Source organism: Mizuhopecten yessoensis, unplaced genomic scaffold (assembly GCF_002113885.1).
Source record: "Mizuhopecten yessoensis strain PY_sf001 unplaced genomic scaffold, ASM211388v2 scaffold9395, whole genome shotgun sequence".
In the NCBI taxonomy this organism is placed as follows: Eukaryota; Metazoa; Mollusca; class Bivalvia; order Pectinida; family Pectinidae; genus Mizuhopecten; species Mizuhopecten yessoensis.
Window position 1 is genome coordinate 47622 of NW_018408026.1, and position 72089 is coordinate 119710.

The window sequence follows — 72089 nt, forward strand, 5'->3', positions numbered from 1 at the left end:
AGCCGTTTAGTTGAGTACAGTGACAAGCTACCTGACAGTTTACCGAAATCCCCCTCCATAGGAAGACCTCGTCATCGAGTCTTCCGAAATACAACATTGCCTGTGAGAGCAACGTCAAGAAAACAATTGTACACAGTACCCAGGTTCCTACGCATCTCATCAAGGTCACCTTTTTACAAGGTGCTCTGCGATCAGGATAAAGGAGAATTATCTGTAGTTGGGTGAATCAGTGAAACGCTAATTGATAAGTACATCGCTGGACAGTTTAAACACCGACAAAAAATATATCAGAGGAGGAACCCAGCTTACCTCTTACGTAAATTCTTTCAGATTGATTAGCCCATACAAATTAAACAATGTTACATTAAATAGGTAGAATTCCAGCAAACATTTTAGTGGCGTGTGGAAGTAAGATTATTAATGTACACCAAGATTGTTTAAAAAACTGTTTTACAGACTCGGTAATCATTCAATCGCACGTGTCGATGGAAAAAGACTTGATGTGGGATGTTCCATCTAATTATCACAGATGAAAAAGTAACAAAAATGGAGAATCACATCGCCTTTGTCATACAGAATTTAATTCTAAAGACGTCATTGACCTCTCTTAATCAGCTTAATTGTATCATGATTTTTAGCTGCAGTATAACAGTTAATAGTGATTACTTAGTTTCCAAACTCTATGAAAAAAGGCGATGAGTTTAACTATCGTTTTACTAGGCCAAACCTGGAACTCAACAAAGCTTACTCTTTGTATAACAATTTTATGGAGGATAGATGCAGTTTACTATAGCTAGAACGTAGAGGTGCTTTAATCTACTCTGGACAGAAGTACTTCAAGGGTCAAGACGGATTATTTCGATAAAAAATCAACTAAAATATAGCGCCGGTATATTGTCGTTCATAATTTAGCTATCGTTGTTGTTGTTGGTCAAAACAATGTAAAGGGAAATACTGTAGATTTAAATGACACATATTAGGCACCATATAAGACAATATTGTTTTCACCTTCCCTTCATATGGAATGTAATAAAACGGCTTAATTCATAATAAGATTGAGTATTCACAAAAAACTGCAGCATTATTGTAAACATGTAACCCTGTACAACCTACCGACCAACCAACCGACCGAAACTTGTTTAAGTATTTAACTTTGATTTGGATAAACGCGTTCTGTTGCTATACTATACACTATAACAAATTTAGTCGGGGTTTTCTACCAGAGAAACTCTTATATACGCTATATAAATGCTACGTTAATAACCATGGCATGACTATCAACTACTGTGAAATAACATATTTTTGTGGGGCCTTAATTTCGTGGCTTCCCTACACAATTAATTAATTCATGGAATACGAGTTTAAATTCAAAATGAGAATTGTTATCAATCACACTTGTAATTGCTTTGTAATTTTATGAATACGTGAATGTAGATTACCCACGAAATCAACGAAATTAATATCCCAACGAAAATGAAATGTCATTATCTGCCATGATACAGGACCTGTTCACAGTGTCTTGGATTTGGCGTGGTATATCTTGACGGGTGCCTGACGTGGTGAAGGGAATGTTTCGTACATATCTTTTGCCTCAATTTAAGGAGGGGTTCCTGATTTGTTTGATTTAGATTTGGTGTCAACTCAATTTATATGGCCCTTAATTGCATGGTGTGTATGTTGTCCTTGAGTGTTGAGATGAGGTATCTTTTTTGACGTTGATTGTTTAAATTTTGGTATATGTTTATCCTCTTGAATGATATGTGTAGTTATTGTGTATCTACACTGTGGTGTAGTTGTATGCCTGTGTCATTATAGTCGATGTTATCGAATCCAAGATAACATAGATTGTAAATTAATATTTATCTTTCTATAAACACATAAAAGCATTGTCACTTAAATAATGATTCGCTAGGACAATGATATTACAGAGAATCTATCTACGGATACATACACATACATATAAATGTGTATTGATTTAGGCAATATAAATATATAAAATATCTATATAAATTTAGATAATTTACTTCATTTAATGAACAATAGATGATTTACAAAGGGAAAAAAGTCCAATATTTCGGCCTCCTGGCCTTCTTCATCACAACCTAGTTCGTAGGTCGTCTCAAAGCGGTTCATAAATTATTATCCGTGTTTATAGGCCCTTTGCAACCAGCCAATATCGTTCTCAACTCCCTGGGGAGCATACAGCCGGGGCTGCCATTTCGGCGCTGACAGCTAGAATTCTACAATTCTAGCACTGCCAAACCACGTGCTCATTTACAGCTGTGTAGACTGGAACAAGTCAATGGTTGTTTTAAGTAACGTCAATCTTGCTTATTCGGAGGTACACATGACGTAATAAAAGCAGGCCGTCATAAATGACTTCGTGCTATTTTTGACATCATGTAGTCAACGAGTCATTGTGCGTGACGTCATACATTTGTACATCATTTCCTGTAACTCCAAATAAGCAAGATGGACGTTACTTGAAAGAACCGTTGACTTTCGCCATTGAAGAAGGCAAGGAGACCGAAATATTGGGACTTAGAGTGACATTTTTTTGTTCGGTATTTTTATTTCATTTAGATTCAAGATGATATCCATCGATCTTGTCTTCCTTGTTCGTGTGACATAGGTCGAACGTCACTGTACCCAAATCGGGACACTTTTTAGATAAATATCAATGTTCTTTATACCATACAATCAGTTTAAAAATAGATACTATCCACCTTTCATTTCTATTACAAGTTGATATTTCGGGTGCGTGGTTCCATAAATAAAACGCAAAATACCATCAGGGTTACGTAGGCTCTTGAACCGGCGTAACTGTACCCTGAAAGGGACATTTCGGTATTTTGGCTAATATTTGGGGATAAACGATCAATATAAGCAGAAAAGAAGTCATATTTCAAATATTTTAGAGTCAAACAAGGTTATGATTAAATTTCATATTCCATGTAAGGATAGACAGCAGACAATAAATCTGACATACAGTAAACTTGTCATACAAGTATTATCAAATGAAAACTGTATACATAAAAGTACTTCTTTGCATTGAATGACAGTTTCTTGGGCCGTTTTCCAATAAGTGTCCCGTTTTGGTACTGTCCCGATTTGGGTACAGTGACGGTAATGTCTGTCTTTATACACGAACAGAGAAGATATATAGACACAGCGTTTATATATTTAAAGTGATAGTAATCATTACCTTATTTTTAATAAAAAAAAAAAGACTTGATTGAAGTCAATATTACTACCCATGCTAAACCGTTAGTCTTGTCCTATTGTTAAGCATATTCTATGTAATTGCCAGCTAAATCAATTAAATGCTTTACCTCTGATGAACTTTCCAGACTATTTAGAGCTACATATTGTATGGTATATTTACACAAATGACCCAGTGACCCGACTTATCCAACATAGATATTTGTCGGACCATCATTTCTATCTGATGGGGTAACTGGTCGAGTATTAGATAATTAAGTATTTATACCATCGCGTGTTTACTTCATCAAATTATTAAACGTTTTATATGTATATTAAAATACATATCAACCTTCAAAAACTCTCAAACTAATATATTTTGTTATAAAATTTCATAACTAAGGAAGTGTTGTGTCAACATAACCTAGATCATTTGAATATAAACATGCATTGATTAAATGCAGGTTACCATAATGATATCAAATGTACAATATTTACAACGCTAAATCTAGTACTAACGTAAGGTACATAAATACCATCTGTATACATTTATATGACCAATAGGGACGGTTTACTGCAAAGCTTAAAGACAAACGGGGCGAATTCTCTTTCTATAGCATGACTTTTCCCTTTCTTGATAGCAACAATCCTGCTTCCGTGTTTACATGTCGCACTTGATTCGGTACTCAAGAGCTTGCTTCACATATCACGACATGCGTATAAGATGTCGACTGCTGACGGACAAACTTACAAAACAGGATTTTAAAAGATGTAGGTTAATGAAAACAATAGACCAGTTTTATTGTTAGCCATCAGAATTTTGCAGAGAAATATGCTATTTCTTTGTGTGATATGAAGTTCAATTTTTTTTTTATTAGGTTCATTAGAGTGTCTTGTGGTTTTGTAGTTACAAATGTACTACCCGATATTCGACTTTCGACTTAAAGTTACATGGCGGGCGCCATAGATGAAGCAGAAGACGTTTACCCTTCCGGAACACCTGGCCTTATTTTCCTTGTTCTTTTTCATCGGTCTCAATGTAAATCCATCCAATGTTAATATTTTGCCAAAGATTTATGAGTTCGAATAATATTTTTTGTTGAAAATTCGAAATTCTTTTGCTGTGTTTTAAATGGAAAACTACAGATAAAAATCAATTACTCAAAATGCTAATTAGGAACCCGTTTGTCGATTCAGCCAAATGAAGTAAGCATTTTGCTGCATCATTTCCTAGCCATTTCGTTCATTTAGGACATATCAGCGAACACAAGTTGTTTAACCAACTGTCTAAATGTCTACGTTTGTCTTATAGACGAGTCGGGTACAGAAAGTTAGAAGCTTATACAATTGATTAATTATTAGCCGCAGTAGCTTTGAAATCATCAAGAAAATGCTGAATTTGTAACAAATAAAGCAATGCGTCTCAATTGAAGTGTTCCTCGTGTTTACATTGGCGGTCAGGTCCTAGGGACGTCACTTTTCTAAAAATATTTTGTTAGAGGTGTCAATTAAATAAGTCTGCTGAACTAATTATCAAAGATATTTAGGAATATGATAAAAGAAATAAGTCAACATTTTCAATATCTCTCATGCGAGCCGTCACCATGCGATGTTTTACAATAGGCGAGTATGCAGCCGAAAACTGCTGTATTATACAAAATATACACATGTATTGTAATTTATGTTTTGCACTTGAGTGAATGGCATAATTAACATAAATGAGCTAAATTTATGAATAGCTATCGATATAACATTTTAACTATAACTAAGCCAAAGGGGATGGGTAGAAGGACACTAATATCAAATGTAAACATTCTTATTCAAAACAATGATATTTCACAATATATTTAAAATATTTAAAGTATCTGCATGCTTTCAATAACAACAGAATTGTATACATACTTCTATAGATAAATTGTCTTAGTAAATATGAAATCGCACTAGCGCTTCGTCCTCGATAACAGCATCCTTACATCTTACTTGAAATATGCATCTCATTGTACAAGGTAATAGGTCACCTATATATTGACACTTTGAGCCCGTTCTAGCCCGCGCTATCACCGTTATCGCTAGTGCTACACCAGTACCAAACACCGGCCAGATTTTGACCGTGCGTTGATATAGATGTACTGTACCAATCAGCCCATTCATTACCTCTGTCACACGCGGACCCTAAGACGTGTGCAGGGACTCCGAGAGGCTCAGCCGTTGTAGACCACACTTTTTTACAACACAAGATATTTAAGTATTGTATTAAGAGATATTATTCCATTGAGGTGGTGCATACGATATCGGAACTACGCCATTGTAATTAAGTTTAAAACAAGCTAAAATAATAGAAATAAACATTCCTGTGTAAAATGAACGGACTACAAAAATCGGGTTATCTACAGGTGAAGCAACCATCAAATATAAAGGGACGCAAGCTCAAGGTAAGCTTACCGAATACAGTTTTACTTTCATGTTTTTTCACATGATAGTATTGGTTCTGATGTGTCTGTATATGGGAGTCCTTGTACATTTTGTTATATTTCAAATTAATTTTGTTAAGTTGGTTAGAGGATATTGCATTAAAGAACAAAGAAGCTTACAGAAGAAAGTATCCATTATGTTGTTATGAATAAGGTATTCAAATGTTTTTCTCGGCAATAGTTGTGTTATGATGATTAATTTACATAGTAAATGTCCTAATGTTTCATTTACTAATGTACTGTTATAGATATAATTAAGGTATGTATATGTCCACCTATATTGATAATGCCACTTTATATAAAAATATGAATATATCATCATATACTACCAGTTATATTAATAATACATGTGTGCTATTGGTTGGTGAAAATAAACGAAATCTAAATAAAGTATGTTAAACACTTATTTAATAGTTCATCAAGATGTAAAGGTGTCATGCATGTTCTATTTCATTTTATTTCTTATTCTTACATTTTGATATCAACATAAAAATCACAAAATAATGTGAACTAGCATACATGATTTTTATTTTAGCAATAGTTATGTTAAAGATTATGTCATTAATTTGTCGTTAACATAAATTAAAAGTGTGGATTTCACATGCTAGCTGCGATACAGAATTCAAAATATCACTTTAAACGTCACAAAATAGAAGTGTATTCTGAAAGAATAGACTCATATTTCATTAAGACAGTTATCATTAAAAGTCCTATAATTGTTAACTGTATAGCACACTCACCTTATAATGGTTGTTTGTCTGCAATAGTGTAAAAAATTAAGGGGATGCAGTTGATTTTAAGGATTTTATTTTAAAAAGTGTATAATTGTTTACGTATATAGGTGTTTTTCGAAGATGAAGTTGTTTTTTAAACAATAGAACTGTGTAAAAAATTAAGGGAATGCAGTTGATTTTAAGGATTTTATTTTAAAAAGTGTTTAATTGTTTATGTATATAGGTGTTTTTCGAAGATGAAGTTGTTTTTTAAACAATAGAACTACAAATAAGCCAACATTTAGCAAGTGTTCTTCTTTGTTATTGTTTGACGTCACAATTGTCATGACGTAATCACCATACGTCAAAGTTATGATCTCATGAGTTTAAACAAGATGTGTCTTGTTTATACAATGAACATATGTGATTAAATCTAACATCAGACACCATGTACCAATGTTTCAATTCCTCATACTAGGTACGTCAATACCTATGTTTATTGAATACTATAATTGTGTTTCTACAATCATTTAGGTATGTTGACACAAACATTGGTAAATAAAACCCTTAAAACATAGTAAGTTCAAACATTTATCTTTGAACGTAAATACTCAAAACAAGAATGACGCGTTAGTAAGCATGTAGAATTACAATGATATAACAGATATCTACGATAATGAAATAAAGTACATAATTACAGACGTTTGATGACGATATGTTGAGACGCAGCCCTTTAGAAGTTTATACATATGGTGATAAAGAGAGGTCAATAAATCAAGATGTAGGCTGTGGGTATTACTGATGTACTTACCAGATAGCCGGCTTGGTGTAAATGACTCCCGAACTTCTCAGTATAAGTACGGCAGTACTGGGATAGTTACACACATTCATATGACTACCCGATTGTCGTATGACTCATTGTTACGACGGGTACTTAGATCATTTTCAAAGTTAATATTCCTTTATGTGGGTACGTAGATTGTGTCATCAAAGATGAGAGCGATGGGATGTATGCTTGTCGAGTTTTTCCATCATTATGGAATTTTGAAATCTCTTGTACTTTTCCCGCATAAGATCGAATATTTCAAATTGATAGAATTCGTCTTATAATAAAAGAGGAAAAAATAATATCGAATTTTAAACATAACCTAGTTAGAACTCTAATCTGATAAACATGGAAGAAAATATAATCAAAGGAACTATTTACATGAACTATTTAGAAAAAGGACAAGGAGACCAAGACCACGTGTACCGGAAGGCATAGCGTGGTTTGTTTCTGGTAAACAGTCGCTTTGTGAATCTACTTTCATTTTCTAAATGTTAGAGCTAGGGTTGTAACGACGTTAACACATAACATGCTCATGAGTATAATAAAAATAAGTCGATATTGATATGCACAATGCAATATCATATTTCCTAGGGAGATCATGATGACGACAAAACCAATTACACATTTTCTAATTAAGTTACAGTAGTCATTAACAGTCAATGTAAGCTTAAAAACGGATACTATATCCTCTATGTTTCATAACAGCAAAACATATTCGAACTAAACTAAACAGTGCAAAAAGGTAGGAAATTGGAAAAGAGAAGATATGAAAATTAAAGTCACACAAGGGGAACATATAGATAGAAAGGAAAGAAACAGAAAGGAGAAAGGATAGAAGCAGAAAGGATAGAAACAGAAAAGATAACAATACAAGTCTCAGCTGTTGAATAATCAATGTTTCCCAAGCATATGATAGAGAAGATTATCTCGGATGGCAGAAGGTTCCACATTAGTCGCCTTCTACTATCATACAGTTCTTTGATATCGCCAACCATGCACATGTAATTTCTACCCTAATGAGATATTTGATACTGATTTAACTAGATGGCGGATGTCAATGTCACAATATTTAGTATCAAATGTCAAGGTTATGTATTCAACAAAAAATAAAATATGTCATTACATAACACTTACAATATGGTCAGAAATAGCACATCACATCATGACAATGACGTCAGAATGTTATAATGAAAAACAAAATAATTGTTTATGAAACGCATGTGATATCAATTAGAGAGAACTGGATAAGGGGTACCCCTGTAATGGTGCATGTCGTTTCCTCAATGTAACTGGATATATCAGACTAGGATAAGGACAAGGATGTGTATCCCTCTACCGTCACACTCAAACATTATCTTAATTCTCTCTACACGTATCATTTATATAAGACGATATGCTCATAATTGAAACCTTTGTTATCAACAGATTGTGAGCTAATGCAGTGGTTACCCATAGAATATACAAAACTGTCACGTACTATATATATTTAGTATATATCAACTATCTCAAATGGTCATGTTACGGAAAACACGCTGTTCTTTTTATATTTCATTGTTGTTTTATGTATGGTATATTAAGCCATTGTCTGGGTCCTTTATACAAAAATAACAGAGCGGATTGCTCCAAAATATCGGCTTAATGTTGTCCAAACTGTCGACATCACTGTAAACATTGATATTTTGGAGGACACTTTATTTTTCTGTGATATGATGGGATACATCGTGATAAGTGCCACATGTGTTAAAGATGTTTTTCTCCAGATTTTTTTCATTCTGTTTTTTTGTATATGCTTACATAATTTCTGTCTCATATCGGCTACGAGTTTGGATTTCTTGTGTTATGCATTAGAGCTGTTTTATTATAATTTACTGAGAAGAGAAAGGTTATAATATACATGTTAGTGTAAGAGTGTCCTTCAAGTCAGGATATTAATTGCGATCATTTAACCATTCATAAAACAGCAAGGTTATGCATGTACACTGATTTGTGTTTTATCATACAATGGGACCAAAGTACACAGAGCTTGATGGTGGTCGTATCGTAATATACATATAAAGTGCTATCTAAACCACTTACTGATAACGTGATAACACATCTACGTCAGCGGAGATAGATCAGGCAGTTCCTGCTACATAGGGACCACACAATACAGTTTATCATATTGTTCAAACGAAAACCTTTGTAGTCATTTGCTATTTTTTCTGGTTGTTTAAATAATTTCCATTTCTAAAGTTTTTCTCATATAAGATTTTGTCACTTTAAAAATAAAAGTATTTGTTATTATTTATCATCATTTATTCATATATAAATGAAGTTCAATAGGATTAAACGTTTGACAAAATAAAAGTGTTATATTTGTAAAAACAGCACAATGCATGGTTCATGAACCACTTACTCTTTAATACATTATATCAATCAGCTCAATCGAATCATTTCCATACAAACGTTGGAAAGGGTTTGATATAGCTTGGAAATAAAACGTATGTTTAATCCGTATCTTCAGTAAACTGAATAATCTCATTTATACGTAAATTTATACTGTATACATTTCACGTAACGTGAGTTTAAATTGTATTTTAAGATCGGAGTATTTATGCTTCAGACATGGAAAACGAAATGGGGTATTTTGCACAAGATGAGCAACATCTCCGAAGGGACATTTGCTGCCAAATTAGACCTATACCCTGACGAGATCTCCGCGGCCACAGTATCACAGGACAAACAAACCTATATATTTGAAAATGTCTCGTGTATCCAGTCTGCCAATTCGAAGACCCACAAATGTGCGTTTGAGATTGTTGAGACATACCCACTGATATGTCTTGCATCCTTGATCGACGAAGAAACACTGGAATGGGCCAAAGCTTTCCAGTACATTTTCTGGCCACCTCCGGGTCCAGATGGTGAAGGTAGGTAAGCATACTTGTGGTCAGCTTGCGTCCTGCGTTGCTCGTTCCTTGAACAATACGTCTTAACGATATTATTAATGTAAAAGTTACAGCATCCTAAAAATCGGTTTCTGTATTAAGTTTTATCAGCCACCCAATTATTACTCTTTGTTTGAAAGTTTAAGTACATCATGTACTTTGTACAAATCGGACTTTTGTTGTTGAATTTGATATACCACATAATGAATCTTTGCAGTCATTACAAACCAAATTTGTTGTGCGAGCTTTAGGATTCATTGCTTTTTAAAATGTAGATGAAATTGTTAACACGAGGAAATTCTATTGTAGATTTGTTCCAAGTAATAATTGAAGAGAACGAGGACTCCAGGAAATACTCCCTAAGCGGTGAATACTGGATGCTCCTTTCGCCACAGGAACTAAAAATCAAGGCAATGTCAAAGGCTCAAATGTTGTCATGGAAACTCAGCAATCTGAAAAGATTTAACCTGGATCAAAGCAACTCCAAAATACTCATCATAGAATCAGGAGCGTAAGTATATAATCTAGACATATGACGATATCAAATGTTCATGGATGTATAGCCTGATGTTCAGAAGTAATTATACACACAATATATTCAAACCATAACATTTGCTGCACTTTCAACTGACTATATGAAATATTTTACATACATGTTTGATTATAACGATTACGGTGAACTAGTAACAGTAGCCTGCGTTGCAACTATCATCGCGAATATATACGACTATCATATACTATAGCACTTATCAATTTTTGCAATCATGTAATGCAATCTCCGCCAATTAGAGAAAATATCGTTCCCGCAAAAATTACCGACTGCACGGTAAAATGTCTATTTAAATGTATTCCATATTTACTATATTATACACTTATGGTTAAAGCCGAACAAAATCCTAGAATAAAAAAAGGCAGATTTGTACGTTCCGTTTCTTTTCTTACAGGAAGTCAGATTTTGGTGAGGCCAAGTTTATGTTCCGGTCAAGCAATGTTCGCGAAATATTCCAATGCATTAGAAAAAACATAGCACGCGCTGTCGAGCAGCGACAACGGAAACTATCGACAGACTCTCTAGAATGGCGCGGGAGAGCATCTTCAGCTTCCAACAGTGAGAAGGGTTATAAGATGCTTTTAGAGAGAAGCAGAGAAAATCTGAATGTATCCAGCGACTCCATTGACAGCATAAGTGGGACTTCAGGTAGTACAAAACAGAGGACTAAAAGTCAAGATAGTTTACATAATGTCGGTTCACTTGAAACCTTTCCTCCACCTAAACCCCCGCGCTTGCCACCTAAAGCAGATCAAATTGATGGCAATCAGTTATCAAGTTGTTATGACGAACTTTCCCTCCCTTCAGCAGCAAAAGTTGATGCTAAGAAGGAATCACCTTCAATCGTCTCTACTGAGGTCATTCATGATAAGGAGAATCAGCGGTTTGTAGAGGTAAACCACGACAAGTATGGCTACAGTCACATCCCGTGCCAGATACCTCCAGAGTCTCGGATCAGTGTTGTGCGTTCCGTGTCCGGATATGATGACGTCGATTTAAGCCCGACCTCAGAAAAAGGTAGAACGATTCCAAACCGTTTAGATCATAACCAAGATCTTAGGTCTGGTTCAGTCAAATCTAATGACTCAGGTTTTGTAGCGTCTCCAGATGTCGAGACTTCGGGTTCTACGGTACGACAGACAGCCACCGGCTTAAAAGCCAATCACAAAAAGAACGGCTCGTTTGACAGCGCTATATATACGTCATCTGGCGTGGAGTCGATCAGTGCAGCGGTAAATGACGTGCTTATCGTCACCGAACTATCGACAGGCAACAAAACTTACGATAACATTGACTGTTCGGTCCCAGTCGACCATAGTGAGATATATAGCGATATACATTCTCATTCCAAACATGACACTCATATAAACGAAGAGACAGAGACACAATACGAGGACACACATATAAACGAAGAAACAGAGACACAATACGAGGACCTTGAAAAGTACCGAAAAGATCTAAGCAAGTATCTCGGCATGGATCCTCGAGTGAACCCAAAAGACGTACCGCCTTCTTTGCCAGACCGACCCACTTCGCTACCGATTCGGCGGAAGGAGTTCAAGAAAAAGACCAAAAAGTCGAAATCTAGCAGAAAAGTTACATTTTCGCGTTTTCTAAAAGAACGTAACAGTGCACATAGTCGAACTGCATCCGTAACGTCGACATCTTCATCGTCATCTGTGTCTGATGGCGAAGAAGAATCGTCCATTCCGAAGATACCAACATTCCAAATGTTAAAACACATGCAGAAGAACACTCTTTATGAACAGACTAGCGTTCACGACGACAAAAACAATATGTTGACAGTTTCTACAACGAACAACCCAGATAATGTCCCACATAGACACTCTTCGGATCCAGTGCTTATGGGGGCGTCTCAAAGCCTTACAAACACACAAAGTGCAGGCTATGTTGAGGTCAAAAACGAACCCAAAAGGACAGTTTCTTTTGACTTATTAACGGGAGAACTTTTGGAAGATTCCGTCGTTACAACGAATGATCACACAGTGTCACGTATACTATCGCCGACCTCCACAGATACTCCTAACTTTCCTCCTGTTGTTGAAAAGCTAGTCGCCATCGACCTGCCAGAGAACAAATCGACTGAAATAGTAATGGACAGCGCTACAGGGACACAAGATCAGCTGATTTTCCGTGCAAAGCCTGATGGCAACTTTGTATGGGACCCATTTCCAAATATGACAAAACCTGACCGACCACTGATAGACTTTGACAGTAATCAAGATTTGACTTTTTCTTCCGAGAACAAAACTGTTTTGTCACCAGTTACATTAGACACAAATTGCTATGAAATCATGGTATCGCCAAGTGAAGTCAACAATTTTGGCAATCTCGATTCGCTTGACTTATCAAGCATCAAACCAGAGAGTAGCCCAATCGGTACATCAACACCAAATGCAATGTCTGTAGACAACATGGACCCATTCAATATTTTCAGCCAGGATACTTCCCCGTTGAACGTGGCTCACAGTAGGAGTAATTCTTTCGATGTTGATGCTGACATTAGTGTCAATAAGCCAAATGACGTCAGCGAGGAGTCTACGTACATGGACATGTCAAGGGTCACACCGCCGGTCGAGGATGTGTACGTCGCGCCTTCAATGGTATGACGTCGACCAATAAGATTTTGTAACATCTTATCGTACAGCTAAACGCATATTCGTACAAACGTAAAAATGACTACAGATTGTACTAGACCTTATAGCATTGTCGTTTGTGTAAGCTTGTGCACACAAGTAAGATAATAAGATCAAGTTAATCGATAGATTCATTAAAACAAGTTTGGGCAAACATGCGGACAATACAAAATTACTGAAATTAAAGATCGCTGGTAAAACTGGCAGTGATGTTTAGGGTTTCGACGAAATTCCCATTCAAATCTTGAAAACGTTCGAACTCTTCGGGATTTTATTTAAAAAATACATTTTATTCTTTCATATGTATTGGTTGTGTAATCAATACAAATCGTATCTCAATGCCATAATATTGCCATGTTAAGAATTATCATGCAAATGTGTTATCTCTTGAAAAATGTTGACGTATATGTAATAATTTGCATTATAGTATATACAAATAAAATTTCAAATGAAATTGTATTCAAAGTATAACCAGCTTGTTTTATTAACTTGGAAAGGACCATCTAACCGAACACCTTCTTTGTACATAGTAAACCTAATATTTAACCTGCAATTCGTTAACCAATTAATAATCCTTTACTCAACAAACCTGAATTGTACATTGAAAAACCAAATATTAGCCATGTACTTAGTAAATCTAATACTTCTTTGCTAAGTAACCCTTCAGTTTTGCCCTGAACTAAGTAAACTAACCTCACACTAATATTGTCCTTGCTAAAAACTAACCCTTTATAGAGAAAAATCTAAAACTAACCCAATATTAACTAAATATAACACGTATTGTTTACTTTGTAAATCTTACACCCACCCTATTCTTTGTTATTTTTGGCATCTTGCTCTTATTTATCACTAACCCATGACTTTCTAAGGACTAAGTACACCTAACACTAAACTTGTACTTAGTTTTTTAACAATAACCCTGTTCTTAGAAAACCTTTATTCTACACCTCACAATAGCCCAGTCCTTCAAATGCATAACACTAACCCTGCAGTTGCCATACATAACACTTAACCTATAGTTACTAAACATAAAACTTTCCCTGTAGATACTTAACATAACACTAATCATGTAGTTTGTTTTGTTTTTTGTTTCGTTTTTAAATTGTTTAACGGCCCATTGACAATGCGAGTCATTTAGGGCCAACAACACTGTAAAAAGAGACATTCACGAAAATAAACACATCAAAACAAAACTTAATAGCTTAAAATATGTAACGGATTAAAGAAAAACATATATATATATCGCACAAATTGGGTGCAAATTATATCATATTTTAACTCATATTGATCAATAGAGTGTAAAGTCGAATATTAATTGCACAGAAACTGTATCGAATAATCTTTTCATAGACTGTACATCATAAAATCTATCACGTATTTGTTTGAAATCAGCACATTCAATCATAAAGTGTTTGACTGTAAATGGTTGATCGCATGCATGACAATAAGGCTGGTCTTCCTTCCTCAAAATGTAGGACAATTTCCTCTCTGCAGTCTGCTCTACTTGTTGCACATGAACCCACATTAGGTTGAATTTCAAATAACTTGCTGTTTAATTATTCAGACCATTTAGTTTGCCGATTCGTTTCAATAAAATTTGCTATACAAGGTTTAAAATCAGAAAAAAGGCAGTTTAATATCTTTTGGTTGTAGGTTAAGTGTAGTTACTATACATAAAACTAATCCTGTAGTTACTTAATATACCACTAGACCTAAAGCTACCTGACATAACACTCACCCTGTAGTTACTTAACATAACGCTAACCCTGTAGTTACTTAACATAACAATAACCCTGTAGTTACTATACATAACACTAATTCTGTAGTTACTATACATAACACTAATTCTGTAGTTACTTAATATACCACTAGACCTAAAGCTACTTGACATAACACTAACCCTGTAGTTACTTAACATGACACTTACCCTTACTAAACTCGTTATCCTTACACTATCCTTAAGTTAACCTAAGTAACAAACCCGTACATAGTTAACCATACAATAACCCCATACTTTGTTACGTTTTGGTGTCAACAAAACCATTACAACACGATAGACAACGAACATAACATAAGCAAGTTTTATTGCCTGAAGTTACAATCATAAGAAAATCAAATACAGCCTTTTATCATGATACGTGACATCACATTTCTTTTTACAAACAGAAATGACTTTCATAATCTGTTCGTTCAGTTAAGACATTTATACATCTGAAAAACAAAAACAGTTGAACTCGAATTCGTTAAATTTCTTTGCTTGGTGGATATTGTCGTATACAATTACAACACACCGCCGACGCACCCAAAAGATAACCTTTGAAATGTGAAATGTATGAAACAGTAGTGTATATATATATAATCATTTGCGTGAAAATATCGTTGGACATTAATCAAACTGAGTTTAGTGTTTCCTCTTCAATGCAATGATTTCTACTCTTGAGGTCTCGTTGTAATTTTGATCGAAGAGAAAACAATACAATATGCTCTGTCAACGAAGGAGGTATACGAATTTCTCATAAAGTATTCATTTATCATTACAACCAGCATAAATGAGCTAAAACACACATACTTTAAATCCAAGAGCGATTAGACTTTATTTTCAATATTACAAAAACGGAATTTTATAGTTTTTCTTATTAAGTTAAAGAAATAATTTTGTCAGAAAAGAAATACATATCACTATGATAACGGTAGCAACGTTATCGATAGGAAAACATTTTACGGGAAATTGTAAATATCTCTGGTTATCATAAAAGTATTTTAACAACATTAAAATGCGCTCATTCAATCAACAACATCAACCATTTGGCAAATAACAGTACTAACAGATAATAACAAAAAAGTCACATTAAAATTTGACAAGGCATGTTAACTTACTTCAGTGTTAAACCTACTCCCTATCTTTGGTTTATCATCCAAACATCTTATCGTCTAAGGTATTCTGGAATTCCTTATTGTATTCAAACTGGGGGGGGGGGGGGGAATTAATGCACGCTATGAATCTAAAACTACTAGTATTATTTGTTTGAATATTAACGGTTACTTTTTGTATAATTTGGTACTTTACAAAATACAAATTTCATCAATAATTTCCACACTTTTAACCAGTATTTTCAAATTTGTTCTATGATATTATCATGCCGGTCTCGAACAGAGTACATATTAATATGGTAGACAAATGTTTTGTATGTTGGATGCAATACATAAGGGGATAAAGCAAATTTGTCACAATCAAAGGATCGAGCGTTCAAATTCTGTTTACCATTCATATGATCTCCACCATGTGTATTTACATGAGCTATGCGCACCCGACTGTTGATCACTGACAGGATAATGATTAAGAAGCAAGTTAACAAGATTGTCTCGCCGTAGGACTTTTTTTTATGAATTCTCTTGCTTCATGTTTCTTTACAGGCATTGCCAACAGCTTCAATCAAACAATGGAGAATAAGCCTATTGTTTTCCGTTTGACGATTCAATAAGCATAGAATTATAAGTGGTACCTATATGTACAGATTATCATCCTGTGTGATTCTTTGGAGATATGTTGTCACACCAAGTCCTTGCACAATTACCTAATGTCTTGGGCTCGTTCTTTGGCGAGTACTCTATGGACTTTCGTCACAATTCTACAAATCATATCCAATTTTATTTACTCTAGTTAAGTTGTTCCACAAAGTCTCTCGAAACTAGATCGAATTTGGAAATATTTATACAACAAAAACATTTTATCTTAAAGACGTCGTTCGCTTATATTACTACCAATATATATATATTTTTTTATCTTCAAATATTTTGTTTCTTTTAGCAAGATAGAGATTTTTCACTGAAATGCAGGTTTTTTTCCACATACAAATTTATATTTATATATTATTTTTTATATAATGCGAGTAATAAATACGATACACTTTATGAAATCCTACCGAACGTTTATGCAGTAGTCGTTCACGAGTCCACAAGTTTATGCACAATCCGGATTACCTATGTTTATACTTTCACCACAGTTCCATTACAATAAAGAGCAAATAATGATATAAACGTGGTTTCCTACCAGCAATAGTGTTAATGTTAAATCTATATTAACTGCACGACTTGTAGTGACACAATAACTATTCGTGTATAGAAACTATAACACGTAACACGTCTGTTCGAATACCTCATTGTTCAGCAAGTCATCAACGTTTCTAAAATCCACACCTAACTAAACTTTTGATATGTTACGTCCTATGGACATACAGTAACACCATTTCAAAAAATGTAATACCAGTCAAAAATTGTTTTCGCATCTGTAACTGCCATCAAAAGTAACACAAACTAAAACTCAGAGGAGGGTCGACTTATATGATGCCATATATACCTTTTGTTCGAATTAAACCACAGGACATATTACTATTGCCTATTCTATAGTTTTTTTATTCGAAATAACTGCTGTCGTTTCAGTCTATAATGCTTTATATCCTATTGGAATGTGCATGTAGGAGTATTTTGTACGACCTACTCTTTTCTATCCCATTGGTATACATGTAGAGTATCAAGTACTACCTACTCTTTTCTATCCCATTGGTATACATGTAGAGTGTTTAGTACTACCTACTCTTTTCTATCCCTTTGGTATACATGTAGAGTATTTAGTACTAACTACTCTTTTTATCCCATTAGTATACATGTAGGGTATTTAGAACTACCTAACAGTTACTCTTTTTTATCCCATTGGTATACATGTAGAGTATTTAGTACTACCTACTTTTTTCTATCCCATTGGTATACATGTAGAGTGTCTAGTACTACCTATTCTTTTCTATCCCATTGGTATACATGTAGAATATTTAGTACTACCTACTCTTTTCTATCCCATTGGTATACAGGTAGAGTATTTAGTACTACTTACTCTTTTTAACCCATTGGTATACATGTAGAGTATTTAGTATTACCTACTCTTTTCTATCCCATTGGTATACAGGTAGAGTATTTAGTACTACTTACTCTTTTTATCCCATTGGTATACATGTAGAGTATTTGGTACTACCTACTCTTTTCTATCCCATTGGTGTACATGTAGAGTGTTTAGTACTACCTACTCTTTTTTATCCCATTGGTATACATGTAGAGTATTTAGTCCTACTTACTCTTTTTATCCCATTGGTATACATGTAGAGTATTTGGTACTACCTACTCTTTTCTATCCCATTGGAATACATGTAGAGTATTTAGTACTACCTACTTTTTTCTATCCCATTGGTATACATGTAGAGTATTTAGTCCTACCTACTCTTTTTACCCCATTGGTATACATGTAGAGTATTTAGTACTACATACTCTTTTCTATCCCATTGGTATACATGTAGAGGATTTAGTACTACTTACTCTTTTTATCCCATTGGTATACATGTAGAGTATTTGGTACTACCTACTCTTTTCTATCCCATTGGAATACATGTAGAGTATTTAGTACTACCTACTCTTTTCTATCCCATTGGTATACATGTAGAGTATTTAGTACTACTTACTCTTTTTATCCCATTGGTATACATGTAGAGTATTTAGTACTACCTACTCTTTTTACCCCATTGGTATACATGTAGAGTATTTAGTACTACCTACTCTTTTCTATCCCATTGGTATACATGTAGAGTATTTAGTACTACCTACTCTTTTCTATCCCATTGGTATACATGTAGAGTATTTAGTACTACCTACTCTTTTCTATCCCATTGGTATACATGTAGAGTATTTAGTACTACCTACTCTTTTCTATCCCATTGGTATACATGTAGAGTATTTAGTACTACCTACTCTTTTCTATCCCATTGGTATACATGTAGAGTATTTAGTACTACCTACTCTTTTCTATCCCATTGGTATACATGTAGAGTATTTAGTACTACCTACTCTTTTCTATCCCATTGGTATACATGTAGAGTATTTAGTACTACCTACTCTTTTCTATCCCATTGGTATACATGTAGAGTATTTAGTACTACCTACTCTTTTCTATCCCATTGGTATACATGTAGAGTATTTAGTACTACCTACTCTTTTCTATCCCATTGGTATACATGTAGAGTATTTAGTACTACCTACTCTTTTCTATCCCATTGGTATACATGTAGAGTATTTAGTACTACCTACTCTTTTCTATCCCATTGGTATACATGTAGAGTATTTAGTACTACCTACTCTTTTCTATCCCATTGGTATACATGTAGAGTATTTAGTACTACCTACTCTTTTCTATCCCATTGGTATACATGTAGAGTATTTAGTACTACCTACTCTTTTCTATCCCATTGGTATACATGTAGAGTATTTAGTACTACCTACTCTTTTCTATCCCATTGGTATACATGTAGAGTATTTAGTACTACCTACTCTTTTCTATCCCATTGGTATACATGTAGAGTATTTAGTACTACCTACTCTTTTCTATCCCATTGGTATACATGTAGAGTATTTAGTACTACCTACTCTTTTCTATCCCATTGGTATACATGTAGAGTATTTAGTACTACCTACTCTTTTCTATCCCATTGGTATACATGTAGAGTATTTAGTACTACCTACTCTTTTCTATCCCATTGGTATACATGTAGAGTATTTAGTACTACCTACTCTTTTCTATCCCATTGGTATACATGTAGAGTATTTAGTACTACCTACTCTTTTCTATCCCATTGGTATACATGTAGAGTATTTAGTACTACCTACTCTTTTCTATCCCATTGGTATACATGTAGAGTATTTAGTACTACCTACTCTTTTCTATCCCATTGGTATACATGTAGAGTATTTAGTACTACCTACTCTTTTCTATCCCATTGGTATACATGTAGAGTATTTAGTACTACCTACTCTTTTCTATCCCATTGGTATACATGTAGAGTATTTAGTACTACCTACTCTTTTCTATCCCATTGGTATACATGTAGAGTATTTAGTACTACCTACTCTTTTCTATCCCATTGGTATACATGTAGAGTATTTAGTACTACCTACTCTTTTCTATCCCATTGGTATACATGTAGAGTATTTAGTACTACCTACTCTTTTCTATCCCATTGGTATACATGTAGAGTATTTAGTACTACCTACTCTTTTCTATCCCATTGGTATACATGTAGAGTATTTAGTACTACCTACTCTTTTCTATCCCATTGGTATACATGTAGAGTATTTAGTACTACCTACTCTTTTCTATCCCATTGGTATACATGTAGAGTATTTAGTACTACCTACTCTTTTCTATCCCATTGGTATACATGTAGAGTATTTAGTACTACCTACTCTTTTCTATCCCATTGGTATACATGTAGAGTATTTAGTACTACCTACTCTTTTCTATCCCATTGGTATACATGTAGAGTATTTAGTACTACCTACTCTTTTCTATCCCATTGGTATACATGTAGAGTATTTAGTACTACCTACTCTTTTCTATCCCATTGGTATACATGTAGAGTATTTAGTACTACCTACTCTTTTCTATCCCATTGGTATACATGTAGAGTATTTAGTACTACCTACTCTTTTCTATCCCATTGGTATACATGTAGAGTATTTAGTACTACCTACTCTTTTCTATCCCATTGGTATACATGTAGAGTATTTAGTACTACCTACTCTTTTCTATCCCATTGGTATACATGTAGAGTATTTAGTACTACCTACTCTTTTCTATCCCATTGGTATACATGTAGAGTATTTAGTACTACCTACTCTTTTCTATCCCATTGGTATACATGTAGAGTATTTAGTACTACCTACTCTTTTCTATCCCATTGGTATACATGTAGAGTATTTAGTACTACCTACTCTTTTCTATCCCATTGGTATACATGTAGAGTATTTAGTACTACCTACTCTTTTCTATCCCATTGGTATACATGTAGAGTATTTAGTACTACCTACTCTTTTCTATCCCATTGGTATACATGTAGAGTATTTAGTACTACCTACTCTTTTCTATCCCATTGGTATACATGTAGAGTATTTAGTACTACCTACTCTTTTCTATCCCATTGGTATACATGTAGAGTATTTAGTACTACCTACTCTTTTCTATCCCATTGGTATACATGTAGAGTATTTAGTACTACCTACTCTTTTCTATCCCATTGGTATACATGTAGAGTATTTAGTACTACCTACTCTTTTCTATCCCATTGGTATACATGTAGAGTATTTAGTACTACCTACTCTTTTCTATCCCATTGGTATACATGTAGAGTATTTAGTACTACCTACTCTTTTCTATCCCATTGGTATACATGTAGAGTATTTAGTACTACCTACTCTTTTCTATCCCATTGGTATACATGTAGAGTATTTAGTACTACCTACTCTTTTCTATCCCATTGGTATACATGTAGAGTATTTAGTACTACCTACTCTTTTCTATCCCATTGGTATACATGTAGAGTATTTAGTACTACCTACTCTTTTCTATCCCATTGGTATACATGTAGAGTATTTAGTACTACCTACTCTTTTCTATCCCATTGGTATACATGTAGAGTATTTAGTACTACCTACTCTTTTCTATCCCATTGGTATACATGTAGAGTATTTAGTACTACCTACTCTTTTCTATCCCATTGGTATACATGTAGAGTATTTAGTACTACCTACTCTTTTCTATCCCATTGGTATACATGTAGAGTATTTAGTACTACCTACTCTTTTCTATCCCATTGGTATACATGTAGAGTATTTAGTACTACCTACTCTTTTCTATCCCATTGGTATACATGTAGAGTATTTAGTACTACCTACTCTTTTCTATCCCATTGGTATACATGTAGAGTATTTAGTACTACCTACTCTTTTCTATCCCATTGGTATACATGTAGAGTATTTAGTACTACCTACTCTTTTCTATCCCATTGGTATACATGTAGAGTATTTAGTACTACCTACTCTTTTCTATCCCATTGGTATACATGTAGAGTATTTAGTACTACCTACTCTTTTCTATCCCATTGGTATACATGTAGAGTATTTAGTACTACCTACTCTTTTCTATCCCATTGGTATACATGTAGAGTATTTAGTACTACCTACTCTTTTCTATCCCATTGGTATACATGTAGAGTATTTAGTACTACCTACTCTTTTCTATCCCATTGGTATACATGTAGAGTATTTAGTACTACCTACTCTTTTCTATCCCATTGGTATACATGTAGAGTATTTAGTACTACCTACTCTTTTCTATCCCATTGGTATACATGTAGAGTATTTAGTACTACCTACTCTTTTCTATCCCATTGGTATACATGTAGAGTATTTAGTACTACCTACTCTTTTCTATCCCATTGGTATACATGTAGAGTATTTAGTACTACCTACTCTTTTCTATCCCATTGGTATACATGTAGAGTATTTAGTACTACCTACTCTTTTCTATCCCATTGGTATACATGTAGAGTATTTAGTACTACCTACTCTTTTCTATCCCATTGGTATACATGTAGAGTATTTAGTACTACCTACTCTTTTCTATCCCATTGGTATACATGTAGAGTATTTAGTACTACCTTCTCTTTTCTATCCCATTGGTATACATGTAGAGTATTTAGTACTACCTTCTCTTTTCTATCCCATTGGTATACATGTAGAGTATTTAGTACTACCTTCTCTTTTCTATCCCATTGGTATACATGTCGGATTATTTTTGTACGACTAACTGTTTTCTATCTAATAGGCATGTACTGTAGGAGTGGTTAATACAAACTACAAACCAGGAGTATTTAGTACAGCCTACTAACAGTGGACTAGCATTGATGAGGTCTAATAAGACAGTAATTACATTGTTATCGCCAATGACGGAGTACTAATGTATCAATTAAGTACAGTTTTAAAGCTGTAGGACCTTTAATTCATAAACCAAAGAAAATACATGAATTAGATAAAAATATAAACAAACAAATGTATCACACTCATACAGAATCACATGTCTACAAATTGCTGTAAAGCAACAAGACGTTTTACAGGGTTGCTTACCTATTAATAATGAATACACATCATAAATACAATATTATACATACAAAAAATGTTTTGGTATTTGTAACGCCAACTTTTTTGATGCAGAGAGATTTATTTTGATTTAAATAGAATATGAAACATACTTTATAAGTGAATCATCAAATTGAATGGAGCAAAAGCCAAAATTACTCAAACTTGTTCAAAGTAATAACATCAAGCTATTCTGTGCCAGGTCTCACACTGACCTCACATTAATTACGATAATCAGGTGGCTGACTGATTTTCCAAATGCAGTTGTATAAGGATTGAAAAATATATATTCTTAACAGGCATCCTGGAATGTGAGTTATATATCATTTCTTGCATTAATCACAACAGAAAAAACTGCATTATTTCAGACTATTGTCAGAAGGGAGGCTCGCCTTTTTTGTGAAACTAATTAAAACTCCCGATAACCTTACCATTACGAAGGAAAGAAACATAACAAATGGCCTTAGATATAAAACATTCCCGTCCCCCAGCCATTGATTCAGCTGGTTTATATTGAGGATATCTAACAGTTTATGAGTTTCCAAATATAAACATTTAGATTTAGTCCAACAAGTTAAAAAAAACTAAACAATTCAAGTCACCTTGATGGCCCTTAATCTAGAACATACAGGATGACTGGTCAATATGTACAGGATGACTGGTCAATATGTACAGGGAGACTGGTCAATATGTACAGGGAGACTGGTCAATATGTACAGGATGACTGGTCAATATGTACAGGGTGGCTGGTCAATATGTACAGGTTGGCTGGTCAATATGTACAGGTTGACTGGTCAATATGTACAGGGAGGCTGGTCAATATTACAGGATGTACCAGTCAATATGCACAGGATGACTAGTCAATATGCACAGGATGACTAGTCAATATGCACAGGATGACTAGTCAATATGCACAGGATGAATGGTCAATATGCACAGATGACTGGTCAATATGCACAGATGACTGGTCGATGACTGGTCAATATGCACAGATGACTGGTCGATGACTGGTCAATATGCACAGATGACTGGTCGATGACTGGTCAATATGCACAGATGACTGGTCAATATGCACAGGAAGACAAGTCAACTTTACATGATGACTGGTCAATATGACAGGATGGACCAGTCAATATGCACAAGATGACTGGTCAATATGCACAGGATTACTAGTCAATATGCACAGGATGAATGGTCAATATGCACAGATGACTGGTCGATGACTGGTCAATATGCACAGATGACTGGTCAAGATGCACAGGATGACTGGTCAATTTGCACAGGATGACTGGTCAATTTGCACAGGATGACTGGTCAATATGCACAGATGACTGGTCGATGACTGGTCAATATGCACAGATGACTGGTCGATGACTGGTCAATATGCACAGGATGACCGGTCAACTTTACATGATGACTGGTCAATATGACAGGATGCCTGGACTACCTTCTCTTTTCTATCCCATTGGTATACATGTAGAGTGTTTAGTACTACCTACTCTTTTCTATCCCATTTGTATACATGTAGAATATTTAGTACTACCTACTCTTTTTACCCCATTGGTATACATGTAGAGTATTTAGTACTACCTACTCTTTTTACCCCATTGGTATACATGTAGAGTATTTAGTACTACCTCATCCTGTACATATTGACCAGTCTCCCTGTCAATATGCACAGGATGACTGGTCAATATGTACAGGATGACTGGTCAAAATGTACAGGTTGACTAGTCAATATTACAGGATGACTGGTCAATATTACAGGATGTACCAGTCAATATGCACAGGATGACTGGTCAATATGCACAGGATGACCAGTCAACTTTACATGATGACTGGTCAATATTACAGGATGACTGGTCAATATATACAGGGTGACTGGTCAATATGTTCAGGATGACCAGTCAATATGTACAGGGTGACCGGTCAATATGTACAGGAAGACTGTCAATATGTACAGGGTGACCGGTCAATATGTACAGGGTGACCGGTCAATATGTACAGGGTGACCGGTCAATATGTACAAGAAGATCTGTCAATATGTACAAGAAGATCTGTCAATATGTACAGAATGATCAGTCAAACAGGATAATCAGACAATATTACAAAATACTTGTCAAAATATACATTATGCAGGTTTTACTGTAAAAACTGTTACAGTAGATATAACTTTCTAGTATGTCTTAACAATATTATTGGGAATATATAATGTCACAGAGCGTTCTCGTTAAAAATAAACATTCAAAACAACCACTTCACATAAATATTATAACAGTCACATTAACAAAGTTTGGGAGTTGAGGTGCTACAAGGGCGTGCTTCACACAAATATACAACAAATTTTACAGGGATGAATATAGTCACAGTACTGTAGACAATTGTTCACTGCTGTTCATAACCTTTCAATGTTGAAGATACATGTTCATATAAAAAAAGTTAATGACCTTATACATATAGCACTCTTAAGGATCTTTATACCACTGTCAAAAACAGTACTATTGGAAACTTTATTTTGCATGATTACAGCTTTGATAAATCATTTTGAAAACCATACCTTCCGGGACTTTAATGAGAAATAATAAAGATGAAATAAACGAAATATCATCACCAACAGTGTGCCGAGTGTAAAAATTCAGTGGGGCTAGACTGGGTTTAGAACCCTGTGCTTAATATACAGAATAATATATACAGTAGTACTATCATTCTAACCGATTACCCTACCTGGTGATAGGAGGTATCCTTGCCCAACTGTGCTAGTCACTTATGGGGAGGTTACTGTATATAGGAAAAAAGGAAAAACCACTGTGTAGTGGGACAGGTATCCTTAAGCTATGCATGTTTTACCAAATAATGTTATGGGCTTATAACGCAAATTGCTATTGTTGACAAACTTAATGAAGCTCAGTTGGACTTTACATTAGCTTATCAGCAATAGGATCACAATTCCATTTTTGTTTAAACATACATTATTTATATTTTACACTTTGGAATTGTTTTGTTTTATTTAGTAACTACATGCTTCTAGCACCAGTTTATGATCTAAGTAAGTTGTTAGAAATGCAAAGTCAGGGTCGTCGCAATCAGACCGATGGCATCACACAGCGGGCACCAGACTAAATCCTGTTTTCCAAAAATAAACATAATCCATTCTTTTATGCATTTAATGCTAATGGAGGCAGAAGAGGAAATGTAAATATTAATGTATGTTCACCGTCTAATTGGGTATGACCATACCGTATTAAACACTTCGCAACAAATTTTATTTTGCAATTTTTCCTTTCCATAGTTGTCTTTAATTCTATTTTTGCAAACCATTTTATATTTGTCTTATTTATTATTTTACCAAGACTTATAACTGACAAAGGTATTTTAATTCCAAGGAATGTAGTGTTTTAATACAAATGATATTTTTCAGGCTATAAATTATTCATACTGTCATTAAACAGTAGTTGATTGCATTAAAATGATTATAGACAAATACGCAAACATACCACTTCAAGCACACATGCATACATTTCATAAATGGAGGCACCCCTGAAATTTCATAATGAACTATTCAAACCTTTGAACTGGAAGAGTTCAAATGTGTCTTCAGGGGTGGATGAGTTAAATAACCTAAGATGTTAACATGACACTAAACCTAACCAACTAATCAAACAAAACCTTTTTTATTTTATTTTTTCAAATATGGAAGGCTATTTTTTTTTTATATAATCACACTAATTTGATCAGATGAAAATTGAATATAAAATGTTTTATTCTACAATGTACTTAAGCTACAGCCAAACACTGTTAATTTTCAACTCACCAAGTTATTCAGTCGTTAATTACTAAAGGGACATAACTTTTAGTTATATAATCTTACAGAATATAAGCCAAGTAATAAGAACTAGGGAGCTAGGTCTAAAATATCAGCTTTGTAATACTGACAAGGGTAAGGAATAGTATTGATGGCCAAATATTTTTGTTAAAAAAATGATGAGTCCATTTAGATGGATTTATTTTTAATTTCAAATAATAACTGTAGATTTGTGGCATTTTGAAATATAATTGACAAGTAAAAAAGTATTTAAATCGAGATTGATCAAGGGAGATAACACACATAATGGCAAAAACAGTGAATTTCCCCATCAATTACATCAAGTCTTGTAGGACGTCCAAATTATATAATAATATTTCTAATTGTTGTAGACCAATCCTGTCGCTTTTTGTTGTCTAATTATTCAGATATAATTCAGACATGCTCATATTTGAATATAAACTTATTTTACCTGAATGTGCATTTCTCAACATTTTTCACTATTTCTGTGATTTTGGCATAATTTTGGTTGGTAAAGCATTGCCATTGGAGGAATCATTGATGATTGTCTTATTTAGTTATAGAAAAAAATGTACATTTCCCTAGCTTTGATAATTAGTCATTCATTTGCTTAACATTCAGAAATTTGGCCCAAAATTATATTTTTCTTGCCTAAATTAACATCATGATGAAAACATGAGACCACATAAGTATACACTGTTCATGTATTTGACTTCGATGTAGGTTTTATATCCATTACAACCTTATTTGCTTAGAAGGAGCTCTATGTGGGAAATAAAAGTTACGCGAGGGAGCTGAACACTTTTGGTTACAAGTCCAAAGTATCCAGAAGCGGGCTTGCAGGGGTTTGGGGATATACAAGAAGGTTAGGTTGAGAAAATGTTTGACACAAGTATGGAATGTTGTTGCTAGAGATGAGGAAGACAACAGATAGGGAGATATGGCCAAGGTCCAGGGGCACTACTTCACAGGATGCCTGACCGACTGCCCATCTCATTCCTGCTCGGCCCTCCACAACATTTCCTCTTCTGATTAGTGTCATTCAATTTAATAGAACTGGTATTCATTCTGGAGGTCAGCATATCCTCTGGAGGTAGCTGATGTGCTGAAAACGTATGCAGAGCAATCATTACGTGTGAAATGAAACACCTTTCTACGTTTAATTTCAAAACACCAATTAGTAACAGTAACATATTAACCAATGAAACTAGTGAGTTAAATATAGATAAATTTGTGGAAACATTATCTCATTGTACAATAATTCCCCTTTCGGTAAATGAAATTGACTGTACATAGAGGTTTCAATGCTTTCCTCACTTGCCTGTTTGCTTTATTAATAAAGACTTTAACCTTTCTTGATATTTAAATGTCCTGTAGGTTTTACCTATGTTTAGGTCTATTTGCCTATTTGCTAATTGAACCCCTCTTGATGTTTAAACTGTAAATGTAGGTCTCACCTATTTTTATGAAGAGGTCTGGCACATTTACCGCTGTCAAGGCACTCGTTTCTATAAAAATAGCATTCTTCTGTTGGGCGTAGTCTTGAACATCTGAAAATCAATACCAGGAACCATTTACAATTCTACAACAATTCCTGACTCATTGTTTACAAGATATCACAATGTGTTACACTTATTGTTGTGATCAATACTGTCCTTTTTGACCTGTGTAAATCATGCATGTCTTTCAGATCTGTCAGAACCAAACCTTCCCCCTTGACTGGTTAGTAGTACACTGGGCTCGCTGACTATTGACTAGTCAGCACCATGCCCTCCCAGTCAGCACTATGCCCTCCCAGTCAGCACTGTGCCCTCCCAGTCAGCACCAGGGCCTCCCAGTCAGCACCAGGCCCTCCCAGTCAGCACTGCGCCCTCCCAGTCAGCACCATGACCTCCCAGTCAGCACCATGCCAGCCCAGTCAGCACCATGCCCTCCCAGGCAGCACCATGCCCTCCCAGTCAGCACTGTGCCCTCCCAGTCAGCACCATGCCCTCCCAGTCAGCACTGTGGCCTCCCAGTCAGCATTATGTCCTCCCAGTCAGCACTGTTCCCTCCCAGTCAGCACTGTTCCCTCCCAGTCAGCACCATGCCCTCCCAGTCAGCACTGTGCCCTCCAAGTCAGCACCATGCCCTCCCAGTCAGCACCATGCCCTCCCAGTCAGCACTATGCCCTCCCAGTCAGCACTGTGCCCTCCAGGTCAGCACTGTGCCCTCCCAGTCAGCACTGTGCCCTCCCAGTCAGCACCATGCCCTCCCAGTCAGCACTGTGCCCTCCCAGTCAGCACTGTGCCCTCCGCGACAGCACCATGCCCTCTCAGTCAGCACTATGCCCTACCAGTCAACACCATGCCCTCTCAGTCAGCACCATGCCCTCCCATGTTATTATTGACCAAGCTTGTGCCTTCTTTTTTGGCACTAGGAAAAATTCTGTCATTTCCAACTGTTCACACAGTTCTATATCTACTTTCATGTTGACACTACGAGTAAATACATACCTTTGTAAGGTACCTCCCTAAGATCCTCAAGGTCACACTTATTACCAGCAATTGCTAACACTATGTCTTGCGCCGCATTCTTCCGTAATTCACTGACCCACTCTTTCACAGCTCGGAATGTTTGCTGGTTGAAAACGGAATATAAATGACATGGTTATTTGATAACTGGTGTGACATATCCATTGGATGTAGTTAATAACTATGACACAGGGTTTTCGTTTCATTAATCATCTAAACTAAGTCTTTTCCTAATTTAACAGGAGAAAGAGAAATGCAATGGCCAGACCAGGGTTCAAACCCGGGAACCTTCAAACTCTAGACCTTCGAGTGCTCTTCCAATTGAGCTACCTGGTTGTCAGTAATCGTCCCAGTCAGATCCTATACATTCCTATCTCCTTTTTCTAAGTCTTCGCCCCTGAAGACACAACTATTTACAACTCAGGTTCAGATATCCCCTTGCTAAGCATTCAATCAGTGCTTGAAACAAGGTTTCGCAAGCTCACCTTCGAACTCTAAACAGACACTCTACCGATTGAGCTATCTGGTTGTCGAGGATGGACCCGGTCCAGTTCCACCACACTAATTTTCTCCATAAGAAAATCATTATGAAATAAGGGAACAGGACCAGTGTACACTTTGACAAAAACCTAATTAACTTTTATGCTTTAATATATGAAAATGTCAATATTTTCTCACTGATGAAAGGCAAAATACTGATATGGTTTCTAAACTTCATATTTTGTATAAGAAAAAAAATGATAAAAATCTTAAAAAATGTAAATCTGATAATTTAGCACCACAGGTGATTGTATTTATCATTTTATTTTTTATTTTTATACCAAACAAACCAATAAGTATGACATGACCATATCTATAAACTTCCACTTTTAGTCCCTAAATTCAATATTTTAATATCGAATGCTGGAGCACTTACCTCCCTTGTAATGTCATAGACCACAATGGCTGCTGCTGATCCTCTGTAATACATTGGTGCCAGTGCTCTGTACTGTCAACACAAAAACAATGCTACGTGAACATATGTACATATTGTATTTCATGAAAACAAGAGGCCATAGGGCTGAAACACATAGAATTGTATACTCAATTAGCTGACATGAAAGATGTTGTAGTGAATTAGAGGCCAGACTTGAAAAGTGACATGGTTAATGACCATTAATTTTCCCAAATAAACCATATTAGGAACAATATTCAAAAACTCTGGTTTTCATTATTCCCCATTAACACTAGTAAGGCAAGCTAATTAAAATTGGGGGTATTGAAATTACAATTCTTCATGCATTGTTTGTGAAAAATTTCACAACAAAATCAAGTATTATTTTTATAAGGGTTACCTCCCTTCCCTCACTAATGATAAGTACCCACCTTTTCCTGTCCAGCTGTGTCCCAGATTTGGAAGGCATAGTGTTTGCCATCCACTTCTACTCGCTTGGTCATAAACGAGGCACTATAAGCATAAAGTGGATTCATAACGACTTAAAAAAACAAAGGTAGTATGTAAAACAGATACCTGAATCTTTAGGAAATGCTTAAGATAGTTCTCCTTGGCTTTTTATTAAACAGTTTTTTGTCTACATAATATAAAAAAAAAAAAATTGAAAATACTTGACAAACCATGCAATTTTAGATGCAGAAATATTAGCATGTATCAAAGCTTGGAATAGCTTGGCAAGTACACACACACACATATTTATTTATGTTTAAGATCTGCCTCAAACCCTTTTTAACACACAATGTTTTTCTTTGAACCTGGCAATTATATTCACTGCTGGTTTACACACGATTTATTTATCTATAAATAACTATTATCCCATCTCCTTAACCAGGGTGCATAATAAGGAATTGCTGGTACAAATTTCCATGACATTTAAACCTGTTTTTTTTATAATAATTTGGTCATATATTGCAGAAAAAAATGAGTTAAAATAACAGTTGAGTATTATTGTTTACCAACCGCATTAGTTGCTAGAGTCAATAGCTTACACTCAAGATTTAAGTAATAATTGTTTTAAAAGTATGGATATAGAGTGACACACAGGAGTGGTTAGACCTTACCCTATGGTGCTCTCCAGAGCAGGTCGGAATTGATCTTTGACAAACCGCTGCACAATACTGGATTTCCCCACTGCAGCTTCCTGTAAATGTTCAACTCTTAATTTGAAAACTGAGCTCTTAAAACTCTTACATGTAAAGTTTATGCATTGTATACATGTACATCATAGTCAACTTATATAATTACTAGAATCGCCTACAGGGAATTTAAATCAGCATCAACCCTCCCTCACTTTTACCAAAATGAACCCGTCTCCATTGAAACTTCCTTATTCAAGTCCAAATTCACACAAACTCAAAATCTACATTCTGTGGTCAAATGATTTTTAGTCCAACACATTTCACACACTTTCTCCCTCATTGGAAATGTAGAATGAGGGAGTCTGCCTCATTGGAGGTTTCAGATGCTGATAACTACATTGTATGTTACCATTACCAGACAGACTTAGATACTCAAATTCCAGTATATTACACTGTACTGTACTTTGTTTCAGCTCGAGTGAATTCTTTTTAACTGACAGCAGTAGATCGCCCAGCTGGAAAGGCAGTGGTACGTGGCCTGTTTAATCTCAAGTGAATGAATATATTCTTTCAAGGATTACCTAATTCCTACCACACTTAAAATATTGTTTGAACTGTTGTAATCCTTATATATTTTAAGATTTCACAGATGGTAAATATGGTATTTGATAAGAATATTCTTTATGAAAATCAGGTGAAAATAAGACACTTTGAGTGAGAAAAAGTTTAAAATCAACACATTTCATGTGAGTAGAATGTGTAACAGTACGACATCATAGTAAATGCTGACAAAGGTTTCAGGCTCAAGAGATCACATGACATTTTTTTTTTAAATGTAAGAATACCTGACTTAAATGTGAATATAGGAAGAAAAATAACTAATATATCAGTTCACTAGAGTAGATATATACACTCTCCTCTATGAATAAGTAACAGTCAATTGAATAAATACATGTAAATTAAGATGACATATTTAATTAAGAAACAGCTTAACAGGAAATGATTTCTAAGTCTAAGATACAAAGATAAAGAAAACGCTTACGCCCAGCAGGCATAGTTTCACTTCCCTCACTGCCATAGCTTACGTCACCGGGGAGAGAAATTCGCTCATAATAACTTGGAGATTCAGTAAAACATTATTCAAGTCAATACTTCCATAGATTTCTAACCACATTTGTCCTATGCTGAAGGTAACCACACGGGGTCCGCCATATTGATTCAAGTATGTTCTACACTTCAGATAGGTCACATGATCATCACGTGATTTTTACAAATGGCGGGAATTTCAAAGTGAATGCAGAAAATCAATAGCCTATAACTAGGCCTATCGCCTCCGTTTTTTTGAGGCAGATACCTTTGACCTAATGAGATAGACAAAAGAAGACATCTAGTGTAAGCATTGAAGACATTATAATGATAATAATAATATACTCAGGACATAAAAATAATAACAAATTAGATTAGATGTTTATAAGTCCGTGATAATATATAGAAAAAAAGTATTATTGAACTTACCACAGGTTATTTCTGTGGGAAACGTCAATATTAACGGAGGAAGGTTATCAGATGAAGAAGTCGACTGGGCGGTGATTTTGGCAAAGCCTACTAAGGTAAAATATCGTGAAAGATGAAAGTTGTTCGGCTAATACAAACAATACTACAAGGATATTTATATTTTCATTGACCTAACATTGTTGACGTTTTGCTATTTTTTTTCTATTTTCAATGAGGATTTCATGAGGATAAGGAATTCGGAGAATATGTCATTTTGGGAAACGCGGTTAGCTTAGCTTTGAAGGATGGAACACTTTAATCTGAGTGACCCTTTTACTGTATATGTTCATATTTAGGGGATACATGGCTGAACTAAAACAGTTCCGGAATTAGCTGCGTAGGAAGGTTCACTGCATTAGCGGAAGTTTTACAGCATGCAACCACACATCACCCGGACATTGCCGTTCAATACAGATCTTTAATTTGGTATTTCATGAAATAACAGGGAAGTAAATGTATCAACCAAAACTTCTTTCATATATATCATTGGGGGTGTCATGTTTACCGAAAGTCAATCTAAACCCCTAAAACATGCAAAATTACTCTTAACATCTTAGTTTAGGTCCAAATTTTGCTGTAACAAATTCTCAGGTCCCTGTGGCTGCGATCTGTTCGTGTTTGTCTCCATGTGATAGCGCGGAGCTGATGCTGACTTTATAGTGATACCCCACTGAAACATACTGCCGAAGATACCCAGCAGGACACCCCACCCAGTCACATTATACTGACAACGGGCGAGCCAGTCGTCATACTCCTAAATTGCTGAGCGTTAAGCAGGAGTAGAAACTGCCATTTTTACAGACTCTGGTATGTCTCGGGCAGGGGATAGAACCCAAAGCCTTCCTCGCAGGGGCGAACGCTCAACTAAGGCCAAAAGTGAGGCATGGTCAGGGGAGACAAGAGGAAGAAGAAAGTTGTTTAGAAAGAAGAGAAAAGATAAGATCCCAAATTTAGTCGCCTCTTACGATCATACACTGGGGGCAGCAGGTACAATTCTTACGCCCTTCCCGCAGGAACTCATTTGAAACACGCACAGTGGAGCATTATTTTCCCGGCCACACGGAATTTTGAACTTCAAACATTTGTGTATGCCTCATCACATGTGTTAGTAATTTCTGTGTAGTATAATTCTGCAGTTTTCATGATTATGTAACTAGAAGTGTTAATTTATGGCATTATGAATTCAAGTGTTAAACCGCAAGTACATTACAGAAAATTGACAATAAATTATTAAACAAGATTTTAACCCATTTACGTGTTGACAACTACCATTGTTTAAAAACAAGTAACCTAATGTTGTAATACGCACGTATGTCGTGTGACAGCTACATATGTGTGACCATAGACAGCTACATCTGTGTGACAAAAGACAGCTACATCTGTGTGAACATAGACAACTACATCTGTGTGACCATAGACAGCTACATCTGTGTGACCATAGACATCTACATATGTGTGACCATAGACAGCTACATCTGTGTGACTATAGACAGCTACATCTGTGTGACAATAGTCACACAGATGTAGCTGTCTATGGTCACTCAGATGTAGCTGTCTATGTTCACACAAATGTAGCTGTCCAAGGTCACACAGATGTAGCTGTCTATGGTCACACAGCTACATCTGTGTGAACATAGACAACTACATCTGTGTGGCCATAGACAGCTACATCTGTGTGACCATGGACAGCTGCATTTGTGTGAACATAGACAGCTACATCTGTGTGACAATAGACAACTACATCTGTGTGACCATAGACAGCTACATCTGGGTGACCATAGACAGCTACATCTGTGTGACAAAAGACAGCTTCATCTGTGTGAACATAGACAACTACATCTGTGTGGCCATAGACAGCTACATCTGTGTGACCATGGACAGCTACATTTGTGTGAACATAGACAGCTACATCTGAGTGACCATAGACAGCTACATCTGTGTGACTATAGACAGCTACATCTGTGTGACAATAGTCACACAGATGTAGCTGTCTATGGTCACACAGATGGAGCTGTCTATGGTCACACAGATGTAGCTGTCTTTGGTCACACAGATGTAGCTGTCTATGGTCACGCAGATGTAGCTGTCTATGGTCACACATATGTAACTGTCACACGACATACGTGCGTATTACAACATTAGGTTACTTGTTTTTAAACAATGGTAGTTGTCAACACGTAAATGGGTTAAAATCTTGTTTAATAATTTATTGTCACACAAATGTAGCTGTCGATGGTCACACAGATGTAGCTGTCTATGGTCATACAGATGTAGCTGTCTATGGTCACAAAGATGTAGCAGTCTATGGTCACACAGATGTAGCTGTCTATTGTTACACAGATGTAGCTGTCTATGGTCACACAGATGGAGCTGTCTATGGTCACAAAGATGTAGCTGTCTATGGTCAAACAGATGTAGCTGTCTATGGTCACACAGATGGAGCTGTCTATGGTCACACAGATGTAGCTGTCTCTGGTCACACAGATGTAGCTGTCTATGGTCACAAAGATGTAGCAGTCTATGGTCACACAGATGTAGCTGTCTATTGTCACACAGATGGAGCTGTCTATGGTCACAAAGATGTAGCTGTCTATGGTCAAACAGATGTAGCTGTCTATGGTCACACAGATGGAGCTGTCTATGGTCACAAATATGTAGCTGTCTATGGTCACACAGATGTAGCTGGCTATGTTCACACAAATGTAGCTGTCTATGGTTACACAGATGTAGCTGTCTATGGTCACCCAGATGTAGCTGTCTATGGTCACAAAGATGTAGCTGTCTATTGTCACACAGATGTAGCTGTCTGTGGTCACACAGATGTAGCTGTCTATGTTCACACAAATGCAGCTGTCCATGGTCACACAGATGTAGCTGTCTATGGCCACACAGATGTAGTTGTCTATGTTCACACAGATGTAGCTGTCTTTTGTCACACAGATGTAGCTGTCTATGGTCACACACATGTACCTGTCTATGGTCACACAGATGTAGCTGTCTAATGGTCACATAGACAACTACATCTGTGTGACCATAGACAGCTACATCTTTGTGACCATAGACAGCTACATCTGTGTGACCATAGACAGCTACATCTGTGTGACTATAGACAGCTACATCTGTGTGACAATAGACGAAGACACTAACGAAATAAGGACAAAATACACGAAACTGAACCAAAGTGTAAATACAAACGGGATCGAGCATGGGCGACCAGGTAGCTCAGTTGGCAAGCGTCCTGTCTTGAGTTCCCGGGTTCGAGTCCCGGTCTGGCCCTTTCCTGTTACATGTATGATATATATTTCTCAATGTTGTTCAACCAATCGTATCAGTCGGTTACACGTATTATTTAAAATAGGTATGTTAAGAAATGGAGAAATTTTTCAAGGATATGTATTAGGACAAATTCTTTCTATATTATTGTTTTAATTATAAAATGATACAACGGATAAACCATGTTAGTTTCTAGACTATTTGCAGACCGAAAACTTCCATTTTGTCTGGTAGGTCGCCAAAAAGTAAACAATGAAAATTATTATCCCTGAAAGTGGTAACTTTTAATTGAAATTTCCTTATACATCTCAAACCTTTATTTCTTCTTTTGTTTCCCATAAATATATAGTTTAAGCATTTGAATATAGCGCCCGATGCCTTGGGCCCACCAAACAAAATTACTTGTGATGTTTTATCGTCGATTGGTAATTCACTGTTTACATTTTGTGGGGGAAAAAGTACTTTTTCATTTCTACAAATTACAGCAATATGATTTGGGACAAGTTATGACAACATTTTTAACGTCTTTTTCAAAAACAAATAAAGTTTTCTTGCGAGATTATTGGTAATCCGGGTCGATACGAAAAACGGAAAATACACCGGAGACGGAGGACACATTGCAATCATAATACGATCAAAACGTGAATGTTTTATGTTTGTGATGATGGAACAAGCTATTTCGAAGTTTATGGTTCACAGGCTGACAGGCAAGAAATTTCCCCATGACTGTACGATACTGAACCTACATGTATAATGCGCATGATATAGCGAAGTATATATCAACAAGGCAAGTTTTTTTTCAGTAATTCCAAACTCCTTTATCCTTCCAGCTCTTATTAGTTTTACACATTTTGAAAGAAAAGAACATTCTAAAGAATCCAGTGATAAAGGAGCCAATGTTCCCCGGACAAGAATAGCCGGACAGATACAGATGATATCTGTCAAAATAGCTGTTACATTACAAACGACATTTACACTCTTACGTATAGCTTTACAAAGCTGGATGATTACCGCTAAGAAAATGATAACCTGACTCAATTAAGGCCGCCTGGTAATTGGGACAGCATCACGTGACAACCTAGTCCGTGTATCAATAACAACGAATTAAGTGGACCAATTTTTTGCGGACAGATGGGCGTTCACCACAGAATTGGCGTTACAATCACATTACGTAGAAAAACGGTATTAAAGCTACACTTGCTGTGTTCTATGTTTTTATTACAAGATATCAAACGGGTCTGATTGATCGGGTCTTTGTTTGGAACCCACAGAAAAACGGTTATGATATTATGATGAAGATTATTTACATAAATTAGCAAAACTGTTTAATAACATTATTGGTTCTGCGGTTTTAGAATTTAATTAGGATGTTCCAAACTGAGCAATGAGCCGACATGTTTTTCAGTATCAGGAATCCCTGATAGGGCTAATCGGTTCTTTGTCAGCCCGTCACAGATCTGACCAGATCCCCCACCGTCATATATGGATTTAATTACACTTTGCGGTCGAATATGACAACATTGCATTATATAAAAACCACAGTCTTGTGACGAGGTGAGATAAGGAACCTCGACCCCCGATAACAATGCGGAGGCCCGTCTGACGAGAATTACTCCATCCCCTATACCCGTCCCAACTAAGCGCTACCACTTTTCAATGTCTCTGATATTACATGTAACTTTTGTTATTAGGCTATGTAAAAGGGTTTTAATTGTGATCAGTATTATGCTATCCTTAAGTTATGTAAATGTCCTCTGGATAGGGTCGTTGTAATGATGTAATAACTTGTCCATTTGTTTTATCGGTGGAATAAGATATGTTCAAAAGATAAAAAAAAAAAAAAGATAAAAAAAAAAAGAAAAAACCCACACAACATCACCCTCATCTCTCTTCTTGTCCTCTCTCACTCAGTCTAACACTTCCTTTCAATTCCCCTCTCTCAGTCTAATCTGATCACATAAAATAATATTTATTTATATATATAAAATATAGCCTTTACATAAGTTCACAAAACTATATGCTAGAATGAGAACCACAAAATAAAAACATGTCATTATACCGTTAGCATTATTACAAAATACATATTAAAGTCAACGTCTACAAACATATTCCATATGCACAATACACTTTTGCAGCTATTCAAAATTGTACATGTATTTGGAAACAAAATGAAAGAAATAATATTAATAAAAGAAAAAATAGAAAAGTGCACAGGTCAAACTCGGAACTTGTCTCCTCCCGACCATACACGTACTATCCAAGAACGGTTAATGCTCAACATCAAAATGAAATATCAATACTTTGCCAATTGCAAGGACAATAACTCTAAGCAAACAAAATTATTTGATGCTGTTTTACGTTAAATATAATCAGGTCTGAAGCAGGAACTCTTCCTCGCGATCATAAATGGTACCATTTACCTTAAGTCGCTTTTCAGTACATACTTAGTCGATTCTCTGATACAATGTAACACAAGCTAGATTTCTGTGTTCTATATGTAGCGGAACTTGACTGGGTCGATCGTCGGCAACCAGGTAGCTCAATTGGTAAAGCGTCCGTCTAGAGTTAGGAGGGTTCCTGTTTCGAACCCCAGTCGGGCCGTGCATTTTCCCGCTCCTGTTACAATTGGCCCCAACGAAATATACCCAAAGGTAGGTGGTATACAGTCTCGTGTGTCTCCGTGGTCGAAGACTTTGTTAAAGGTGGGAGGAATGCAGCAGAACTAGACCGGGTCGATCGCCGGCGACCAGGTAGGACAACTGGTAAGCATCCGTCTACAGTTCAGAGGGTCCCGAGTTCGAACCCTGGTATGGCCGTGCATTTTCCGCTCAGGTTACCATGAAGGTATTGTCAGGAATAATAACAAAACGTCTATTGTTTTAAGGACAAGACCTACCGGCACATTACCTTAACGGATATTCAGTATCAGCACATGCAGTTCCATACGCTGGTGTTTCAGGTTTAGAAATGATGATATACATTTTATTTTCATTATTTCAGGATCCAAGTACAAGTATTTGTCTGTTTACGAGCCAATTATTGACCTGGTACCGAGTAGTTGTATGGAATGTCAAAGTTGTGGTATCTGTTGGCAATGATATAATACTAACATTTATTGGTAACGGAATTAACATCAGAGTTCAATTTTAGTAAAAATGGAAATACACATGGTGTCTTACACAGTTTCCCGTTTCATATAAGATTCAAAAACAAAGTTTGCCAATTTTTCATTCTAGCAAGTTTCTCAGCTGGCAAGCTAAATGTTTTAAAATCGTGACGTGTTCATAAATCTAAGTGCAGATAGAGACAAATTAATTAACGATCATTTTGGTCACACGATCAAGAAATTGATAAAGGACAACTTTAGAAAATTTCTCACATGTCGACTATACAACCTATAACAATGACTTGAATTTTGAAAAATGGCTTTAGTATTACTCCTACTACTGCTGTGTATCATTAAAATAAATATCCTATTTGATAACCGTATTATTTCGACTTTCAAGATGAATACTACCGTTCAAGCTGTTGAAGGTTGTCTCCCTTCCTATGTACATATTGTCCAAAGTTATAACAAGTACAGCAAGCAAAAGTATTACTTTGCCGTTTGAAAGGAATTATTTTACATGTAGAACATGACGTATTCACCCAAGTTAGACACTAGGCATCAATGTGAACTAAAATCAATCATAAATATCTCAGAAATTCAGATAGCGTAGACATTTTTTGTCAGCAGAGATATAGATGGAGATTGATTGCTATCACTTCGTTGTTTCCTCATTATTTTTACCCCAGAATAACATTATAATGCGGGAATAACATTTTGATTATCGGATTTTGTGTTATGTTATGTTATAGACCTATACGTTAGATGTTAATAAGCCCTCTCGCAAAATTACATTTTACTGGCGACAAGGAGCGGAACCCGTATTTGTGACAACCATCAACCGTCCGCAAACTTTGCTGAGGATATAAATTCCTATTCTAATTCAAGCTTTTTACTGCAAGACTCATCTCTAAGGTGAAATAGGGTTTTTAGTCAATTCCTAATCGATGTCACGTCACATAAATCAGGAGAGACGTAAACACAGACCTGACGCTGATCGATGCCACTGACGTCAGAAAAAATAGTCACGTGAAAAGACCTGACGCAAATATGCACATGTATGGCATCGATGGTTGAAACTATAACATCGGCGAAGTTGAGACAGGCGTCTTTAATTTCCGTGAAAATGGGCAATGATGTTTAGATAAAATCTTTCATTGATTATCGAATCACAACAATATCCATTGACTTAGATACTGTCAAGGATAGGAATCACTGCGCGAAGAGATGTATTGGTCAGAGACGCAAATGATTATAAAAGAAAATTGAACAGGTGTATTGTTATATCATATGACTTAGCATCTGCACAATGTTTCAATGTTTATAATTTCTCGTAATATTATTATCAGAACTTTGGTAACACGCCGGGTATAAATCTCTATTCTTATTTCGACTTATTTTCTTTTATCCTATCGTTATTTCGCCTATCGTTATTTCGACTTATTTTAATTTATCCTATCGTAATTTCATCCTATCGTTATTCGCGGCGAGACAATGAAAATAATTTAACGCCAATGGGATTAAATATCGTTATATTGTTTCGTCTTTTCCTTGTGTCATTTCGTCTCCCTGAAATATCGATAAAAGGTTATAAAAAGCGACGAGAGAAAGAACGATATAAATATTTTTTCCAAACAGAATCGTATTTTTTGTTATCATTTTTCTATCACTGATCCAGCACCAATAAGGGGAAATTAGGACATTTGCCAAAACCAATGTATTACCAGGAGCAGTGCCGTTGCGACGTGGTTGACACACACACTATCATACTTTCCCACCAATGTATTACCAGGAGCAGTGCCGTTGCGACGTGGTTGACACACAAACTATCATACTTTACCAGGAGCAGTGCCGTTGCGACGTGGTTGACACACAAACTATCATATTTTCCCATTTTTCAGTAATTCTCGTTCTGGCAGAATCTTATCACATAAACAAATTCGTTTTTAATTATTTGCCAACGAAACAGAATAGTTACAAAATTTAATGTGTTTTTGATTGGTAGGTTTCAGCAATATTGATGGTATTTCCGACACAGGAGCCGACGTTCTGGACGACCGTCTCCATGCCTGACATTACAACGACGGAGCTCGGGACACCTATGCATCTCCCCAGCTCCCAGTCTGGGGCCGTGTTTTAGATATATAGATATATATATATACTTGTGACAGTATTACATGTCATTTGACAAGTCCAATAGTTGAATTTTAAAGTCTGTATCACCAACGTGTAACGTGCGTGTGGCACATTGCTGTACATGATACCGTATTGTAACATCGCCGGCGTTATTGGCGTTTTAAGTAGATGATATCCCTGTAGCTTTGGTTTGAACTTTGACTTAAATTTTTACATATTTATGGAAGATCATGAGCAAATGATGTACAACGCTTTTTTTCTCTCCAGTTTTCTAGAATGCATGTGGTGAAATACTAGTCATTACCGACAAGAACAACGTTACGTTCAAACGAACAGTCACCATTGTTCCTCAACACGTTGAGTAGATTACAAACAGATTACATCACTGACACCTGTTGAAAATGGATCAATAAAGCTATAGCATTATTGATATCAAGTCGATGATCTCTCCCCACTCCATCAGTAGTGACTATAGGGGGCGCCACAACTGTTGCCGACCCTGCCTCTTGACTTAGTCATCGACATGTTTGTACGATGTCACATCACTTATCAAACGGAGAAAACTTGACAAAAGTTATGAAAGCATTATCATTTACACAGAATATTTTTATTGTAATTTCTGTTTCTGCATTCCAGCTTTACAATTTCTGAATAAACTCAACGACTCGAAATATTCTAAAGCAGAACAAGAACATCAACTATTATTAATCAGAAACTGTTCGGGTCTTTGCGTCATTCTGTCAGAATATTCGAAGACGAATCATGTCTTGACAACAAATTCAAACTTTGGCGAAAAGTCCTGAATGATTTCTTTGATTGACCGGTTTTTGTCGCATAGCGGAAATTGCAACCATGGAAAAACGGCATTGTTCTCAAAACACAAATAATTTTGTACGATTGGAAACTGTTCGGATCCTTCCGTCATACTCAGCACACATGGAGGCACGCCATTAAATGACCATCGCTATTGATAGGACGTTAAACCCTACACAACCAAGCTTAAACTAAACTGTTAGAGTTTTCGGAGAAAAATCATGACATGACGTCATATCAAACTTCGGGGGAAATTCACGGAAGGTTTCCTGGATCGTCGCAAGACAGAATAGTAACCATAGAAACACGCACTATTGTTCCCGCAAAATTTGAAGTTCCATGATTGGTTTAGAGAATTAGTTTAAAATTTATAATTAACCGATACATATCACACACAAAGAGACAAAATAGTATGTTCTTTGTTGTTTCAAACGAAATTGTAGGGATCGCAATGCACTTACTTGATTTAGATTTAAACATATTTTATTGCAAATAAATATTTACAAAAGAATTGGACACAAGTTTTACCAACCTATCAAAGTCCTTTTCTTCAAATATATGAATATAAACAATAACTTGATAAGGTAATTTACGCAATATACATTAATTATGTTTTTATATGGAAATGGAAAATAGAGACGAAGAAAAGAAGGAGAGCGAAACGAAGTAAAGGATAGTAACACAGATAGAGTAGATGAAAAATAGAGTGGAAGAAAAGATGGATAGAGTAATTAAGTAAATGATAGTAATACAGGTAGAGTCGGAGAAAAAAAAGAGTGATAGAGAGAGAAAGATGATCACATTCAGTCAAACCTGTTGCACTTACTTCAATGACACGTACGTGATCAATAGCTGACAATCATATTCTCAAAGATTCGCTACCGCGAAACATGGAAAATGTTCATAACTAGCTTTCTAACATTATAAATAAATGTTTAAATATGTTTTTTAATCAATAAATAAAGTCTCGAACAAATAGTAACACTCAAATATATCCTGTAAAACACATTGTGATGTATTGACTGGCTTATGTCGACATTCGGGCTACTTTATATTTGTTGGTTAGTGGTGAGAGGGAGGACTAATTTGAGGATCAAGCTAAACATACGTGACCCGAAGACAGCAGTTAACAACTGCTTAGTTTCAAATTTCCTAACTGTCGGACATCTATTAGTATATACGCTTGTTGAGGTTGCAGGGCAACAGGTTCACTGAGAATCAGACAAAGCATCTTTTGTCCTAAAATCCTATCAGAGAGAGTCTTTGTTATAAGCTTTGCCCATACACTTTTTCGTTTAATCTTCTGTTTTTTTTGCAATAAGTTACGAACAGAAATTAATCGTAAATTCCGTCTCTACATACAAGCTTTATGACAGTTTCGTCAAACTAGTTAATGACATGACAATAGGTTGGTAATATTATGACAATGCTTGATGTTTAACCTTAAAAAACCCGCTAAACTTTATTGCAGCATTTTTTTTTAGTGTGAAAAATAAACCACTTTCGCATTACACATTTCCTCATCATTTGGAACATTCGACATGAAAACGGTTTGTTTCGCCTAAAGCAAAATAAGGCACCGGAAGTAAAAAACAATCTTCTGGTTCTATTGTTGTTGATGTGTCTTATTACTACCACGCCAATTGCAAAAAAACAAACAAAAAAACAGAAAAACATTCCGTCAAATAAACACGAAATGCTTTCAGACAGAGTTCGAGAAGCTGCAGTACTGGTAAACATTACGGCCATCGCATCACTTTTTTTATTAACGAGCAAAAGAAGGTAAAATGTTCCCTCATTTTGTTTCCTTTGTGTTTGTCAAATTTGTTGCCGCAACAGAAATGATAACGATTGCGTTTGGCTAGCAACTACATAACGTGAATGAATAAGAAATACAGTATTTTGTATATGTACATACAATGAAATGTAAAATAAATACAATTCTTTTGTGGCTGAAGAGATTATCTGATGTTTAGTATGTACATGTTGACTGCATGGTCCGTGACAACAGAGTAGCATGATGCGATTAATTGAACCGTTTAAGAACTGAGCATGGTGGTAGAACCTGACCCCCTCCTCGTGGCCGCTACCCCCATACGTTGTGTGTCAGACCCTCAGTGAAGCGTGGTCCCTCCCGTCGCATAGGATAAGTTGACTAGCTTTAAATACCTTTTAGCACGGACGAGTATGCCAACTGTAAGCTGACAGTGCTAGACCGACTAAGACCTGACTGGGAAGGGGAGACAATGCAGTATGAGACCCAAGTCTCGCGCCGTTCTCACATCGATAATGGTCCCGTGGCGCTAATGTGCTCATATATTTATGACGTAGAGGGCGAGGGGTTCACGGGCAACGAAATGCTCCCTTTCACCAATTGATAAGTTAATATCTAGACGTGGTGCCGTGGGAACCACGTGAGGATACGGGGGGTACGGAAAGGCGTGTCCAAAATGCTGGTGTTTGTGACTGTAACATAATGTCACACATTTAGTGACATCACCGAGACACAGAACAGACCACCACCAACCCGTTTATTACCGTATTTACATACAGCATACCTTTTACCGGATTCTACTTCTGTCACAGATTGAGATGTTTGACCTGTAAGTTTAATCGCTATGAGACTCGACCTTAAGGTCCATATTTGTTACGTTTCGTTATGACACCTCCTAGAATGCGGACATTGAAGACGTCCTCCCTTCCTGAAAACTCACTGTCTGAGAATGTAAATTCGATTGGATCTGGGTCTGATATCTGGACGATGACTCGGGGTGGGAATAAAGGACGAACAAATTCGGACTTATCAAAAAATATTTACTGTACATCCTCGGATTGGCTTTTATGCACGGACTTTAAAAAAATCATTTTTTTAACTTCAGACACTTCACCCCCTCCATCCTCATTCCTCCCAGAAATCTCGTAAGAGTACGAAACTGCACAATTAGCCATTGATGTCCAATTATACTACAATATTAGTTAAACGTCATGCACTATAAAATTGATCTCTAATATATTTTTATTGGCATACTTTACTTGTGATTTTTATGTTTTGATAAGAATTATTTATTTGAAGTAATTCCCCTCTCTTTTCAATTGTTATCAAATGTGCATGCTTGTGTGCTCCAAATCATTTAAGAAAATCATTTTGACTTGTCCGGTTTGCGGAAGGTCTCGTCCATATTGTTACGTAGATTCCAAATTTCGTTGACACCAACCGAAAGAACATGTATCAATACAGTCCATGTGGAAGAATTCATTTGTTTAGTAAACATTTCACAGTTTATTCACAATAGCTCAGTTGCTATTCCTTGTAAATTATTTTTCAGGGAAGCTGTATCTAACGTTTATAATGTGTATGTAAAACAGTCATTTCAACGTGTGTGAGACCGGAAGTAGACCAGAAATGATGCTGATTCTTTAGAATCTAGATTGTTTTTGTAATGTTTTTCGTCCCATTTATAGTTGTTATTTTTATCACTTTTGGCTATACAGCTTCAGTTCAGTTTTCACACAGAGAAAAATAATAATATGATGGGCATTATCTAGCAATATGACGTATTGTTAAATTTCACTCTGACGCGTATTATCGCAAATTCATGAGGTGTTACTGAAAGGCGCAAAGGGAAATAAAACGGTAATGTTTCATTGGTCGATTAATTGATTAATTGATTATTTATTTATTATTATATTGATTCATTTATATCTTATTGTATTTTTTATAATTTATCTTTGTACATTGCTTATAAACAGTATAAACATTAATGTAGACTCACGCCCACATAAACTATAGTTAAGACAAATTGTTTAAGGAACACGACGATTTTCTCTTCACTTTGTATGCGTAAAGAGTATGCGAATATGCTACTTTATTAGAAATATGTACATTTCTTGTTCATTTGGTATGATATAGAATTTTCATGATATTTCAGAATATCCCAAATCAGTGGCATGTTAAAACTACATGAATAAAGATAGAACATCGAAAATCTTTCATGTTTTTTTCTTTTTAAATATCAACAATCTGGAAAGAAAACCTGTTGTGGGGAAAAAAGAAACAAAATACGTTTACTATATAAATCTATGACGATGAACACATATGTGGTGACGGAACACATTGCGGAATTCAGTGCATCGACCACAAACATATGTTTTAATGTTCTTCAGGATGCACGACCTATGCTGGGGTATGTGACACATGCCCGTGACTCAGAGCAAGGGCGGGGCTGTGGGTGACGTGCCCCACACGTGAGCGAGGCTGCCCTATCTCGGAGATGGACGGGTGTTTATCTTAACCCCTTCCTATCACCATTGTTGTAAACAGGCCCTCCTGATTTCACGTTTTATTGTGTCGGGACCTCATTTTTCACAGGACTATTAGTGTTAATCCTCCCCCTCCCCCTCCGCCCCCTCCCTATACTATGTAGGGGGTATATGTCCGCACTCTGGCACGATAACACTGTACATGTTATGTACTCCTAACACATCGTAAATGTCAGTGGGGCCCTAAAACACAACACGGATGATTGTGTAAACTTTCCCATCAGATGTACCCATCAATCCCCTCCCCCTTGACCCCCTCTCAGAGTGCCAGGTCTGCCTGGTCCCCACTGTGGTGAGTGTCAGACCGATACCGATACTCGGCTTCCATGGCTAATTACACGTGTTGTTCCTCGGAGTAAGGGTCAGTTGAATTAAGATAGCGTTAGGGATCACATTGTGGACTGGTTTGACCTCGACATTAAAACAAGCAAGCACGATGCTTGCATTTTGTATAAACATAATTAGAATTTTTTAAATTGCTAGTGTCTTTGGAATAATTTTTGCCGGAATCAATCAACCGAAATTGCGCAAGACCATTTGCTAGTCTTAAAGGAACCAAACTTGGAGAGATGGAGCCGATGTTCTCCAAATTACATGTCTGTTTTAGTGAGATACAGTGGAAGTGCCAGAGAGTATTAATATGACGTATTTTTCTTGCCTTTCCACGTTATTAAATCATCATTAACAAGTCGACCCCACACAAACCTTAGACAGAGTGCAAACTGGTAAACATCAGAGCGTTCCGCTTGTTTATTCCGTCTATCATAGTTCCGTAATTTGGCCTAATAATAGCATAACTACGTGTATGTATAAATTGAGCACTATTTTACTACGTGTTTCATAACGAAAACCCTTTCATTCGCTTTTACTGAGTTACTCTGTCTCCTTTGCACAAATTGGTACAGGGACACCATACAATACAACTATTTTTTGTCATCAAAAATAGTTCACAAAAACAAAAACAAACATTTACAGAATACATTTTGTAATACAGGACGAAGGTTTGCAAAGGGAGACAACATGTAAGATATTTATTAGACAAAGATTTGCGGGGGGAGATGGCAGACTCAGTATATAACAATACTCGATGAAGGTTCGCAAAGAGAGTCATCTTAATCAATATTCTACAGTACTCAATGAAGCTAAGCAAATGGAGAATTCAAAGATTCAAGCATTTTACACAGTGAAAAAATAACGTTCGCAAAGGGGGTATTATTAATTGGAGGCAAACATTTTACAGTACCAAAGGGAGACAAACACGAGACCTGGTAAATCAGTGAAAGTGTGAGAGGTTACCCCCATCAACTTGTCCACACGTACATGTGGCTCTGCACAGTGCTCATTACGCCAATACATTTGGAATGTTATCCGCAGACCTTTTCATATTTCAGTGAATCTGTTGTGTTTAGACCCGATTGTTCCGACTCGTACCGCCTAGTTGACTCCGACGCTTTGACAAAATATTTACAGAACAGCAGATAAGATTTTATAATGACAGAGAAGCCGTTTCCTATCTCCAACACAAGGCTTATTTCTAACGCAAGGATGTTGACGGCTTGTTGATAAAATACAGATTTCAGGGACGGCTGAAAAACAGAACTAGCGCATCACAACAGAGTTATAAAGAACATTGCGATTGGTTCCGCTGGACAGATACGTTCCCCTTTCTTTGTCGTTACTGAAGAACAATCATGAGATTCTGAGAATCAAAGAGGATACAACAACCTGATGTTGAAATTTGCCATGAATCTTGAACATTAGGTGGCATTTGAATGAAATGAAACGATCCAGGTTGTGGTGCATATAATATAGTCATATCACTGGTAAAATGGACAATGTGTCTATTGCCTTTTGAAATCAAAGAAAAGGGGCGCAATAACAAAAATCAACCGATCTTACATTTGTACATGGAATTCCATCATTTCGAAACGGAAAAATGTCACTGATACATTCTATACCCGTTAGAAACCCAATTTCACAAAGTGTTCGGGACATTAATTAATTTACTATACAACGACTCACAGACAGCTAAGAGCGATTTTTTTCTTCAAAATGATTGAAATGCGATCTGAACAAAACAAATTTATTTTTCGCACAACGTTTGGATCGAGAAATGTTATATTAACAGTAGCATGACAGTGTTTAGATATCGATAATCAAAATGCGATATTCTTCAACAAATCCTAATCGGAACGTCTATCGGGACGTTACAGAATATCAACCCCAACCAAGATCCATCGTTAGCGATCATCACACATGCATATTGTTATTTTCCTCGTTTTTCTACAACACCAAAAAAAGCCGCTAATAATGATTTCATAATAATTTGCAGTAAACAGTTATAATAGTTTGACTATGGTATATGAGAAAATATTCATAAGATAGTAAGTTCTTAGTTACGTAATATGCCATTTTATACGATAGAATGGTGCTACGCATACGTATTCCGTCTGTTCGTATTGCAGAGTTATCTGCACTTGATAGCAGGTATTGATTGTTACGTCATTTGTTTGTGAGAGTAATGTCATCATTTTTTGAGAAAACGACGTAATTTTCTCACACAAACTATTGACGTAACAATTAATACCTGCTCACAAGAGCAGATAACTCTGCAATACGAAAAGACGGAATATAGCACCAAATATCGCATACATGTAACAGACAAGCGTAAAGAAATGAAAATCTGATTGGCCTGCAGGGTTTCGGGCGATATTTCCTCGTCAAAGGTACGGGAAAAAGTCTGAAATAAAATATCTCATCTATAGTTTCATCCTTGACATCGATCACTCAATGATGAAAATATTCACAACTTTGTTGAACTTCACTATTTCAATGTTTTCACACCGTCGGTAACTACAGTTTAAAACGTGTTTTTTTTACAGTGACATCGTTAACAGTAACATTAGGGAGATTTTACGCCAATTTGTCGACGTTGGCCCGGATTTTGTGACGTTGTGAGATAGTTACATATAGTTGGAAGTGTTGACTAACTTATCAAAACATGCGTTTTGTTGGCGGTTGAATTAATCAGGTCACGGACATGTCATAGCTTTCTAACATATAGAAATACGCGTCAATTGTGAACGTGTCTGAGGCTCAACATTTAAATATGTTTACCAAAAATAATGTTAAATGAGACTCAGTATTTTCCATTTGTCTGGTTTTAAGGTGATAACCATACTAGGTCAAGAGTCAAATCAACATAAATAGTTTCTTTAATTTACACATTATTGTTAAAGTGAAGTTCACTGAAATTGTTCCCGAAGTTCGTTTTTCCCAGCGCGCCGCTATGTATCTCCCGCCTTGGCGATGCCATCCTCGTCGGCACAGGCGTGAATCTGCCATAGACAACAATGGCTTCCTCCCACAGACAATTCTCCATCTCTTGTAAACAACTTCTTGGCATCTTTCATGATCAGAAGATCTATTATTCTTACGTTCTCCTAAACAGTTCAATCAGTGTGTAGGACTATTTATTTGAATCGTCCATTCATTGAAATGCGCCGTGCACTTTATACCGAGATTTCACGCACTGGAAATAAACAGATGCGTTTTGTTTTTGATTTCGTTCACATTCTGTAGAGAATTCCGATGTGTGGCAGGTTTTTTGTACCTTTTCAAAAATGATAAATCGCTAGATGATAATAATAAAGACAGTAAGATAACCCAAGTTAAAGAGATCCCCGTGTACTGTGTATTCCTGTGTTTATTGTTTACAGAATTAAAGTTACAGAATTCATGAGTGATTCGCGCTCTTTTTCATACTCAATTGTAGCACCCCCGCCAAAAAAAAAGAGTAAAAGCAACCAACCAAACAAACATAACAAAACAATAAATTACGATAAGATTCGATTCCAGTCTTTTATTTAAAACATATGCGACACACTTCAACCTAATCAAGACGAAGCATATTTTATTGCCAAAACATTTTAGACAAGGAATTTAGGCACAAGTTATTGCAACTTATGATAGCTTTCTTCGTCATACTTTACAATTGCACGATAACAATGAAACAGACATAGTAATGCTGTATACCTCCCCACCCCTATATATCACGATGTACATACATCAACATATAGCCACAGTTAAAATAATATTGCTGGATTTTATAAAGTGACACACATGTGCAAAAAGTTTTATACTGAGGTTCAACGAAAGCTGAGATTTCCAAACTAAAGTAGTTCTTAATTTAAGTCAAAATTAAAAGGAAAGCTTTAAGATTCGCCTTTGGGTGGTGAAAAGTTGTCATTTATAGAAAAAAGCGATCTAGGCAACAACGTTCAGTCTGGAATTTGAACAAGGTTAACTCTGTAAAGGTCTCATTTAAGAGAACATCATCGATGTCTATTCTTAGTATGTAAAATGATCACCTTACAATCAAGACGTTTGTTTACTCGAAACTAGCTACAACTTGTTAAGTGGATCATACATCATATATATAAGAAAGCCAACGCGCATGACAATGCGCCTGTCTTCATGTGACCCCAGCTGTTGCGAGGACGTCAGAAATCCCGATAGAAACAATTGCAAACCAATGAATATATGGGATGTCATATTTGCCGATATGTTACCGATTTAAGACAAGTTATAAAGTGTTCCATGACCTTTTTGTAATATCGTTAAAGTTGTCAACTTGTATAGGCATACCGGAAGCGGTTGGGCTCTCTGGACATGCGCACTTGTAGCAAGGCATCCTATCCCATCCGGATTAACAATACGTTATGTAGTTTATTTTATTCAATAATCAAGCAAGTTTATTGCATATATATTGTTTCAGACAGATGAGAAAACAAGGCATAAATGCATTTGAATCAATAAAAAAAAATTGACTTGCTTCTCGTTTTCAATTTGTATCAAGACGTAGTTTGATTGGGAAAAGATTTTGACTGTAATAAAATAGCCAGTAATTTGCTGATGTGCATTATTTGTTTACGATTTATCTGCCCGTGACACAATAATATAATTTAGGATCGTTGCACGGTAAAATGTCAAAGCCGTTGGCGACAATAAGGAGGACAGTTAAGAAAAGAAAGCGAAGGTGAAAGAGAAAACCTGTAGACAAAATTAGGGACCATTTTTTCAATGAAATGGTTTCTTCTGCCGAGCCTACATAAGGATGTTGCGCATCTGATAGAGACAGTAGTACAGGGCAAGATGTCAACAATTCTGTTTACTTAGTAATGTACTTTAAAATAATAATCTAAAATATTTGACTTTAATTTAAAATTGCAATTCTGTTTTGTTTGTTTTGTTGTTAACTTATGTTTTCCTCAATATTCAGAAACAACTTATTTTTCTTAAACATTTAATAATCTTTTCAGTAATCGGAAATCGTTTAATCGGCTTTGATTGTTTTCTAGATTTAACTGTATTAGTCACCCCCTTACGACATACAATCACCGATCTGTTTTATACAGAAAAGCTGGGCCACTATCGCTCGGGATTCCAATCGCTCACGGAATATCTGACATTTTTGATGATTTCTTTAATGTAATAAAGTTAATTAATTAGTCACTGTTCAATCAGCCAACCACATACCCTAATGACAATGATCAACATGTGGTTTAAGTGGTATAAACTATACTATGTATTGCCTGAAACAAGTACTGGTCTGTCACGAGACCACGAGATACATACCTGTAGGGTTGGGTCATTTTTTTCTATCGCGCACATCTTTGATTGCTATCTTTTACAGGTGCAAGCCACAGGTAACCCGTGGGGTGACAACGAACTCGTGGCACGGGCATCGACCTACCTGGAACACGCACCTCGCCATACCTGGCGGGTACCGTGCGTGGTACACACCTGCGGGAGGACAGGTAAGACCGTTCCAGTATATAGATACTCTTTGGAACTGTCAGTATCCAACCCTTCAGTTACATTGTTAGGAATCCAGGACTTGTTAGCCATGCCAGGTGTCAACCGCAACGGACAGGTGTCGGCGCTCATCAAGATTTGTTTGTGTTGAATTGAATAAAAAAAGGATCCGTTTGTTTAGTGTTAACTTGTTATAGAGTTGTTTGTTGCTATTGTGGGTATGTTGCGTGTCGATATCATAACGTCATTGTTTATTTATTATTACACAATCTAGGTGCGATATTTCCAAATATTTATACAATAAGTCACATTATAAGAAATACGTGCACTGGCAAGGCTCGGCAAACAATACATAAAACGAAACGTGGGGAAAGTATTGTACGTGAATTTATATATGTACATTTTGATGAAGATAAGAAAACAAAATATAGAAAAAAATATTTGTATTAAAATTTAGAATCTCGGAGTGGTCGTTAGAGGTCCAGTGTTGGACTTGAGATGAGACATCAGGTACACCTTTACACTTATTTATGTGTATCTAGGAATAATAATTTACAAGCTTGTATTTAGTGACATGTGTTCATTGTTGTATGTATACCCTATCGCTCACTATACCATACTCGTAACAACCACACCTTAATGATGTAAATACATTTAAATACTTTTTCATTTTCACAGAAAACACAATAGTGTAAACAACACTAAACATTTATCTGGTAACAGTAATTAATATATTGTATTTTAGAATACATCATTACTTTGCACGTGATTGCAGTTTTTACGAAATAAGTTCGTCATCATCACATTCTGCTAATTACTGGTGCTATCACAAGATCCTAACACGAACCAGATGTAGATAACCAGATTTTCCTTTCTATATTTTTTTCTCTGCTTCATGTTTACTTTTGCTCAGTAGTAAACTACCTCATTTATCGCCATCAAATTCAACCTCAATTAAGTTACTCCATATATTTGATTTATTTTTATATGTATGTGGGGTTTTTTTCGTTAGTATTCTTTTTAATTTTTATTCATTTGTTTTGTTTGTTTGTTTGGTTTTTTAACAATTACTTTAAACATTTCTTTCTTCATTACAATAACCCGAGTGACAATGTTAATAACTATCTGGAAAATCGTTCACACCTGTGTAGCTGTGAGTGGATGTAGCCCTGACTCACACACTTCTGGTGTTAGTCAATCGTTTGATCTCTCCCCGCATCGTGTAAAATAGTTAGATACAATTTGTATGTATAGTGGTTCTTAAAAGCTTTAAACCGTTTTATTACAGAGGTCACAAATCTAACGCAATTGTGTCAGAGTATAAAAAATAACACCAGCGGTTACATCGCGATATCAGCTATTGTAATGCTAATCCGGACTCCATTGACGGCTACTTTCATTTTCCGCGTATAAAGCATTATGTGGGTTATATCAAGCTCCTCAGGGTACAAAAGAGGCGGGACTGGATATTGTCATACTCACACGCGTACGTTATCAGACTGGATCAACTCCACAATATCATAAACATGTCTATCCTGCAAATTATTAATACAAGGAACTAATTTATATTATTTAATAAATTTATTTATATTCAAACTATTTTATTATGCATTCATGTAGATACATACTAGTATATTATATTCCTCACTCGTTAATTGAAATCTGCAGACGGAAAAAATGGACAAAAATCTGCAAGTATTTCGATGAAACTGTTTTTCGTCATCGGATAACCACTGTCGAAACGCGCTACACTAACTGGCCAGCAGTGTAGCGCTATGTTTCTTTGAGAAAATTATACCAATGTCTTTATCTTACGCACGAGAAGAAAATCGTAATCTTGATTACACAACAGTTTGAGTCATTTCGTTATTGTTTTAATATTTCTGTTACATATTTCACGTTTATTTAAAAGATAATGATATAATCAAAGACGTTTATTTGGATAGCATAAAACATATTCACTCACGGACCAGTTATGCTTAATTCAACATAATGATATTTGAGGATTGCCTTTTATACTTCATTCGCCAAAATAAACCTGATTGAACTGTTTTTGATGTTGCTGGTCATATGTTGCTGTTTACGTCTATACGACAAGAACCGAGAAAAACGTTACACTGTGTATTTTATTTCGTATAGTCTACTAAATGTAATGATGTGTTAGTTTAACGGCATCTAGACAATACCGCTCGTGTTTCACTCTCTTGATAACACCTCTCAGATTGGGTCATAAATCCTCACGTTTCCTATAGTGTAACGTAGACAACGAGCAATGTGCACTGAATACTTTGTCGCCTTCCCGATTACTATTTTCACTTTCCGCGTAGAAAGCATTGTCTGCACTACTCCGATAATTGACATATCATGATCATGTTCACCTCGGGCGAAACAAGAGCTTGGTCCGATAACGTCATTGTCAGACCCGCTTGTCAGCCACTATATGTTACTGATCGAGCTGGAAAAACTACTACCTCTCACCTGAGCGTGTCAAAACCATACCGTTCCCAAACACGTATTTTGATAGCATTACAATGAGATATATGTCCTGTTTTTGTTTGTTTGTTATTGTTTGTTTGTTATTGTTTTGTTTTTGCTTACAAAATGTATTCATGACTGTATTTTCAATCAAAGTTGGCTATTTTATGATAAGGTGAAGCAATTTCACCTGAAATTTCACCAAAGCCATCATCATTTGTGTTTTAGGTATCAAAGATATTACATCTTTTAAAATTTATTTTTTGATCAGCTGAGGAAAAACGATCAGATTTATGTAAATAAAAAATGATCATTTGTTGCACGTATATTGTGCTAAATTATTTGCAATTTGTGATAGTTGAAACTAGTTTGTATTTAGTTGTCATACACTGGTTGCAGTTAAATGTGGTTGACTGGTGGTATTTTATCAGTTCTCAAGATTGACCGTAAACTTGTATGTGGAATCTGGTCTGACACTATTTACATGAGATGCTGGTTTATGAATTGTTGCCAAAAGCTCACATTTTGAAACTTTATAAAGGGTTTTAATTTCATTTTTCCCCCATTTTGACCTGTAGAACGTCTGTTTATTTTTCATAAATTTGTAATTTGCATTTGTTGTAGATAGATATGTCTATAAATCACACATTGTAATGACGTTTCTTGTTTTCTTGTTTCTTGTGTGTGCTGCACTTTTTTCCTGTTGAAATTTGTCATGATTTGTTTTCATGTTTTACTCTCTTATGTTATTTTTCTACCAAAATGTTCATCTTTTAAAGTTGTCCTTCATGATATTGAACTGACCCCGAGCAGGTTAGAGTAAAAAATAAATCTGCTGTATAATTGCATGTATGAATAAGGCGACTGATATGGGACCCCTGTAATATCGAGATTGTTCTTCAGTGCCGTCTACTTAAGGTATTGATTTTGATATGCTGCGCCTTTTCTGACTCTTGATACCTCTACCTTTTCTTTTCTCTTTTACTAATTTTTAGCCGATATCTCCTTCGACAACCGTTTTAATATGACGTTAGCTGTTGCGAGGTCGCTAAACACAGAACAAGATAAAACAATAATGAAATATGAAAGTCATTCATTAATGTAATATCAACTATGTGATTTCTATATAGGTTATTAACATGAACATCAGCATATTTTAGTTCTTGATATCAGAATAGAGTCATCGTACATGAACACGGATTAACGAATAAAATGTTTACAACACGACGCACTGACGTCACAATGTTTTACATTAAAAAAAAACGGAAGCTGTGTCTTTTTAGGTATATGTTGTGATTTAAACATATTAAAACATATTTTTATTGCAAAAATATTTCACAAACGAATCGGACACAAGTTTTACGAACATAGTGTTGTAGTTGGAACCAGATATCCAAACCATGATGGTAAACTATATCCTTTCTAATTGATTACAAATAAATAAAACATTGCTAGAGAAATTCAATTAAGAACCGGATAAATAAAGAATTACGTAGCAATATACAACTATCTGATAAGAACTTGTTTACATGTGTCAACACAAAGTAATTAGACAATACACAACAATATTTTTATAAATGACATTTTTAAACTAAAATAAAATGGAAAGAAAATCAAAGTGTCAACACGCTAGGATAGAATCGGGACTGAAAGATCGATATAATAACGGGAGTTTAAAACGTCGCCAGATCAAAAGGACGCTGAATATAAACTTCGTCAATCACTGGCGGCGAAACCAAGTATTCGAAAGATTACTTTTTTGTACAACATGTTGTATTATTCACGAGATTTTCATTCAAATCCCTTAAACATTTCTTTATTTACGGAAGATTCTGAAATACTTTGTCGGAACGTAAATTCCAAAGTCTATGAAAAAGGACAACGGGAACAATGGAAACATCGAAACAAAGTAAAAAATACAGCATCGACCCTCACAAAAAAACTAAAAAGGAAACTCGTCGATTCCTTAATCACATGGTACACCAGCCATGAAACTTTGTAGGCCATCAAATATTTAAGTCATCCTGAGCTAGTTTTTAGCATGGTAGACATAGAGATTATAGACGAAAATTCAGGCCAAGATGATGACGTAAATCTATTAATTGATTTTTCTTTTTCCACATTTCATTAACTTTCATTGATTTAAAGACATCTTGAACTTTAAACACTCCACAGGAAACTGTTGGTGGTGTTAAAGTCCTTAACGTGAGATTTTCATTACTTTCAATAATGATTTCACATAAACACAAAACCTAACCTATATAGAATTTTCTGAAGTTGGGGAGCGCTTGTGATCCGAGGTTTGGTTAGGTATACTACAGGTCAACAGGACGCAAATTAAAAAAAAGAAAGAAAGTCATGATACTGAGAACAGACTGTTGAATAACGAACCAACTGTGACAACCAGAAACAAGGTGGCTGGGTTATTACAATTGAGAAAAGAAAAGGTAATCATTGGGATATAAAAGTGGTCACGGTTATACTAGAGTTTTGTAGCCAGGAGGCCATTATTGTTATAACTGTAAGTAAATGCCAATATATAAAGCAGAATACAGGGATGCTGGTATTTTTAGCTTCACGTTTTGGAGAATAAATGAAATGCAAGTAGTTATCTAAATTCCCGTTATTCAAGGACAAAACATGATACGTGTATATTAATGTTAAATATGATAACCGGGAAGTATCTTCATCTCCTTTTTTAACAGCCTTATACAAATCTAATCTTGAGAATTCAAAATACATACTGACTAGAAGTGGTGTAGTAAGTCTCCTATTTTAATACCGACAGTGTGTTGAAAAAGTGTTCCACCAAATTAAGCAAAAATGTTGTCAACTAAAACAATATCGACCATGACCACAGTTTCATCCTTTTCGTATTTTCCTTGCAATCAGTACGATGTTTAAGAAACTTATTTTCTTTCTATTTTTAGAAATCAGGATATGATGGTGAATGTTAGATGTTTTCATAGCAGATTGAATGTGATCAGGTAGGAAGCAATGTGTTAGTATGTAATCAGAACGGAAGTAAACATAAATTATATATTAAGGTTACACAAAACCACTGATTACATATAATACCGATAACATTAAATACTGATAACATGTATACATTCAAAAATAATGCAGATGGAGTATATTTTATGTTTTTATCATAAAGCTTTTAGCAATAAAATACTTCAAGGCTAATCCCAAACAGTCTAAAATATACACATGCCATAATTATCAAAATAAAAAACCAATTCAATCATGCACTGATCAGTGTAAGTATTTACAAGATATATGCAAAATAGAAAATGGTTTATGTAACTGCCTCGTTCACATTTATAACAAAGATACATAACAATAAAGTGAAGATTTTATGATAGTTTTAAAGTCATTATATAAGTTTATTTTTATTAATCCTTTCATCGACATTAAAATGGTGATACATATTGTAAAGTAGGACGCTTCGCTTCATCACCCTTTCAATGACTACTTTCACTTTCCGCATAGAAATCGTTGTGCGGGTTAATGCTATAATTGACATATCATGATCATGTTCACCTGAGGCGAAACAAGAGCTTGGTCCGATAACGTCGTTGTCAGACCCGCTTGTCAGCCACTATCTATTACCCGATCTGGATTAAGCTCATCTCGAAGTGTCATATTTGTACTATATCCAGTAAATATTTATATAGATTCAATTATTAAAATAAAATAAATATTTATTAGGTGAGACAATAATATTTTTTTTATCTATAAGCTTTATTAACTCAACGCATCCCTTTAAACATGTTGAGGATGCAGAACTCAACAAAGTCATGTATTTACTGCTCCGAATGGCTTTTTTGTCTAGATGTTTTTCACCAGTGGTACTATATAACAAATGAATATCAATTTCCAATTTCTGCTTTAATCTCTTGGCTGACAGATTCTTTATAACACATATATCTTTAATATGTATATGCATAACTATAATACATCATTTTGTTTCTCTCATGTCAGCCAGAAATATTTTAATCATTATTTAATTACATTATTACGTATAACAATTTTTTGTTTGATATTAAATAAGAGCGAAATACATTTAGAAAATTCATGTAAATTATTATAAATGTTATCTACTAAAGTATTAAGTCTAAAGATTGAAGTACCTTATAGAAAGGCGAATGCATCAAAACAAAAAGAAATATATAAACACACACACACACATATATATATATATATAACTGTATATTTGTATATCAAATGAAATAAGACAAACAGTTAATGATTTAAAACAACAAATTTTATTGGACTTAATTCAGTTAATTGTGCTTAACGGATTAGCTCAAATTGGAAACATGGACACAGTATTGATCGGCTGGATAAGCAGCTAAAAGAACTATATTTAAAACCAATCCGCATGTGCTTTGACCACCTAAGATGAATATTTTGACAGGGCCTTCCTTGTATGATTAGAAACCTGCTATTTTGTGTTCAGTTAGGGTATTCGGATCTCTGCGTCCAATTAAATTAGACTCCGGTACACACGTGTCTGCAAAGTGATAGCTCCGCCTACGAGGGCGGTCTTAACGCCGCGAGCTCCCAGTGAAGTAGAATCTTAGCCAATGGGAGCGCGTTTTACATCGTTCGGGTTTAGGTAATGTGTACTGAAGATAAATTGGCGATGATAGCGGTGTTTTGACACAAATTGTTGACATTGCCACTGCTGAAACATACGGAATAACAGTGTATATACATTGGCAAGAGCTTCCTATTTGTTACATTGAAATCTTCACCGTTGATGTAATATCGTACAGGAACTAAGTATTCTATAATATATTTGTGATGGAATTGGATACCCATACAACAGATATTATGGAATCACGACCAGAGTCTCCAGAGGCCGTGAAACTTCTTCTACAGGCTAAGCAACATCTATCTCCCAAAGCTAATGCCTTCTCTATTGCTTCTATATTAGGAGAGACTACCAAGAGACCATCCGAGTCCCCCTCTCCCCCGAGGGTTCTCGCTACACCTCCTCAAGCCGACACTCCTCCAGGTAAGATTTTGTTCCTTGTCAATGTTATGTAGATTTTTACAACATAGAATGTATTCATTATCGTTTACTTCATGTTATATGTGTTAACGGAATATTTAAAACATGGAAGACGTTTATGTTACCTTTATGCTATAAAAGCACAATGTATCGTATCTAAATATACCGATATAAGACACTACAATAAATATGGTAAGGTTTGTCGACACGAAATTGATAGGTATCATGGAACATAACAAACGATATGTGAAGGTTTCTTCTTAAACGTTTTACTCGCAACTGCTAGATTTAATATCAAATATGCAGTTGTTGTAGTTCATGTTGTTATTATATAATGGTAAATAGGATTTCGTTTATATTATTTCTGATATATAGATTTTATCTATCTAAACAAAACAATACGTAATTCAATTTCTTGATACTTTTTTTATAATGGCGTACGAAGTTACATTGTAATATTTTTCTAGTGTTTTGATTAAACTATTCATATTATAGTTAGTTTTAATTGGATTGCGATGCTTCGTATACGATCCGAACTAGATACTCCACATTAAATATATTCGCTGTATATTTTGTAAACTATATATGTTGCAATATTTCATGTTTTTTCCACGTAATATAGCTTATGCTTTTAAACTCTTTTTTTCTTCTAACATCAGTTAATTTCCATCCACTATTGATCACACTGTTTTAGATTAATTTATTATTTTCAGTTTATAGGAAAATATTGTTCAATGATATTGTCTCGTCAGCTAAAATATTTTTCTTTATATGTTTTTAGCTAGCATTTAGTGCATGTCATACACAGTAAAATATATATATGGTGTATGCATCTTTAACCTAAATAGTAATTTAAATAAATTGTGTTCTTGTTTTGTTTCGTTATGAATTAAGATCATTAAAACTTATTTTATACCTATTTCATTGTTCTGTTTTATTCATTGCCTACACGAATAAAAATATCCAAACACAGAGTGAAATGTTTTCCTCGCAGAAGTTAGATATTAAAATAATTCTTCTCGGCTCATCTATTTTCAATATCAATATTTTTTCCTGTCACTTGAAATTGCTACTTGTTATATTTTTTCATCATTCTTTTCATTTAGTTAAACTAAACTAGTTTATTTAAACTAAACTGTATATCCAAACACCCATTTGAATTTTAGTTTATTTATGGGTTTTTTTTCGGTTTTTTTGTTTATTAATTTAACTTGTTCTATTTACGAAAAAATATCATTTCTAAGCTTAAGAACTTTATCATTACAAATGTACTATTTCTCCCTAAACAGGTGAGGTGTGTTCCCCAGGGGAAGATGAGGGAAGTCGCTCGTGCGGTGCCTGTGGTCTGTCCCCTAAGGTACCCGAAGATGTGCCTTACACAGGAGATCTACCGAACACCAAGTGTAAACTGGAAACCAAAGAATTGTGGGAGAAATTTCACGAACTTGGTACAGAAATGATCATCACAAAAACTGGAAGGTGATTATTATCTTTTTTTACTTCCTTTTGTTACATGAATAGGTGATTAATTCAACACGTCATATATGTTAATATCTGTTCTCAAAAGTCCTCAGTTTCTAGGGAAAAGGGAAAACTTTATTGCTTATTATCTTACTAAATTATTTAATTATTAGTAATCATTCTGAACCGTAACTAAAAGAAAAGAAAACTATTCAATTTAATGACAATTATTTATATTGTAAATTTGGCTTTTCAATGAACGAGTAAAAATAGTATTATGTTCAAAATTTATTCCAAATATATTTGACATTTAATGGAGAAAAAAAAATCGGTTTTGAAAAGTAACCTACTGCTTACACAAAAACCTAAACCATTTTCTGCAAGTATTGTAGAAACCATTATTTATAATATATATTGTTAAACGTACTGAACCTGAGAGACTGGATGTGTCTCACGTTTTAACGGTTCCGTTTATATTACTTGTGATTAGCCTTGGCTTTGATATAATTTAAACAAAGTATCGATGTTAAAAGGTTAATTTTCATTTATCTGAAATCGCGTTACTTTCTTTGATGATTGAAATTGATCAAATTAACGCTAGTTGGAACTCTGATCTATAGTCTAGGCCACCGTGAGAAATCCTTAAAAGAGGATTTAGGTAGTATACCTGGTCCAAGTCTCACACAGCATAGTCGTTAGTATACAATTTTACGCTCGTCATCTAGACGCCATAGATGGTCTTTGATTTGATAAACTTCATCACTAACCTGTAGATCTTCATCCCAAAAGTAAATTACCTGTAAATAGGAGCTGTAAATCAATTAATAGCGCCAAAAGTAGTCTCCCCCGCGCCTTCCACTAACACGCCTGGTGGACAATGGTCCATACAAAGTGCCTTCCTTTAGTAAGTAAAGTCTATTAAGTTAGTGTTATATAAAAGGCACCACTCTTCCTCCAGGGCTGACTGTAAAGATCTTTAATCCCAGACCTATCATTACCTGGCTCAAGTCAAGTGGAAATAGTTTTATAGGTGTGAACTTTAAAAACAAGATTTGTCAAATCGTAATTCGAAATGAAACATTTTGATTTTATTTGAGTTAAATAGTGATTTCCTTGTGTTAAATAGAATGGTGTTTGTAATAGCCCCCGGCACCTTAGTTAACTCGCTGGAAACGGGTCAGCCAACAATGGTATCTAACGCGCATCAATGTTCTCCATCGAATGAAAGTTAGATTTATTGTTGTGTTAAAAAACTAATATCCGGGAATTAATTACAACCTAGCAAGAAATACAAACGAATGATGATGTGTGCTTAACATGTAATATAACACGACCACGACTTTAAAACATGCTAGGACTAATTAATGTCCTATACAAATGGTCTCATTATTCAACATGATAAACAGGAAGTTCGAATTCACGCTGTTGATTCAATAAATAACTGTTTAATAAGTATGTTCATTTAGTCATTGTAATCCGAAGTATTTAAAATAACACTTTTGTTACGTAACATCGGATAGTATAAAGATCACAGAGAGATACGTGTGTTACACACAGTAGAGATAACAGATAATGCAACTGTACAAATCCAGATAGGTGTGTTACAGTATTGCTAATAATACAATAGAAAAATAAAGGTCTTACAGTACTTTTAATAATACATATAAGAGTGTTACAAACAGGCTAAAAAGTACATGGCATGCCCCTGTTAATGACATGTATTTTTGTTCGTTGTGTACGGCTAGGACGCACCTGTTACAGTTTTACATGGCCTGTTAAATGTTACTTTTTCACCTTCAATATACGGGTACGATATGTCAGCGTTGAGACCTTAATGACATAGACGTAGCCAGCAGGGTGAATAAGATACCGGAAACTAAACAAAGGCCAATACTTGTGCTGCTAACTTCTCATTTACTGTGTTAGCATAGCGTGTAATGTGGCCTTATATCTACACACTGCAACCCTAAACGAGGTTAATTTTGTATCCTTGCTGCTGGGTATGATGACTACTGGTTAGATAGCCCATAATTTACAAATTATTTCGAATTGAAAGGAGTCTGATCACGCGAGCTCGAGACATGATATGTCCCCACCTCCGCCTCCTACAAATCCACTACACGGTTAGGGGGACTTTTGCCTGTTTTAGGTCATATTTCAACTTAAGAGCTTTAGAGGCGTGACGATAGTGCGTTTAGTCTACAAGTTTCTTAAATAATCGACGTTACATTGCAAAGAAAATATTAGGTCGAAGATGTGAATTAAACAATGTAATGAGAGATACTGATGTATTGTCTGCGTGTTGTCTTGTCTTCGTCACGAGCAACACTCCTAGGTGTCAAACCTGTACAGGGACGCACACAATGAGTATGTGATGGGAGAGAAAAAAGTGCGTAATGATGCTGGCTCTATCATACTTCATCAAGGCCATTACCGACACGTTGGGCGGAATTACATCACACGGTAATAAGTGTGGGGTGTTTCCGATACACGTGCGTTCGTCACAATACCGTAACAGTTGGCCAACTATCATCGCAATAAAGCATTAGTGTACCCATCACACGTGCAAAACAGCACACATAAAAGTTAAAATGTCCCATAAAAAGATGCAGGGCGTTAATACGTTTTTATCTGATCTGTCCGATTTGATATTAACCCGTATATATATATATATATATATATATATATATGACTATGTAGATTATATAGAATCTAGAAAGAATACAAATCTATATCGAACAAGGTGTAGTGTTCATAAAAACAAAACAAAATACAAAAAAACTTTATTCTTATACATGTATATTTTTTGTGTTTTGCAGGCGTATGTTTCCTACCTTGAGGGTGTCGTTTACAGGACTAGAATCAGACGCTCAATATGTTGTCATGATGGACATCGTTCCTCTGGACAACAAACGTTACAGATACGCATACCATCGTTCCTCGTGGTTGGTGGCTGGAAAAGCTGACCCACCCCTCCCTACTCGATTCTCTGTTCATCCCGATGGTCCTTTCACCGGTCAACAACTCATGAAACAGACGCTGTCTTTTGAAAAAATTAAATTGACAAACAACATGCTCGACAAAAATGGACAGGTAATTTTCAGAATGCTCATTCAGTCATAATCTTACAAACAGAATCATTTTCGAAAGGTACAAATGCTTAAAATGAAACTTCTTTGGTATTTTATCATCGTATTTAAGCAGAATAATTTATTGCGTCTTTTTATGTTTCAACAGATGATTTTGAACTCTATGCATAAGTACCAACCACGAATCCACATAGTTAAGAAGAAAGCCGACACACCTAATACAATCACAAGTCTAGAAGGAGAGGAGTACCGAACGTTCATCTACTCGGAAACTGTGTTCATTGGAGTGACTGCCTACCAAAATCAGCTGGTGAGTAGATAGGAGACTTGTGTTTGGGAGGGTGCTGAATCCAATAGGTCAAATGTCACATTATTATCTAACTAAAACACAATCATACATACACCTTAAATCCGGCTTCAGTTTACTTTCCTAACGAAAATCAACAAAGACCGATTTAGTAAGACAACAAACGCATGCAACATTAAATAGCGATAAAAGAACAGTTTTAATGACGTTTTCAACCAAAGTTTGGCAAGACATAAATATCTGTCCGATTACAACCCTGTAACCCCGCTATCTCGACGACTACAATATAAGCAATTTCACGCTGCTTACAGAGTCGTTCAAGTAGTCTTTTGATATCTTAATAAGTATCCTATTATACCATTATCATTATTTCCCTGAGATGGGGCTGCCTCACAACCCGTCCAGGGGTCAGTGATGTGTGTACGACTCGGTGTCTCGTAGTAACACTGCCGGGGTCGAGCAGTCACAGAATCCTACCCATGTCGGTGGATTCGGTTACCACCGCTGTGTGGTCCTTACAGAGCTCTGATTAAACATAACGTCACTATAGATACACGCACAATACATTTAGTTAAAGATGATAAACTTACCATAAGTGCAAACATATCAAATTGGTACATATATATCAACAGGCAAATACTTTGATACACGAAACACACATAAATTAACATGTCTCATATTTTTTACACCTTTTATTGTTTAATAAGCAGGTATACTGAAATATTTTCTTTTATCAATTTCGCCAATTGATAATATGTACCTAATTAGCAAAACATTGCTAACTACAATTAACAATTTTTCCCCATTAAAATACTTATAAGCGAGGGAAATGCGTGTATCTGATTAGATTACTGTTCTCTCTTTTACAGATAACCAAACTGAAAATCGACAGTAACCCATTTGCCAAAGGATTCAGAGATTCTAGTCGACTTACAGATATTGAAAGGTAAACAAAAACAATCATTTGAAATATCATATTATTTTTTGTTATATTTACTTATATGTTTAATGCAAATTAACAGTAATTATAAATATATGATAAAAGAGAATGTTGAAAAATAATATTTGAAATCTAACATAACTAAATAATGATAATTAATTAGAGTTGACAGCAAATTAGTATAACACGTGCATTTTATGTTAACAGAGAGACCATGGAGAGCCTGATGCAGGGTCACAATTACATGCGGTCACCATTACCTATGCCAGGAGCGGAGGAGAGTTATAAGTACAGGGAGGCAATGTTAGCTAGAGGTATGTTTAAACTTCATAAAATCTTCCAACTTAATAACTGTTCATTAAAATACACGATTTAAGAGTTAAGATAACGGCAAAATTGAAATGCGTATAATATTAATCACATATTCTTTTTATATTGCAATATCTTAAAAATATTACTAGAATCAGTATTAGAATAATATTAAAAAGAGCAACAGATACATTTTTGAAAATAGAAAACTTCATGGCAATACAAAAACAAATACACAAATATAGCTATTCAACTTTAAAAATGTTATCTAATCATTATTACTTTTGTTTGCAGAATCAGCCTATCCCATGGGATTACTGCAAAGTGCCGGTGCTATTCAGTCAATATTTCCCGCCGGATTTTCTCCGTACGGTGGAATTATGTCACTTCCGCAAAGCCCAACAGCAGAACAAGCACTACTTTTACGAAACCACCTGTACAAAACGACTATGCAGACATCGCCAACCATGGCCAATGTATACCCTAGTCAATACTTGAGATATCACCCATACACGAACTTTGCTAAGTCACGGCACAGCGACTCAGCTTTATGAACCAAATGTGATTGACTCTTTTGTTTATCGTTTATATTTGTCTTTCATCACGAAGCATTGGATCTTGCCTATCATTTGACCGATTTGTTTTATGGAATTTCAGTTTTGCATTTTAAGTTAGTTAGACTTTGGAGAACATAGAAAATGATGATTCGTCTATTTATTAATTATGAAATAGTAATATCCCGGTTTAAAAATGATTTAATGATGTTTTTTTCATTAAACTCCTCTGGTTATACCTTTTCATGAATTTTAATCATCATATTAAGGAGTATAACATACCAAAGCTGATATTAACATCAAATGGCAGGTCATTTACTCGTACAGATGATTATATCAGGTGCTATTTAATACATATGAACTTGGAACTTTAATTTTATTTGCAAACATTTAGTTATATTATGAAAATTCTAGTTCCTGGTTAAGTTGTTATTGTTGTAATATATCATTTATTGTTGTGATTTTTTTCAATATGATATTTCGAATTGTAAGTTCTTAAAATGTAGATATTGATTATTGATTGAAATAATAAATATTGATTATTGATTGAAATAATAAATATTGAATGTTACAAATGAACGTTGTGTTGATATTTGTTTTTCAACAAATTATAAAGAAATGTGATGCAAATCATATTATTTTTCTGTCGAATACAACTGATTTTGTTTAATTTTCAGTTTATATTGTGACCTGCAGGTTGTTAAATTGTATATCTTGTCAATCTATGTAAAAAAGGGGAACGCCAACTGTATACGACCAATGGAAAATTACCGACAAATATCACATTAAAAATTATACCAACATGAGCGATATAACATCAAACCAAAGACAATAAATATGGTACAGAATATTATTCTTGGGTTAAAAAAATGTTACATATGCTATCCTAAATTTCAGCTGATAAAATATTCTTACTTATGAAAATTATTGGAACAAAATAATTAATAGCAAAAGTGAGATGATATTTTTTTATTGATTTTGATACTATTGTAACAATATACTTGTGTATCAAATATGCTATCCTGAAATTCAACTGATAGAGTCCTCTTCATGTTGAAAATTATCGAAACAAAATAATAAATAACAACAGTGAGATGATTTTTTTATTGATTTTGATTCAATTGTAACTATAAACCTGCGTATCATATTTTTAACTTCTATCTTTAAGAAGCGTTACAAAACTAATATATTACAACTATCGGTCACATATCTAGTCATGTGTAATTTCATTGTTCGAGTCAATAGCAGTATGCATGTCTGAATAGGGGTAACTGTCACATTAGATGTCGGATAAGCATTACAACTTGTATTAATATCACGACTGTCGACTTCCACCATGGCCGATGTGAAGGAGGACTTTGTTGGTTCAGTTATAGACCAGACAGACACATGTTAACAGATACAGTGAGTCCATCACTCCCTGATCAGATTGTATTGTATGGCAGCTCGGGCGTAAAAATATCCCTCTTATTCATGTTCTACAGACTAGCATTCAGTTTAACGCTATACTGTTAGAAACGGTGAGATTTGTTGAAAACATTTTTATGCCAAGTAACAGAGAACAATATCCAATTGTTCGCAGTTGTAAAGGGTGTTTCTTAATACTCACGCAACGTTTGAAAGCTGAACGGTGTGAGAAACGTGGAAAAGAAAATCCCATGAGCAGTAGTATATTTCACTAAGGTCTTACTTCAGAAATTTAAATATTCTCCTTAAATGACCCCTATGTGGTTTACTGAATGTTGATAAAACACCTGCCCAGCTGACACGTTTTGTTTTTTACCTGACATTGTTACATACCTGTGATTAGCGAGGAGATAGTAATCAAACGATTGTTACACAAGGGCGTGAGTCAGGACGCGGCAATGTGTGGAGGTATTGAGGGAAACATTGTGAACATGGTCAGGGACTCTCCTCACGGACAGGTAGGTTTACTCAGGTGTCGTGTCCTAACCAGTATCACGTGCCACAGGTAATCAGAACAGGTAGTAAATAAATCTTCGGATTGATCAAGGCAATAAGCATCAATCTGACTCATCGGTTTTCTTTGAACATTATTTTTACGTTAAGCCAGTTCAGGTAAGCGAGTAGATCAGATAAACTTACATATTTAGTTTTCAATACAGGTGCCCTTCAAATGCACCCTTTTTACATTTTTACAAATTAGCTTACATTGAGCTCTTCATAGTTATTTAAAAAATGTATACTACATTTATCACTAAATGTACATTTACTAAGCTGAAGTATACAAATGCAATATATAGGAAGTCTTTACTTTAGTTTCAGCACTATACTTCCACATGTACTCTCCTTTCCAAAATCATGTCAGTACAATCACAATGTTTCCCTTCATAAATATAATGTCAAAACTAAATCGATATTTTTCCGTCAATTTTCATATAGGACAGAGCTGATTTTTCAATTTTTCAATATTTGATTCAATGATATGATTCATATAGAATTTCAGCCGACAAGTCATTCTAGCAATAGTGCTGCTAATACTGTTAAAATCATATTCATGGAATAAAAAAAATGTAATGATATTATGATAGCAAAATATGTTGTTCAATCAGGTTTTTGAAGCATGACTTGATCATAAGACATAATAGAATATTTACAATGACACATATGGCATACTCTTACAATATCATTAATCCCTAATCTCGGTGCGATATAATCGATACATTTTCTTTGATTTAGATACATAAATACACACCGATATATTGTCTGCATTATTGTGCATCTCTGGCAAGGTCAGTCAGTTAGAATATCGTATTTGTGGCCATAGCTCATTAATACTTAGATACAACGCCGAAAATCGACTTCATTCTATTTACGTGCCAATGGCCAATATGCCTACTCCTATATGTACGGGGGAGGGTGTGTGTGTTCTTAAACCAGGTGAAAAATTGTGCAAGGGATGAGAAATCGTGCAAGGGGTGAGAAATCGTACAAGGGTGAGAAATCGTGCAAGGAGTGAGAAATCGTGCAAGGGGTGAGAAATCGTGTTAAACGTAGCATTATTTGCACAATTTCTCATCCTGGTGAAACTTCGTGTTAGGGGTGAAAATAGTTGCGTTACATGTATTCTGTTTTGCACCAGCGTGGTTTAATTTTGTTGAGTATTACTCTCGTTTAAATTGTTCATTAAGTATAATGTATTAAAGAATAACAAATTTACGGAACACAAGGGTGAATGAGATCTAACTTTCGTTAGTGGTACATGTATGTTCAGTGAAGTTCAGCGTACCTCAGTTGATGGATTTCAAAATCGAATTCACAATAGTCTGGTCTTAAGAATAGATTCGAAATAGCTGAAACTATATAAATGAACGAAAAATGAACATAAGTCACACATATGGAACAGCACCTTTAAAATTTGATAATAGATTGATGCAAAATTGATGACACTGCACCATACAGCTATTATGTCCTTTTAGGACAAATCGGTGATGATAGGGGCCAAATCGGCAGAAATCTACTGTTGAAGCAGAAGGGGAGGTACATAAAACCCTTAATATAATTAGCTTCATTTCAAATTTATGACGAGTGAAGTTTTTAAATAAGAACCACTATAAAAAGATATGACTGTTGCCATCTGTAGAGAGGAATGAAACCATAACAGGATCTATATACAAATGTTTAAAAAGAATAACAAAAATAGTATACAAAAAGTCATAAAGGAATGAAAACAGAACAGGACCTATATAACAATATTTAAAGGAATTAAAAGATAACAAAATAACAGGAACTTAAAATATATAAAGGAATAGCCAAATAACAAACAGTATAACGTGACATAATAAAGAATAATATTATTTAAAATAAAAAATGGAAAATTCCCTTGTATGATTATCTATCAGTGCACGTTGCTTTGATATATTCCCGGACAGCAGATATATATACATGTACTCACCTAGTAAGATACGGCAATTAGTATGCTTAGAACGTATACAAATATATAACATAATGTTCCAACTCTTATATAGAAATGTACGTATTATCTTTGGAAACAAAGAAGGGGGTTTAATCCACGTAGGATCTAATGTAGATAATTAATGTAAGTTAATATAAATTGCAATGACACCTTGTTGTTCTATCAATCAAATTCGGCAATTTATTGTGTAAACACATCTATTACATAAACACAATATTTATATGAAACAATAAATAGCATGACTTGGTAAACACACTCTTTTCACATTAATTGTACAATGCATAAGTGCTAATACCTGAATGAACCAGGCATTTCCAAATCAAAGAATATTACAGGTAAGTAGAGAAACCAAAACGGCTCGAATGTCATCTGCTCAGTGTGATATAGACATCCATATATGTATGTGTATATCGGGTATACGATAAAGGATAGGTAATATTCATACAACTTAGGTGTTATGTATCGCTCTTTTGTGGTACACATAGCCAGTACAGACTTGGTTATTCATAGCTTAGGTATTCCTAATTAATTAGTACTCGTCAGCTTTACTGATGACCATATATACAACACGATTCAATCCGAAAACCTGACTCGTTAATTAGCTTTCTGCACCCGGACACAGTCGTATGGTGTATATGTGAAGATAGAGTACAAGGTATATCCCGTGAACTCCAAACAGACTTTTTGTGAGTGAATTTGATACATTTCTTCTATCGTGGAAATGTGAGTTAGGAGTTTGATATAGTCTAGTGTTACCACTATGCGTGTCGCGTTGTGGTAAGTCATTTAGACATATCCTTATGGTTCATTACCCATAATTTTGACGGCTTTTTTCATGTTGAAGGAATTTACTTGATAGATTCTTAAATTTTATGTGTGGCCGCTGGATGTAGTATAGTTGCGTAATTTATCCCCCTGCAATAATTAAGTTATATCGGGTTGATAGTACAGAGACCACCCAAATGGGGGTAAATTAACCCCGTAGGGGAAGTTAAACATTTTATTGAATTCACAGGTAACACGCAAACGAAAACAATACATAGCTTGGCTGGTAATAAGATAGCTCGGAGTTAAGAATGTACGAGAGAGAAAGTTACATTTATATGTGACTGTACGATATCTACAGTCAAGGGTCGGCTACTTCTCTAGACTACACTGCACTTGTTGTGCAGCAAAGTACATGTAATACATATAATAGATACACACAGAT

The 72089-nt window shown here is 35.3% G+C and overlaps 4 protein-coding genes and 1 long non-coding RNA gene across 6 annotated transcripts; 3 read left to right on the forward strand and 2 right to left on the reverse strand.

The window, feature by feature from the left end:
* The first annotated feature begins 5344 nt into the window (after positions 1 to 5344).
* On the forward strand, positions 5345 to 13783 carry LOC110457996. Of its 2 annotated transcripts, XM_021509514.1 has the most exons (4): positions 5345 to 5633; positions 9817 to 10123; positions 10451 to 10652; positions 11086 to 13783. In XM_021509514.1, the coding sequence occupies exons 1-4, from the start codon at positions 5562 to 5564 to the stop codon at positions 13319 to 13321; spliced, it is 2817 nt and encodes a 938-aa protein (XP_021365189.1). In that variant the 5' UTR covers positions 5345 to 5561; the 3' UTR covers positions 13322 to 13783. The 2 variants fall into 2 exon arrangements, with proteins under 2 accessions (XP_021365189.1, XP_021365191.1); XM_021509516.1 differs by lacking the exon at positions 5345 to 5633 and having other exon boundaries at positions 10069 to 10127; positions 11086 to 13782.
* A 1635-nt stretch (positions 13784 to 15418) lies between these two features.
* LOC110457992 lies at positions 15419 to 24881 on the reverse strand. Its single transcript, XR_002463753.1, has 2 exons — positions 24807 to 24881; positions 15419 to 17938 (listed from the first exon to the last, which is right to left on the reverse strand). It is a non-coding gene; the product is annotated as an uncharacterized LOC110457992 (long non-coding RNA).
* Positions 24882 to 27386: 2505 nt separating this feature from the next.
* LOC110457991 (ras-related protein Rab-22A-like) lies at positions 27387 to 32993 on the reverse strand. Its single transcript, XM_021509510.1, has 7 exons — positions 32811 to 32993; positions 31751 to 31830; positions 31061 to 31142; positions 30612 to 30683; positions 29678 to 29801; positions 28640 to 28732; positions 27387 to 28287 (listed from the first exon to the last, which is right to left on the reverse strand). The coding sequence occupies exons 1-7, from the start codon at positions 32844 to 32846 to the stop codon at positions 28148 to 28150; spliced, it is 627 nt and encodes a 208-aa protein (XP_021365185.1). The 5' UTR covers positions 32847 to 32993; the 3' UTR covers positions 27387 to 28147.
* Positions 32994 to 34633: 1640 nt separating this feature from the next.
* LOC110457994 lies at positions 34634 to 35237 on the forward strand. Its single transcript, XM_021509511.1, has 2 exons — positions 34634 to 34845; positions 34940 to 35237. Exons 1-2 carry the CDS (start codon positions 34634 to 34636, stop codon positions 35235 to 35237), a joined length of 510 nt encoding a protein of 169 aa, XP_021365186.1.
* A 24677-nt stretch (positions 35238 to 59914) lies between these two features.
* On the forward strand, positions 59915 to 67456 carry LOC110457990 (T-box transcription factor TBX20-like). Its single transcript, XM_021509509.1, has 7 exons — positions 59915 to 60285; positions 61572 to 61761; positions 64563 to 64836; positions 64981 to 65142; positions 66009 to 66085; positions 66287 to 66393; positions 66683 to 67456. Exons 1-7 carry the CDS (start codon positions 60072 to 60074, stop codon positions 66940 to 66942), a joined length of 1284 nt encoding a protein of 427 aa, XP_021365184.1. The 5' UTR covers positions 59915 to 60071; the 3' UTR covers positions 66943 to 67456.
* Positions 67457 to 72089: the final 4633 nt, after the last annotated feature.

What these genes read in the sequence shown, in the direction of transcription:
- LOC110457991 (XM_021509510.1), bottom strand. Translation starts at nt 32,846, where the DNA reads ATGGCAGTGAGGGAAGTGAAACTATGCCTGCTGGGC. An exon ending in ACACAGCTGGACAGGAAAAG is followed by an intron (nt 30,684 to 31,060) that starts GTGGGTACTTAT and finishes TTGTGTTGACAG; the next exon opens with TACAGAGCACTGGCACCAAT. An exon ending in TAGGGAGGTACCTTACAAAG is followed by an intron (nt 28,733 to 29,677) that starts GTATGTATTTAC and finishes ATTGATTTTCAG; the next exon opens with ATGTTCAAGACTACGCCCAA.
- LOC110457996 (XM_021509514.1), top strand. Translation starts at nt 5,562, where the DNA reads ATGAACGGACTACAAAAATCGGGTTATCTACAGGTGAAGCAACCATCA. An exon ending in TAAAGGGACGCAAGCTCAAG is followed by an intron (nt 5,634 to 9,816) that starts GTAAGCTTACCG and finishes TTTATGCTTCAG; the next exon opens with ACATGGAAAACGAAATGGGG. An exon ending in CTCATCATAGAATCAGGAGC is followed by an intron (nt 10,653 to 11,085) that starts GTAAGTATATAA and finishes CTTTTCTTACAG; the next exon opens with GAAGTCAGATTTTGGTGAGG.
- LOC110457994 (XM_021509511.1), top strand. Translation starts at nt 34,634, where the DNA reads ATGTCGTGTGACAGCTACATATGTGTGACCATAGACAGCTACATCTGT. An exon ending in GTGACAATAGTCACACAGAT is followed by an intron (nt 34,846 to 34,939) that starts GTAGCTGTCTAT and finishes ATGGTCACACAG; the next exon opens with CTACATCTGTGTGAACATAG.
- LOC110457990 (XM_021509509.1), top strand. Translation starts at nt 60,072, where the DNA reads ATGGAATTGGATACCCATACAACAGATATTATGGAATCACGACCAGAG. An exon ending in TCAAGCCGACACTCCTCCAG is followed by an intron (nt 60,286 to 61,571) that starts GTAAGATTTTGT and finishes CTCCCTAAACAG; the next exon opens with GTGAGGTGTGTTCCCCAGGG. An exon ending in CTGCCTACCAAAATCAGCTG is followed by an intron (nt 65,143 to 66,008) that starts GTGAGTAGATAG and finishes TCTCTTTTACAG; the next exon opens with ATAACCAAACTGAAAATCGA.